Consider the following 72089-nt stretch of genomic DNA (forward strand, 5'->3'; position numbering starts at 1 on the left):
GTGGTTAGATATATGAATAAATAAATACATAAAATTTTCCTTTATGACATTTTGAAATTTTGAGTTTGGTTTGCATATTTATTTACATATCCTTCTGAAAATTTTCTTCTGAAACCTTTTAAGTAAATGGACATTTATTAAGTATACGTACATTTTTAAATTATTTTCCTTACTATCCAGAACCTCCTGAGAGACTACCCAAGACTAAAAGAGTTGTGATTCATGTCTCAGCAATATTGCAACTGAGCTTACCTCCTTTTGGAGAAGGGCAGAAATGCATACCTGTTCTAAATGCTTGGGTTGACAATGACTGACAGAAGTCTTGGCAGAGGAAGAAGATTTTCAGAAATAGAGTTCAGCTTTGACATCATTAATTATAAGAAGTAAGATTTCTGAGTCATCTCTCTTTGAGATCTTACTTGGTCATGGTTTTTTCACTTTTTACTTCAATCTACATAGGTGAAAAAAGGTATTAGAACAATTTTTAAGAAACTCTTTAAAATACTTGCTCAACTTTTAAGTATGGAAAATTTCAAACATATGCAAGAGTAAAGTAAGTAAAATAGTGATTTTTCATTGACAGATACCCAGTTTCCACTCTCACCAGCTCATGGTCAAAGCTGTTTCATCTATACCTTCACTTGCGTCTCCAATCTCTGCTGGCCATCTGGACTGTTTTGAAGCCAAGTTGATCTGTAAATATCTAAAACAGAAGAACTCTTCTTTAAAGATGTAATATATAATACCATATCACACCTAAATAAATTAACAATAATTCCCTTCTATCACTAAATAACCTGTTAGTGTTCAAATTTTTCTTTTATCCTCCAAATTTAAAATTGTACATTTGAATCAGCATTAAAGACCATGCACTGTCATTTGTTTATGTCACAATTTTTATTTAATTTAAAGATGCCTCTCTCCTTCCATTTTCCTTGCAATTTATTTTTTAAAAAGAGCTTTGGTTTATTTGTTTGTCCTGTAGAGTTCTGGATTTGCCAATCTCAACCCTGTGAGGTAGTTTGGCACATTGCTCTATTCTATGTATTACCTATAATTTGATAGCTATATGTGGATGGTGAATGGAGTCAGGTTTAATTCTTTTCCCCCTTATTTACCAGCTTTCAAAAATAATGAATTGATTCTTCTCCAAACTGACCAATGAAGTTTTTTTCCTAATGTCATTATGAACTTGAGATTTTAAATTTATTTGATATTCCAGTGATCCCATATTTGCCTGGGTGGGCAGAGGCTTCTTCGAGTTATCTCACCGGCTCGGCAGATATGACTCCAACAGACTTTAACAGCTTCCCAGCTTTCATATATGACATGCCAGACTCATCTTGCCCTGAACCTGAAGTCAGCCATTTCTCCATTAAGTCTTGGTTCGTTTTATTGGGAAATGGTTATTTCCCAGACCACAGTCTGGGTACTAGAGGTACACTGTTGGGTTTGTCACTGTTCTGGGGCCTTTTCAGTAGATAGAATTAGTGTACAAATATATTTATTTTAAGAATATAAACAAATATGTTAAATGCTTTTCATCATTTTACTCATGCTATCTGACTTTTGGAACAAACTATTTTAATGTATACTTTTGAAGTAAAATTATTAAAAACTTTCAAACTTCAGACTATGATAGTGGGAGATAATGTATGAGAGAAGTTTCCACTTGAAAAATTGTTCTTCTGGATATGAGGCCCCTCTTTCAAATAAACTGTTCAGTTGAAAGGAGTGTTCAAATTCTTACAAGTGAATTTATGAAGAGTAGAACTGATCATAATATAAAATTATTTTTAAATCATTTTAAAGGCAAAAAGAAATATATAGTTATATTTTGTAAAAATATAGAGAAAGAGGGTGCATATACAAAAAGTGATTTTGGAAAAGCATGATGCTACTGAAAATAAATACACTTAATTCAATATTCTTTGTAAAAAATATAAAATTCAGGAAGTATTTTAAATTTTTTTCTATAGATTCTTACCATGTCAAAGATATGTGTACATAAAATTCTTGTATCGATTTTCATCTTTAAAAGTTTGAAAACTTGTTTTGAATAACAGTATTTCCGGTGGAGGGGGGGGTCCTCTTTTCTACATTATCTACTGTATTCTTAACCTAATTAGTTTTGTTTCCAGTATAATAGGCTGATTAATTTCCAGCCCTATCAGATTTCCGGGTTATATCAGATTTGTATTAAAGAAAATATTTTTTAGACATCCCTGTTCATTTCTTTTATATTCTGTTACATCATAATACATTAGGATTTCTGGGTTCATATTTTTTCAGCGTTTTCATCTGTACAATACATTTTCATCCATTTTCAAATGGATGAGAGCAGAGAAGAGCAGAAATAGCTTTACCCCAGAGTCAATTTCCCATACATTCTAATTCAGGAGTGTGGAGGAGAGACAAATTATGAAGTCTCTATTTTTGTCACAGTCTTGCTCCCCACCATTACCTTCTCATCTCTGAAAGCTTTTCATCCTATCATTAAAAGGCCTGCCAGCAATGTGTGCCTATATTTTGGCATTTAACTCATAACTATTGAGAACACGTACACATTTCCCCTCCAGCTAGATGATGAATAAATCCTTAACTGATCTAAAAGACACCCAGTCACCAAGTTCAGGGCCCACCATTTCCATTTCTATGTGGGCTCTGATGCTACTTGCCTCCCGAGAAGGTGGTCTGGATTGATCCTTGCACAAAGAGCTGTTGTAGATGCCTGGAGTGCAGGTGCCTGGCACACCCAACATGACTTGGACAACAAATGACACAGTGAGGATGACATCTTGCCCATGTGTGGTACCCAGGTTTTGTCACTCTACATTAAACAGAACGTGGACAGAGGGAGAAGGGTCTGTATAATATGGAAAATGAATCTTACAAGCAAAGATGAAAGGAATGTGGGTAGTGCGCTTTGGTAGGCAAAACCTGGCTTCTGTTGGCACCACACCTGGGCCGCGGGGCTGGAGGTAGAAAGAAGAGGCAGAGGGTGTAGAATCGACTGGAAGCCTAATTTTGAAGCTATGGATTTCCGTTTCTTCTCAGAACACAGGCCTTCATTTCATCTTCTCCATTAGTTTAACACAGACTCATTTCAAATGCACAATTTCACTGCAGTGTGAAGGATTTAGGAATAAACAGCATAGTTTCAGGGGGAGGGGCAGATCACACATATAATCTTAGGTTAACTGAATCTCTTAGCATAAATCTAAAACAGGAAATGCTGTCAGATGGTCCCTGTTGCTATTTCACTTTCACATTGTAAGAACTCCCTACAGAAGTTTCATTGTTTCATTTCTAAGTCAGTGGCTTGTTGCTGTTGCTGTTTTGTTTGTTTTGAGGGAGAGGAAGGAGGGGGGTGGAGAGGAGTCCCTGCTCCCTTTGAGAATCTGACGCCTGCTAAGGAATGCCAAAACACGTATTTTTACACACAGTTTCAGAAGGGCATAGACCTCTACTCTGCTTCAGTTTTACTTCCCAGTCCAAGGACAACTTATTGCCTTTGTGCCCTTTTCTGCTTCTGGAAGAATCAAGTCCTTCTCAGAGTGAGCCTTGCCCCAGACTGGTCCAGTTTAGTTTCCCCCTGCCTCCACCCCTAATCATAGGCTTTTCATTCCCATCCTTACTTACCTGGCCCCTGGCCATGAGCCTCTCTACCCAGTCTTATCTGTCTCTCAGCCTGACCTTCTAGAATGCACTCCCTTGCTCTTCTTCCTACCCTGCTCTCTCCAGAATCCTCCAGTGGACAGACTCCTCCTGACCAGCTCAACTCTGCAGGAAGCCCCCCTGCCTCTTTGAGGTTCAGTTCACACCCCCATCCCCATCTTTACAGTCACTCCGGTGGGGAGTCACAATAATGACACCATAATGACAATTCCACAGTCCTTCCTCGCAAATTTTAAAGCACTCAAGCCTGCCCCATTTACATTTTAACGCAAGAATCATTAGTCCCTTGACAGAGAGAGCTCAGCTCGTCAATTCACAGCACTTCTTTCTCCTTTTTTACCAGTAGGGAACATTTTATCACAAGCCTAGATAAGTAAGATAAAATATGACTTAATGGCTCCCTTCATGCATATGTTTCATTAGAGATTACTCTATTAGAGCTACCAAAAAGGCACACTTTTTTCATAACTTAAAAAGGAGCCAAATCAGCATATTTCTTCTCTAACCAGTTTATGTTTTCCCACAAAAGTGACAGCATGTGAGAGCTAAGATTCTGTATATTAAACATGGAAACTTATTGTAGTTTTCTTACTTTTTTTGGACCAGTAATATAATAATTAAAATTACATTGTATGAATATGCCTTCATACATGACATGCACAGAGAATTAATTATAAATTTAATTATAAATCTAGTAAAAGTCTTGTTTTTCCATGGGTGAAATAACATTGAACAGTTCCAATTAGTTACCGGTCTGAATTTCAGGTTATATGGTTTATTACCAAGTACATTTCTGTGATTATTTGCTTTCTTTGTGCTTTTTTAATTTGTATGTCCCTTAAGGAATTACTAAGAATGTCTACAAAAATGTGTGCCAGTACATGATATATGATATGTAGAATTATTTGAAGAACTCTCAATGTTTTTTTTCATTCGAATAAATGGTTTAAAACAAAAGATCTTTTGATGAGACATTCTCTCGGTAACTTACTCAAATTTCTGGGAAGCTTACTGTTAGTTGCTATACTGCTCTTAAACTGGGATAAATCTCAGCTGGGAAAAGAGAAGAGAAAGTGGAGACAGTAGAGTTAGTATCGTCAGCTTGCTGACACACCTTCAGAAATATGATCCTGATTAGCAAGGATGATATTAAAATGAAATTTACCACTTTATTTAGAGTCCTTCTAAACATGACACCAAGTTTTGAGGGCAAGATGATTTGGGGGCCAAATGCAGCAAACCTAGAACAAACCTCTTGCCAGTCAGCAAATGAAAAGATGGGGCACCTCCCAGCACCTGCTTTCTCCCATGCTATCTTCAACATATAGACAGCTTTTACCTGAGAACTTCAGTGTTAGGCTTACCAGTTCCCTCTGGTATTGCTTGGTCAAAGGCGTGGGATTGAATGTATCTTACTCTTTTTTTGTGTCCCCAGTGCCGCTCTTTAATGGGTGATCAATAAATTCTTAAATATAGATATGACATCAGTGCCTGCTGCAGCCCGAATAATGGTTTCTCCCCCACAGGCATATGTTAATATCTAATACTCAGTGTGATGGTGTTAGGTATGTGTGTGTGGGGGGTGGGGGAGTGGTTTGGAGAGGATTAGGGCATGAGGGTGGAACCCTCCTGACTCATATCAGTGCCCTTAGAAGAGGTACCCCAGATACCTAGCTTACCCCTTCTGCCATGTGAGGTTATAGAGAAAAGATGGCCGTCTGGGGACTGTGTTCCAGCCAGCCATCCAACCCGCTGGTGCCATGACCTGGGAGTTCACGGCCTCCAGAACTCTGAGAAATAAATGTTTGTTGAATCACCCTGTCTCTGGTATCTTGTTCTAACAATCTGCACAAACTTAATAGTTATTTATGAAAATCTTCTTAGGACTTTTAATTTGACTATTTAAATTAACTCTTGTATCATGGTTGCTTAATACCTACTAAGGGCCAATTTGATGGTATTTTTTTCTGAGCTGCTTTGCTTCATTAACATTTACTCATCCTGCTGTCTCAACGAAGAACTGAAGTCTCAACTAAAGTCAGGAATCTCCCTGGTCATCCTAAAATAGGTTGCTCCCCTCCAAGGTGTTCCCATAGTATCCTGTGCTTCTACTTCCAGAGCCAAGTGGGAGACCAACCACCCACCAAACCACTACTGAGATTACTTCAAAGTGAATGCATCTGAGTTATAGAAGATACAGAGGGAATTCTTACCTGGACTTCCCTTATCTAACTGGAACAGAGCTTGATGAGAGTCAGTGGCCATAAATCTGCCCCCCACCTCAGGTCTCTACTCAGGGATGCACTGAACTTGGGCAAAAAAAAAAAAAACCAAACCAAAACAAAACAAAACAAAAAAAAACCCAAAAAACGTGTAAATAATTCTCATCAGAATCTTCTATCCTTTGAAACCCTTAAAAGTCACCCTCCCTTCCAGCCTTTATTAAGCTGGTATAAAAGCTTTTACCTCAGGTGCTACTATCTCTATAGGGTACTCCTGTGTGTATAGTATTTTTCCTCCTATTAATATTTCTATTTCAGTTAGTTTGCAGGCTCCTGACCAGTCTAACCTAAATCGGTAGAGAATTTTTCCTCCAAACACATTGTACTGTTCATTACAAACTGATTTTAACATAACTATAAACTCTCTGAGAGCAGAGACTGAGTCTGTCTTATACTCACTGACTCCCTAAGCAGATGCTTATCCTTGACCATTATTTCATTCCTTCTGCACCAGAACAACAAAGTTACTGGAATTGGAATTCATGTATAATAGTCTTTTTCCCCCAAAGCTAACTGGATATTTCTTAATTGAACTAGCTATTTGATCCTTGCTGAATATACCAATTCTTCTTCCTTTTTAAAAACATTTTATTTATTTGACAGACAGAGACCACAAGTAGGTAGAGAAAGAGGGGGAAGCAGGCTCCCTGCTGAATAGAGAAGCCCACTCCAAGCTCCATTCGAGGACCCTAAGATCATGACCTGAGCTGAAGACAGAGGCTTAACCCACTGAGCCACCCAGGCGCCCCCAATTATTCTTCTTATCCACATCCTTATCCTACTCTCCAGATCCATGCCATGTTTTCCTACCTTTCACTAACCGCTAGGAAACTGACAGCTCTTTTTTTTACCTAACTTGGTTCTCTGATTGGCTGACTCCTGGTTGTATTTGGCCAATGGGAAGTACCAGCAGGAGATCAGAGAGCAGGAGGAGGGACAGAGAGGTTAAATTTGCCTTTTCTGCATTCCCCCCTCTCAGGGCAGCATCTCTAGTAGTAGTGCAATTTTGCAATTTTGGAACCCACACAGGGCCCCTCCTTCCAGGTTCTAGCTTATTGGATTCTGCTAACTCCACTTTGTCTCCTCACTCCTTCAGCCCAACAGGTATCCACAATTTCCCATTGCTACTACTGTAGCAATTACTACTGTAGTTTCTGGGTACCTAACCTTCCTTTTTTGGACTTTGAACCCTCGCGATAATTGATGCCTTTATTAAAATCTCTTCACTGAATCATAGAAATGGTTCCTGTTTCCTGCAGGGATCATAACTGACACAGTAAATAACTTGATGTGTTGTTGGTTTTATTTTGTGGAGGAAAGTGGGAATGAGAGTGGGAGTGTTAAAAATGCTGGGGTTTTTACATATCCTTAATAACAAAAATGGCCAAATATTATTGAGTATTGATGTTTTGTTATGGCATGTGCCTAGGAATATTATTCATGCTTTGATGTTTAGAATTCTAGATTGAGTTTCTTTGGATTATCCAATTATTCTTCCATTAAATCTTTGGTCTTTGTTTCTGGTCCATCTATTCTATTTTTTCCTTTGGGGATTCTATATTCTTTCATTGGATCTCAGTGATCTTTTTCCCATTTTTAAATTGTCTCCCTCATCACTTTAATTTTTTATCCATTTCTTCTGTGTTCTGAGTGAGTTTTGCAAATTCTATTCACTAATTGATTTTCTACAATATTCTCCTTCTATTGGCTATTTCCATCTCTTTTAAACTTGGCAGTCGTGTTTTTCAAATTCAAGCAATCCTTCATTATTTCAGATTTTCATAATTGTTTATTCAAGTTATATAAATGCAGTTCTCTCTTGAATATTAATGAGAAAACAAATCAGATATTTTTCAAAGCAGTTTACTGAAAATCACAGTTCTCTGAGTTGGATTACTCCCCTATTTTTCTTTGGTTTAAAAATACATTTGTAGGCAATATGATATTTGTCTTTACCCATCATTCAGAGGGTGCTATATACTTCCCAGGTTTTGTTTACAATTCAGTAAAACTTGACTTAGTTTCTGTCAGAGATTGGTTATGAGTTTCTGTCCAAACCCTTAATTCAGAGGGGCATCTGAGTCAGGGTTAAAGAAGTAAGGGGAAAAGGCTTCAGAAGATATCAGCAGAAGCCTGTGGGGAGTGAGTCAGAAATGACCTGGAGCTTGAGTTGTTGCCAATAACCATGTTTTATTCTTTGTATTCCTAGCACAATATTTGGTATTACAAAAAAAAAAAAGTTTTGATGGATGGATGAATGAACGAATGAGTTCAAAGTTCAAGATTTTTTAAAGTAGTCACTGTAAGAAATTTCCATATTAAAAATAATCAAACTTTTAAATATTCATTATTTTAACACACTGTCAGCTCAAAAAATTGTGGGTTTAAAGAAGAAATTAATTTAATGTTTTTAAGTCCTGAAGTGTCATTTTTATTTAAATGCCATTGTTTTCTAAGTCCTGAATCAATAGTCTTTCTCTCTGTACTTGGAGAGAACAAATATGCAGATGAATCATCCGACTTACAAATAGGTCACGCAAGGCACGATGGTGTCAAGAAAAGAGCAAACCGATTTGTGAGAGTAGACCAAAGTCCCATTTTCACTATTCCAGCCATATGACTTGGGTGTGCCACTTAAACAAAGTCTTGGATTTCTTATCTGAAAAATCTGTTTTATTTATCTCAAAAGGGGACAAAAGTGTTTTTTAACTATGAAGTACTATGCAAATCTCAGTTGTACTTATTATAATTTCATGTACTATAATGATTGTAAACAAAACGTTGTCTGAGTTAGAAGGTAAAGAATACCCAAAACTTCAAGAATGGGAGAAAAAACCTAACTGATCTGTGGTTGCCAGGGAAGTAGAACCAAAGGAGATTTATTTCAGTTAAAAGCAGAATTGAGGGGCGCCTGGGTGGCTCAGTGGGTTAAGCCGCTGCCTTCGGCTCAGATCATGATCTCAGGGTCCTGGGATCGAGTCCCGCATCGGGCTCTCTGCTCAGCAGGGAGCCTGCTTCCTCCTCTCTCTCTCTCTCTCTCTGCCTGCCTCTCTGCCTACTTGTGATCATTCTCTGTCAAATAAATAAATAAAATCTTTAAAAAAAAAATAAAAGCAGAATTGAGAGAATCATAAAGCCCTTGCCTTTCAGAATGACTGAACACAGCCCAATCTACCAGAGAAGATCAAGGTAGCTCTCTCTTAAAAAAAAAAAAAAAAAAGAATAAATAGGTCATTCTATGTTGACCAAGGGGTGGCAAAGTGACCAAGGGCCAATTCTGTGCTATGGATGAGCTTGATTTGACCAATGGAGATGTTGTTGTTGTTGTTGTTACTTTTTACATTGAACTTGAATAGTCTTTCTGTCTTCACAATCTTCTATTGTCTCATACCCAACCCCTTACTCATTCAAACTACCTGCAGAGCTCTCAAGACTTTTGAGGTTTTCAATTCAACTGAAGGCCAAGGTCCAAGCTGAAGACTTTGCTATTGCTCCTTCTAAGCTTTCCCCAAAGCATTCTAACTGGTCTTCATGTCTTCAGCCTATCTCTCCTCCACTCTATTATCTTACATATGATGAATCTGATAAGTCCTTAAGTCCAAATTTCTTAAGATTGACATACAATAGCTTTTAAGAAATGTTCCCCAAATTCCCTTTTGAGATTTCCTTGCCTCCACACTCCTCTCTCTAGGTACTTTAAACCTTCCACTTGGGAGACATGTCATCCTTATTTATATTTTTGAGCCTTGTGTAAGCTGTTTTCTATGATTAGAATGTCTCTTGCACTGACTTTTATACTTCACAGCCACTCTATATCCAATTCTAGGACTTCTATTGCATACAAGTTTATGTATCCATGTCTGTTTTCCCTGCTACATTGTAAGATCTTCAAGGCCAGGGGCTCCATCTAATTAATTTTTGGATCTACCTCAGTTCTTAAAGTGATGATTATCTCAAGATTATGATTTAAGAAAAAGTTTGGAGAATACATAATTTCAATGGACATCCCCTTAAGGAGGTTAAATAAAGTAACACAGGAAGAGAGCCTTTTGCTTTCCATTTCTCCTTGAAACAATAAATACTGTTATGCGGACCTTTCTGATTGGGTAAGTTACCAATCATAGGGATGAGAACCAGTCTCTCAAACATGTATCTTTGACAAAGCAGAGTAGCCTGGAACACTGTCTAGCTATCGTTCTATTGCTACTTGCCATCTCCTTACATACATACAACTGTGAAAAGCACCGGTTATAACATAGGCTGATGAAGAATTGCCTGATGCACTCTAGGGTAGAGCAAATCTTGAACCCAAGTGACAAAATTGGTGGACCAAAACCCCAGGGCTGCGATATTATCCGTGTCAACAAACAGAAGGAACACTCCATTTTTCACATTGTTTTAGAGGAGACCTAAGAGCAACAGATTTGATAAATTTATGTATATATAATAAATACATGTGTAAATACATAGTATACATAAATATATGTAAATAAATAAATACATAAAATCAGTATCGAGAATGAAGTGCCATAAGAGGGATTTCATGATTTCTAGACTATACTCACTTAGAAAAACATGCATAACTCTGTGAGATATTCTTATGTAACAGTGATCCAGCAGAATACTAGTTCTTCATGATCATTAGATTAGTAGAGTAGGGTTAAATAAAAAGAGTTATACAAAAACATTTCTGACCTTTGAAACTTATGTGTAATTGCATGGTGAAATAAGAGTAACATCTGGCATATCTCTCTATAATCTCAAAATAAGGAATTCACTCTTCATAGAATGTATTAATTCATTAATTCAATATTAAGAATTATATTAATATATTAAGTGTTCTAGGTGCTGTATGAAAAAGATGAACATAGCATACAGAACCCTGCATTTATAGAACTTGAATTCTGGTGGATGGAGTTGACATGTTGGTGATGAATACAGATTTCTTAATTCTATTTTTTTTTTTAATTTCAAGGTCTTCTGGAAATACTAGAGATAGTCAACATTTTGAAGAAAGGATTTTGACATTATGCAGAATGAAAGTTGGAGAACAGTAATAAATCATCTTAAGAGAACAAGAGACTAAAAACTATTTAAAGCACAACTGAATAAAATTTTAATTGTGTCATTTAACACAAGAGTTAGATTCATTCTGAAATTATGAGAGCCTGAGCTATGGTTAGCACATTGTATAGTAAACTAATTACATCTTGCACTTGCACTCTCCTTCCATACCTAAAACTACAAAAATCATCAGTTACACAGCATAGGTTGAAGTAAAACATATGCATACATATATACATATATATGACATATACATTTATACATGAGGATATACATTTATATCTGGAGACTGAGACATTGACATCCTGTGAGGTGAGAAGGCAGCATCCAAGATTTCCACATGAAGCCAGGACCTTAGAAGAGGATTAAATAGATCTAAATCAGTAGCTTCCCCCAACCACACTGAGGAGGGCCATCTGCTTTACTTAGTTCATGAATTCAAATGGTAATTTCTTCAGGAAACATCCTCACAGATATACTCAGAAATAATGTTTTTACCAGTTATCTGGACATACTTTAACCTGCTAAGTTGACACATGAAATTAATCATTACAGTATGCTACACTTTCATGACAATGCCTCTAAGTATGGATTTATTTATTTATTTATGAATTATGCCTTCTCTTTTTGTGGAATTATGTCTTTCATCAAATCTGGAAGTTTCTCCAACATTATCGTTTCAAATATTGCCTGTTTTCTATGGCTTCTATTCTTGCTCTCTCTCTGTGAGATTCTTCAGATTAAGTTCTACCAAATATAAGCTCCCCATCAAAATTCCTCAAACCATAGGAAACAAAGTACAATGAGTAAACGTGAGCAAAAACAATGCATAAAAGATGATCAACCATTGAAAACTTCTGTATTATAATTATTAGATATCAGATATAAAATAATTATTCTTAATATGTTTAAGTAATAGAAGTGGAGTAAAAAAGGAGTAAAGAATAAGGGACCATCCCAAAATCCAGGTACACTTAAAGAACTAAATATAATGCATAGAAATGAAAATTATAATTAAAAACACAAATTTGAATGGGAAGAACAATCAATTAGACACAGCTAAAAACACAAGTGAACACAAATATAGATCCATGCCACTTACTCAGAATGGAGCTCAGAGAAACAAGGAGCTAGAAAATACAAAAGGGAAGTTAAGAGACTTGGAGGATAGAATAGAAAGTCTAAGTTGTATCCGATCAGAATCTCACAGATATAGAGAAAACAGAGGTCATAGAAAACAGGCAATATCCAAAGAGAGAATGTTGGAGAAACTTCCAGATTTGATGAAAGACATGAATCCACAAAAAGAGATGACGTAATCCATAAATAAATAAATAAATAAATAAATCCATACTTAGAGGCATTGTCATGAAGGTGTAGCATATTGTGATGATTAATTTTATGTGTCAACTTAACAGGCTAAAGTATGTCCAGATAACTGGTAAAAACATTATTTCTGAGTATATCTATGAGATGTTTCCTGAAGAAATTACCATTTGAATTCATGAACTAAGTAAAACAGATGGCCCTCCTCAAGGTGGTTGGACAGCATCCAATCCACTGAGGACCTGAACAGATCAAAAAGGTGGAGGTAGGGCTAATCACTTTCTCTGTTTGAACTGGGATATCTATTTTCTTCTGCCTTCAGACATTTGTGCTCCTGTTTGGTAAGCCTTCAAATTTGGACCAGGACTTACACCATCACCACCCTCCACCCCCTGGTTCTCAGGCTTTGGACTCAGACTGAATTACACCACTAGATTTCCTGGTTCTCCAGCTTGCAGATGGCAGATTGTGGGACTTCTCAGCCTCCATTATCAAGTGAGCCAATTCCTATTTTGTATATATATGGTTCTGCATTCTCTGGAGAACTCTGACTAACACAAATATCAAGGAAAAATAGACAATCTTAAAAGTAACCTGAGAGAAGAGATAAATCTGATAAGTCATTTAAAGAGAATGACAACTAGACAAAGCACCCTGTTTAACAGTAATAATGGTAGCCAGTGACAGTATAATTTACCTTTAAAGCAAATTGTGTACTCAACTAAATTATCTCTCAAAAAAACTGTCTTTCAAAAATGAAAGTAAAATAAATATATTTCCAGAAAAACAAAAACTGAGAAAGTTATCACTACAGACTTTCAGTAAAGGAAATTTTAAACTTCAAAAATCTATTTAACACTTAAATAGCACTCACTACGTGCCAGGTTCCTTGTATTTATTAGCTAATCATCCTCAAAATAATTCTATGTGGTAGGCACTATCATTATCCACATTTTACTGAGAGGTTAAGGTCCAAGGTCACACAGCTAGTAAATAGCAACTCCAGGGTTTGAACTCAGCCTAAGTAAAAGTATAAATGAACTAGCATTTCAGGACAGAAGAAAATATTACCAGAAAGGTCTGAGATTCAAGAACAAATAGTGGAAAAAGAAATCAGTAAATATATTGGTATATATAAACAAATGCTGTCGCTATAAAATGGTAATACTAATAATTATGCTAATCTGTGGAGTTAAAAACCATATAAAATGGATAAAAACTGCATATAAATTCAAAGGGAGTAGTGTTCTAAGTCTATGTTCTAAGTATAAATTGTTCTAACGTCTATGTATTTGTCAAGATGATAGTAAGAAATGAATTAACTTTAGACTTTGTTAATTTAAGAATAGATGTTAGAGTGGTGTGCGTGATTTCTGAAAAAGGCTGCTGCTTATGACTAAAGACGTAGAATGGCTGAGTGGATTTAAAAAAATAAGATCCAACTATATGCTATTTAAAAGAGACTCACTTTAGATTTAAGGACACAAATAGGCTGCAAGTGGAGAGATGGAAAAAATATTCTGTGTAATGGTAGCCAAAAGAGAGCCACAGTGGCTATACTTATATCAGACAAAATAGACTTTAAGTCAAAAATTGTCACAAGAGATAAAGAAGGATATAATATAATGATTAAAGGGTCAATTGACCAGAAAAATATAACAATTATAATTATAATTGTACCTAGCATCAAACACCTAACATATAAAGCAAACATTGGCAGATCTGAAGGGAGAAATAGAGAGCAATATAATAATGAAGTAGGAGACTTTAATACCCCTCTTTTGATAATGCAGAGAACAGCCAGACAGAAAATCAACAAATAAATAGTGAACTTGAACAACATTATATCCCAAATAGACCTAACAGACATAGACAGAACATTCCACCCAACAGTAGCAGAATATACATTCCACTCAGGTGCATAGGTCACAAAACAAGTGGTAACAAATTTAAGAAGACTTAAATCTTAACAAGTAACTTTTCTGACCATTATGAAACTAGAAAGCAATAGCATAAGGAACACTAGAAAGTTGAGAAATATGTGGAAATTAAACAATATGCTTTTGAGTAGCCAAAGGATCAAAGAAGAAATTGAAGGAGAAAATAGGAAATATCTTGAGACAAGTGAAAACAAAAGCATAACATTTCAAAACTTTTGGGATGTAGCATAAACAGTTGTAAAAGAAGTTTAGAGAAATAAATTCTTACATTAAAAAAAGAGGATCTCAAGTACACAACAAAACTATACACTCAATGAACTAGATAAAAAAGAACAAACTAAGCCTAAGTGAGCAGAAGGGAGGAAATAATAAAGATCAGAGCAGAAATAAATCAAATACAGAACAGATATATTTTTTAAATCAACAAAAGTAGGAGTTGGCATTTTAAAAATATAAATAAAATTGGTAAGTCTCTAACTAGACTAGAATAAAAAGGAATATTCAGATTAATAGTCAGAAATGAAAGAGGAGACATTATAACAGATGCCACAGGAAAAAAGAAAGACCATAAAAAACCACAATGAACAATTATATGCCAACTAACTGAATAACCTAGAGGAAATGGATAAATTCCTAGAAACATATGGCTTGCCAAGGCTGAATCAAGAAGAACTGGGGAGTCTAAACAGACCAATAACAAGGAGACTGAAGAAGTAATCCCAAGTCTCTCAACAAAGACAAGCCTCAAACTAGATGGCTTACTTTTGAATTCTGCCAAACATTTAAAAAGAATTAACACCTATCCTTTCAAACTCTTCCAAAAATTGAAGAGGAAGGAATACTCCCAAAATTACTTTATAAGGCCAGAACTACCCTGATACCAAAGCCAGATAAAAATACTACAGATACTAAAAATACTATAGAAAACTATAGGCCAATGCTCCCGATGAATAGAGATACAAAAATCCTCAACAGAATATTAGCAAACTGAATTCAACAACATAGTGAAAGGATCATAAACCATGACCAAACAGGATGTATCCCTGGAAAGCAAGCCTGGTTTATCACACAAAAAACAATTAATGTAATAAACCACATTAAGAGATGAAGGAAAAAAACCACATGATCATCTCAGAAAAAAATGTTTGATAAAATTCAACACCCTTTTGTGATACAAATTTTCATATAGGAATATAGGAAAATTAGCTCTACACAACAAAGTGCATACATGAAAAGCTCACAGCTAATCTCATACTAAATGGTGAAATACTGAAAGGTTTTCTTCCAATATCAGAAACAAGGCAAGGTTTCTGATCACTTCTATTCAACATAGTACAGGAGGTTTTACCCATGGCAATTAGGCAAGAAAAAGAAATAAAATGCATCCAAATTGGAAAGGAAGGAGTAAAATTGTCCTGTTTGCAGATGATAGGGTTTTATATATATCTTCCCTAAAGATCACACACATACACACACACACAAACTGTTAGAAGTAATAAACAATCTCAGTAAAATTGTAGGATTCAAAAATCACACAAAAATCAGGTGCATTTCTATATAGTAACAATGAATTATCTGAAAAGGAAAATAGTGAAATAATTCAATTTATAATAGCATCAAAAAGAATAAAATAGGAATAAACTTAACTAAGGAGGTGAAAGACATATATTGAAAACTACAAAACATGATGAAAGGAATAAAAGAAGATACAAATGGAAAGACATCTCATGTACTCTGATTGGAAGACAATATTATTAAAATGTCCACACTACCCAAAATGATCTACAGATTCAATATAATCCTATCAAAATTCCAATAGCATTTTTTACAGAAATAGAAAACCATTTCTCCAATTCACATGGAACCAAAAGGAACCCCAAATAGCCAAAACAATTATAAGAAAAAGAAAGCTGAAGTCAACACACCCCCTGATTACAAAGCTCCAGTAATTAAAACAGTATTTACTGGCACAGAGACAGACATAAAGACTGATGGCAACAGAATGGAGAGCCCAGAAATAAATTCACACATACACAGTCAACTAATTTCAATGAGACTGTGAAGAATACACAACGAGAAATGATAGTTTTTCAACAAATGGTGTTGGGAACTGGATATTGACATGCAAAAGAATAAAATTGGACCCTTATTTTACACCATATACAGAAATCAATTCAAAATGGAGTATAAGCTTAAATGTAAGATCTAAAACTATAATACTCCTATAAGAAAATGCAGTGAAAAGCTTCATGACATTGATCTTGGCAATGAATTCATGGATATGGCATCAAAAACACACACAACCAAAGCTAAACAAGTCACACAGACAAGTGTGACTACATCAAATAGAAAAGCTTCTTCACAGCAAAGGAAACAACTGACAGAGTGTAAAGACAACTTACAAAATTAAAAAAATATATATTTGCATGCCCTATATCTAATCAAGAGCTAATTTGCAAAATAGGTAAGTAACTCCTACAATTCAACAGCAACAAAAAAATGTATTAAAAAATGAGCTGAGGGGGCACCTGAGTGGCTCAATTGTTAAGCATCTGCCTTTGGTTTAGGTCATGATCCCTGGGGCCTGGGATCAAGCCCTGTGTTGGGCTCCTTGCTGGATGGGAAGCCTGCTTCTCCCTCTCCCACTCCCCCTGCTTGTGTTCCTTCTCTCCCTGTCTCTCTCTCTGTCAATGAAACAAATAAATAAAATGTTAAAAAAAAAAATGAGCTAAGACCTGAGAGAAGACATACAAATGGCCATCAGTTATATGCAAAGATGTTCCATATCACTAATCATTACAAAAATGCAAAGTGAAACCACAATGAGATATCACCTCATACCTGTTGGTAACTATTACTAAAAAAAAAAAAAAAAAAAGAAAAGAAAAGAAGAAGACAATAAGAGTTGGAAAGAATGTGAAAAATCAGAATCCTTATAAAAACTGGTGGTAGGAATGAAAAATGGAATAGCTACTACAGAAACCTGTAGGAGAGAGGTCCTCAAGAAATTAAAAATAGAACTATCACTTGATCCATCAATCCACTTCTGGGTATTTATCCAAAATAATTGAAATTAGGATCCCAAAGAGGTAACGGGACTCCTGTCTTCACTGTAGCATCATTGTCGCAAACTCAATGTCCAATGATAAATGACTAGACAAAGAAAATGTCATATTATTCAGCATTTAAAAAGAAGGAAATCCTGCCATATATGACAACATGAATAAACCTGGAAGATATTATGTGAGTGAAATAAACTAGTCACAGAAGGACAAATACTGAATGATTCCATTTATATAAAGTGTCTAAAATAGTGAAACTAATAGAAGCAGAGTGGAGAAAGGTAGTTGCCAGGAGCCCAGAAAGGAGGAGAAAAAGGAGTTGCTAACCAAGAGGTATAAAGTTTCAGTTATGTAAGATGAATAAGTACTAGAGATCTTATTATAAGTACTATAAGATCTTATCTGTTGTATAACATTGTGCCTATAGTTAGCAATAAATACTGTATTGTGTACTGAAAAAAATCTATTAGCAGGGTACATTTCATGTTACATTCTGGCTACAGTAAAACAATTTTTTTTTAAATTTAGAGAACTTTAAGGAAAAACTGATATATCTATCATTATAGTGGAAAATTCAACACATCCCTCTTGATATATTAATAAGGCAAGCTGACAAAAAATTAGTAAAGCTATGGAAAATTTGGACAACAAAATTAACAAGTGTGGTCTCTTGGACTTATACAATACAATGCACCCATCATTTTCTACATTAACTACATTTACAAATGACAAGTGTGTTCTCAGTCACAGGACAAGTTTTAGCAAGGATTTGCATCACGTAATCATATTCTCTGACCACAGTGCAATTAAGTTAGACATCCATAACAAACAGATCACTGTAAAAAGTCTTCACATAGGTATTTGGTTAGGAAACACTGTTCTAAAAGTTCATAGTACAAAAAAAGAAACAAAAATATAAATTTATTTTAAAACACACTGGAAAAAAATAAAAGGAAGATGTTGAAAAAAGAAAAAGAAAAAATAAATTAAAAAACACATGAAATAATAAAAAATGAAAATTTAATATAGCAATACCTATGGGATACACTGAACGTGTATTTCAAAAGACATGTACAACTTTAAAGGGCATGTATTAGAAATAAAAGACTGAAAATTAAGAAGTTAAGCATCTACTTTAAAGAAATTGGAAAACAAAGTCAAGTAGATAGGAACAGATAATACAGGTAAAAGCAGACGTTAATGAGATTATTTAAATAGACACAAAAATATAATTACAATTGCTGATAAGAAAAAATTTCTATTATATGTTATTAAGTAAAAAGCATGGTGAAGAATCACATTAATAATATGATCAAGATTACATAAAAACTAAGATGTATAATAAGTCTCTTAAGGGAAATGAAAGACAACAAATGATTGTTTCTAGAGATAGTGGGTCCAGGACAGGAGGAAGATTTTGATTTTTCATTTTATACACCAGAATATTTCTATTTTCTATATTTCTTGCACAATTAAAAAATCCAAAAGTGATTTTATCCAGTAGCAAAGATTTCTTTTCTATCAAAAGGAGAAGAAAAAGGAAGACAAAGAAGAAAGGGGGAAAAAAAAGAGGAAGATCAAACAAAAATATAACAGGTTTTCTGTTTGTAGCACAAGCATATTGTGTAATAATAATTTGGTTGACCAGTTGAAAATTCTTGGATAAAAATAACCCCACCAAAGCAAATGTCAATGATTCGGCACATTGATGCTCTTTGTGGAATATCTAAAAATTCCTGGCCTCTGAATAGCTCTCAAATGAACCTCTTGCAGGAATGATCAAGGAAAACAGAAATTAGGCATAAATAAATAATGATAGGAAATAACAGGCAGACTTTACGCAAATCTGCTAGAAATCTAAAGGATCAAGAGCGTGTAGAAAGTTTATGCCAATATATTTGGTAATTGTTTGATATTGACAAATTCTTGCAAGAATACAACTTAACCAACCCACAGGAAGAAGAAAGAGAAATCTAGGAATGTCTGTAACCATTAAAGAAACTGAAGCAGTAGTTTAAAATCTTCCTACATGGGAAACACCAAGCCCAGACAGTTTTGCCTCAAAATGAGATACAACTTTATACCTAGTAAATTGGAAAGAAAGTAGAAAGTCTGACAACATGAAATTTTGATGGTGATGTGAAGCAAGCGGAAGTATTCTTCACTGAAGACAGGAGAATAAAGTGTGCAGGCATTTTTGGAAATAATGGCTTTATAAACCTGAGTCACATACGCTCATACAGTGTAACCCAGCATTTCCATTCGTAGGCATGTTTATCCATTAGCAACACATGTCTCTGATCTAGAGACAGCCAAGAGAATGTGTATAGCAACAAGCATCCTGCATATATGCACACAAAGATAGACCATTTAGAAGTGAAAATAAAAATAGCTAATAAAAAAATCAAATGAATCTTCTCTATAAAAAGCTAAGTAAAATAAGCAATCTACAGTACAACATCATTTTTATAAATACTAAAAACAGTATTTGGGTGATCAATAGGTGATAAAATTTATTTGGAAAAAAAAAGCAAGGCAATGTCATACAAATTTCAGGAGGTCAGTTATTTTGATGGGGAGATAGTGTATAGGACAGATGAGTATAAATAGGCATTTTTTGAAGTATTAGAAATTTACTGACTCTTAGGTTGGGCAATTATGTTCATGAGCCTTCATTTTATTCATGTTTCATAATTTACTTTTATATATTCTTTTTCTGTTGCCAGCATGCGGGGTGAGTACAGGAGGGCTGATTCTGTCACAGTGGTTCAGGGGAGGGGTGCCCCGATCAGCTGTTAGGGCTTCTTTATTCCCTCAGTAGGTCCTTGTGATGGAGATGGCTTAGCTTCCTGACAGCTTCATGACAGCAGCTGGTAAGGTCATCAACCTTCCTTCTCATTCCCATGCCTACCAACTACCTTGTAGTAGTAATTTAACTTACTATGCACAGACAGATTGTGCTGATGAGAAGAATCACAAGTTCACAGCACTTACCCTTTAGCTTATGTACCTCAGTGTCTTGTGAGTTTGGTTACCATAAGACAGCATCTGTTAGAAGATCTAGATCAAAGGACGCAGTGACAAGGTGATGTGTCTTATCATTACAGCCATGCGATCCAAGGTGTTGCCACCTTGAATGTCCAGTCTGCTTTCCACATCATGCTTTTTATCCTCTCTGATGGAATCCTAACCAGTTCCATACAATATGAATTTGTTTAGGGCCCTCCAAAAGTTTTTTCTTATATGAAATAAAAGAAAAAACATTTCCTTATGTTTCTAAATAATACATGCAATGTCTTATATTTGGGGGTATAGATGGATACATGTATTAATCCGTTTACTTCTACTGAGCACCAGTCTAGCAAGTTCTAGTCTAGGCTTCAAGGTTACAAGATTCCTACCATCATATGAAAACTTCTATTCTAGTGGAGTATAACAAATCAAAAGAAATTTTCTCTGCAATAAAAATGTGCTATTAGAGAAATTAGTAGAAAATCATGGTTAAATAATGATTAAATGATGAATGTGAGATGGACTTGAAGCAATAATAAAAGAAAAAACTAACTCAGTAGCATTAGAATCATTGACAATTACAATTACATGAATATTCAGGATGTATTTTTCGGTGATATGTTCCCTTTAAAGTGAAATCAGATTGTATATTACCCACACTTGTAAAATACATATATATAGTTATGTAGAGAGGTAGAATAATCAGTTTGGATAAATATACACCAAATAATCATTTCTGGGTAATAAGATTTTAAATACATTTAGTTTTATTATCCATGCTTTCCAACACTCTAAATTTTTATAATAAGCATTTGCTGCCTTTTTTTAAAGTTTTATTTATTTCACAGAGAGAGAGAGATCACAAGTAGGCAGAGAGGCAGGCAGAGAGAGAGGAGGAAACAGGCTCCCCACTGAGCAGAGAGCCTGACATGGGGCTCGATCCCAGGACCCTGGGATCATGACCTGAGCCGAAGGCAGAGAGAGAAGAGGAAGCAGGCTCCCTACTGAGCAGGGAGCTGGATGTGGGGCTCGATCCCAGGGCCATGAGATCATGACCCGAGCTGAAGGCAGAGGCTTAACCCACTGAGCCACCCAGGTGTCCCACATTTTCTACTTTTATAATAAGAAGTCTATGGCAGTATTTCCAATAGAAAATAGTAATTGTAGCAACAACAATGTTCTCTGATTATATGTGAAGATCTTAACTACGGACCTACTTGCTGTAGTGGTGAGAATTGTTACCCATAATATAGCTTCTTGTCCCCTAGGTGACCAGTGATGCACACTCACTAGATACTTGGCAGGCCTCAGGAAGTGAGTATCTTCACCTTTTTATTTCTCATTAGTGTGCTCCACTGTCACCTGCTTTCTTCCAGGAATAGAGAGAAGAACTTTCATCCACAAATTGCCGGTCCCTTTGGTAAACACCAGACAAAATTGCCCTGACAGAGCTGGTTCTCTAGAACAGCTATGTAAGATTGGAATAACACTCTGCCTGTAGGTTCGGGGCCTGCCGGGTGAAGAAAGTCTCCCAGAGCCTGACAAGCCCAGAGTCATCCGAGAACTGGAAGTCAGGCAAGCCAGCACGACCCATCTTAATCAGGAAGCAGGAATGTTCCCTAGAATGGTGGGTTTAAGACACAAATACCATTTTTTTTTAAGATTTTAATTTATTTATTTGACAGACACATCACAAGTAGGCAGAGAGAGAGAGGAGGAAGCAGGCTCCCCACTGAGCAGAGAGCCCAATGTGGGGCTCGATCCCAGGACCCTGGGATCATGACCTGAGGCTTTAGCCCACTGAGCCACCCAGGTGCCCCACAAATACCTTTTTTTTGATAACAAATATTTTGTGCTATCACCTAAACTTAAGCAAAATAAAATTTATAAATAATATAATTTACTACACACCTGCTTTTTGAAGAAAACTTAATATCACACCCTAAAAATATAAGAACCCCAAAGAAACAATTTATTAATGTACATATATATCATTCTGTATAAGCTTAGGCATAGTTGTGGCATAGTCAGATAATACATAGAATTACCGTGAATGCACTAGTTATACAGAGAGACCAATAAAGATATGTTGATTTAGGGCATAAATGCCATAGTGATGTAATTTTTCAAAATGTTTCACTCTCAGTTTACATAGTGGTTGTATTCCTGGAAAGTTTAATGTGTATTAAAAACATGACAAAGGAAAAAACATCAAAGAACTTTGGATGGACTTATGCACAAAAATGGTAGGCTCTGGGCACAGAGTAATAAAGGCTCTTCACCAACATAAATGCCCACCAAAACATCTGTAAATTGTGTGAGACAAAGGACAGGTGTTTAATTGTGTGAGACTGCCCTGTAAATTGCAGCATGTCTAACATCCCAGCCTCTTAGTCCATCCTCCCAACCATGGTGACAGCAGAGTACCCCCTTCTCTAACAATTTCCAAAGTTCCTGGAGGGTAGTAATGATTTACTGTCTTTGAGCTCCCCCAGTGCTATCTTAGAGATAAGCTAGACTGGGTTTTTACTTCATTCCAGCCATGTGTATAAATGACTTGATCATGTCCATTTAAAGGGCTCAGTATGGGGTGCCTGGGTGGTGCAGTTGGCTGACCGTCCACCTCTTGGTTTTGGCTCAGGTTGTGATCTCAGGGTCACAATTTCAGGATCGAGAGACTATGCTCCATGTCAGGCTCCACACTCGATGTGGAGTCCGTTTGATATTCTCTCTCTCTCTACCCACTTCCCTACCTCTCCCTCTGTCCCTCCTTCTTGTGCTTTCTCTCTCTCTCTAAATCTTTAAATCTTTTAAAAAATTAAATAAAATAAAGGGTTGGGTATGCAATTGGCATTTTCTGTCAGTGTTTGAAATATACAAAACTTTCACTCCAAAATCCCATTTCTGGGAATTTGCCCTTTAATTCTCTTAACTGATTATACATACAAACAATGTATAATAGGATATACATCACTCTTCATAGCAAATATCTCTTGGTAGAGTTGAGAGATAGGGGTAGGAGGAGGAGATTTTGACTTTTTTTATCACAAAACTGTTCACTATGATGAGCATGTTTTAGTTTCATTAAGACAGTAGCTTTTAAGTGTTATTTATACTCAAAGATAATTAAGACTTAGAATGAAATGATCAACTTGATTTTTGAACCCATGGTTTGCTTCAGTGACTCAAACAGTTGAGCATATTAGCCCCAATGTTTTATTGTGAGGTCTCTTAAAAAACGTCATCCTGACATTGTATTATCTTTGAATCATTTTTTAATCAAACAAAATAAAGTATCCATACTTTGTCTCAATGTGCTCTTTCAGGGTAATTCCTAAACCAGTCCATTTCTCTGAGGTCTTTTAGAGCAGAATGAATTACTAGGGAGTTACCCTTACAGAATATGCCAGAAATTCTCCAAGTCAGACCCTGGAGGCTCTTTATGAAAGATGAGCTTCATAGTAGGCAAAGTTTCAGACCACATATTTCATATATTGTCTCAAGCTTCTCTTTTTTAGTATTTAAGGGACACTAGGAGTTATAGGTATTCTGGAGAAATCTTTTTTATTTTCTACTTTCCTTCTGTTTCTTTTTCTTTTTCCGTATTTCCCATCCACCCACCCAATTATTATTATTATTAAAGAACAAAACATCTATTAAAAGGAAAAAGAACTGGAGAAAGGGGAAAGAAAGGCTTTCTCCAGAAGGTGATGAAGGAGAGAATATTTCAGCCAGTTGCAGTTGTAGTCTTGGCGTTAGGATTCTCCTTATAATAGATCATGATAGAAAATTTCAGAACTGAAGATGTTTAAATTTTCTTAAAGATTTCATTTAATTATTTTAGAAAGAGAGAGAGAGAGAGCGTGCAGGGGAAGGGGCCGAGAAACAGGGAGAGGGAATCTCAAGAAGACTCCATGCTGAGCACAGAGCCCAATATGGGGCTCAATCTCATGACTCTGAGATCATGACCGGAGCTGAAACCAAGAGTTGGACGTCACCCAGGCACCCTGAGGAAAATGATATTTCTAAAGGAATAATAAATAGAATATTTTCCAGATTTTTATGTATAAGGAAACTGTGTCCCCTTGAATTGAAAAAGTAACCACCAGCGGGCAACAATTTGTAGCATGCGGTAGCAAAAATCACAGGTGGGTCAACCCTTTTACCATACCAGGCTAGAGAGACATCTCATCAGGCCACAAGCTGAAATTCCTTTCAATTTCTGTAATCATCTGTTACAAATGTCCAGTATTCTTGCTTAGGAGTCCAGTTTGGTTGTTAGCACCCTCATGTTGTTCCCTGGGCCTTGGATTCAAAGCTCTAAAATTCATTCTTTTTTTCTTTCTTTCTTTATTTCTCTTGAAATGAGCAGAATATTTAAAATATGCCACGTAATTTGATACAACTGAGAAATCAGTGGACCATTACACCAGATAAATTATTAATGGTAATAAAATCCTTCACCAAATTTTCTTGAAGCTTTCCAATGCATTTCTACCTTTGTTACATTTTTAGAAAGGCTCAAAGACTGTATAAAAAAAAAAAAAGATTAGTATTATTCCCATCTCACAGAATAGAAAAGTGAGGTCTCGAAATGATAAGTTACAGCCTGTGTCATCGGTTCCTTAGCTGGCGTTTTGCTCCCAAATCTCATGACCTGTCTAAACTGATAATTCTTTAAACAAAAATTCAAAAGCAATGTGATACTCTCAATCCTTCCATGCTGTTGAAACAATAAAGTCTGAGCTGTAGTTGTTTCTTTAACATGTTTTGGATACAACAGATAAGACAACAAACCCACAGACTAATCACGTACCCCATTGGCTTGTGCCAATTCTCATTTTTACTGGCAGCTGCATTTCAAGGAAAAGCTGGTGAACTGCAGGGAGTAGATAATGCGGACTTCTCAAGGTATCAGTACATCCAGACCCCTGTGTAAAGCAGATAATCGACGGCATCTGTTTAGAATGGGAGCCACAGCAAAGAAGTCACAGCTGAGCCCCCAAGAAACCAGCAAAACGTGCGCACTGGGTTTACAAATCAGCCACCCCTCTCCCCTTTAAGAATGAAAGATCCTCTTGCCATACTGCCATCCTCTCCAGATATTTTCTGCAGACACAGCTATAATGTAGCAGTCGTGGCGGGAGAAAGAAAAACAACTCTCAATTACAGAGGGTGGAAGTTCCAGGCACCAGGCTGGAAGTTTTACGTTTATGATGGCTTTGAATCCTTACAACCAGAGACGGGTAGATATTTTCCTTTTTAAGCTCCCACCTGAAGTTGAGAAAACCAGGAAAGATGCCAGGAAGAGAATTCACTCAGAAGGCAGGCCAAGTGACTATTTAAGAAGTACCTGTCTTTTCGTACTATTTTTTTTCATTATTTGCCATATTTTGACATTCTCATACTGCTGCTTGCCCGATTTTTCAAAGAAGTGAAATATTTAGACATGGAATGTTTGTAGCCTTTTTAATTATGAACTTTTGATAGTTATTTTGCAAGAGTTTAATCAGGGGAGGAACAAAAGCTTTATTAACCTGTTTCCTCACTCTCTTTATTTGTACTATGTGTTTGTTTATTATTGGTTAGCACATACTCCTCATATGGTTTGATGTGAAAGGATGATCTGTCTCCTCATTACGGATCCTCTGCTTGGTGATGAAAAACAAAACAAAACATATGAACAAAGGGAAAATGCCTTCCTGTCATTTCTCAGCCTTCTTTGCTGCTGCTCAGCTGGGCTGTTAAAGAGTGGGGTTTAATGAAAGAAGGTGAGAAGGTGAAAAAAACCGCCCTAATGAGCATGTGTTTAGTTATATGGGGAGAAGCAGCAGTGAGTTCTTTGTGCCTGATTTAACGCCCTGTCCCCCAAGGTCGAGGAAGCCCATCCTCCTTCCTCACCTATTCATTCCTTACCCGGGCAACCCCCTTCTCCACAGACCAGATTTCATCCTCTTTCTTTCTTTCTTTCTTTTTTTTTTTTTTTGATAGTGGAGTTACAAAAAATGTCATTTTCCATCTCCGGCTTGTAGCTCTTGCGAAACACGCAAAAGTGGTGCAGGACGTTCTTTGGGTTACCTGCATCACTGGCAGAGCATGTTGCGAGCAAACATTTCCCATCTCAAGCCTGGGATGACAGAGCCCCGGCCGCGTCTGTCTGAGGCTTGCTGACACTTACCCTTTAGACTGGGAGTGAGGAAGCAAATTCCCATCCAGCACAGAAAAACAAAACGCTTTAATGCTTCAGAGGAGAGCCAATAATAGCTGTCGAAACTCTACAGCAATGCTCCGAATTAGAATGAAATCGTGCAGTCATAATATCATTCCCCAAAATGTCTTTAATCAGCGAGCATTCCAGTCCTGCGGTGAGAGCGTCACACTGAAAATACCAAAGAGAACACGAGGGTCAAACTTGGATAGAGCTTTCAAAACTCTGAGAGGGAGTGATGTTTTTGCTCATCAGTTCTCAAACCAGGGAATCATTACGCATCAGTCCCAAAAGACCGCTCCTGTGGGGAGTGGGGGAGAGGGGCAAGGCCAACCATAGGTAAGAAAAGAAGAAACCTCGAAGCACAGCTCCCTGAGAATCCACAGCTATCTCAGGGAAGCAGGACATGCTTCTCTAATGTTCTGTGTCCAGTAAAATTATTAACATTTTGGCAGAAATAAATTGAGATCTTTCTTTGAAGTTGAAATACGCAGCCTTAACTGTGCTCTCACCCTCTACATTTCACTGAGTGAATAACCTAAATTACACAGAACGGCAGTAAATTGGCTCATCATAGCCCTGTTCTAATTTTAAAAGGATAAAGAACTAGAAAACGAGACAGCCTCCCATATAGCAGTGCAGGGACTAGCGAAGCCTGATAAAGGACTGCCATACTCGGTCCCCAGACAGTCATGGGTTCAAATTCAACCTAGGTGGAACCATCCAATGTCTTGTGTTGAATGTATGTGTGCCCTCCACATAACATTCCTAATAGGGATGCTGACAGCTTGCATTTGTCACTCTTGCTGACTTTCTCAGGACTATAGTGGCTGGCCAACCACGTAGGGAGACTGTCATTTCCACCCATCTAGAGGTGATCCTTGCACTGGGTGAACTCTGAGGCACTAAAAAGCATCTTGCTTTCACACCGTTTGCTGTCTGCTCTTCTTCCAGCTCGGAAGGAAAAGTGTATCAGCCTTTTGACTGGGGAGTGGGGTCGGTGGGGGCGGGAGGGGGGCATCTAACATCCTGATGGGTCCAGGACAGACTTTAAATTTTAAACATGTTCAAGCATGCCCACAAGAACTGCATTTTTCAAACAACAAAATAACTCTCTCAGTTTCAACAAAGCTTTCACATGTGGTGATAAAATGCCAGGTCACAAGTCAAATTTTGACTCCATTACTGAGCATTATCCTTGAGCTCTAAATGGAAAGTCAGTACAATTCACCAGCTGTCAGGCTCCAGCCTTCGCCCAGCCTGAACAACAACAGAATCACAGGCGAAATAGTTATAGCTGCTGGAGTCACTATTTGATTAGACTCTTAATGATTGACTCTGTCCACAGGTCACTTTAGCCCGTCACTCAACAAATAGACTTCAAGCTATTTGGATCCCAGGTTTTTGCTTGGAATTTTGTAGAATTCGGTGAAAAGAAATTTAAAAATCTACCATCAACCCAGATTCAGGATGACTCAGAGACCCTTAAGGTAATTAGATTGCTCCTCTTTGTGAAAAAGCAGAAGTTGGTGTGAATGGGTTGAGATATGGTGTTTCCATGGAGTACCTTTTGTAGGTTGCAAACGGTGTTCACCTTTAGATCTGATATTGAACACCAAGATGTAGGTTGATGAGTGGGGGAATGTCCTATCAGGGTTATCCGTGGGGTATGTCAGAATTGTGGACGTGAGGGACCCTAAACCCATGGGCCACCCCAAGAGAACAGATGACCAGCCCACGGTGAAGAATGGTTGTGCCCATGTGAAATCTTGTTGCTGGAAAGCCTTCCATGAGCTCTCCAGTTTTCCTGTCACCTGAAAGAGGTGCTCATCCCAGCAAGAAGACCTGCCTAAATCCTTTCTTTAGACGCAATCACTTGAATCTGGGCTACATGGGAAGTGGCAACACTTTGAAGTTGGTGTCAAGTCACCAACTTAGTTGGGAAATTAGAGTCTGGGGGGTCACAAGGAGGGCAAAACTGTGCCTATGTCCTCCTGCGAAGGGTGTAGGTGAAGGTAGAAATCTAGAATCCATGACCCTTAAAAGAAAACTGAAGCAACAGATGTTGAAGCCTCCCTACCAGCCTTTTACATCATTAGATGACACTGTCTCCCCCGTGGAAGTAGGCCTGAAGATGCCTTCCTCTGCTGTGGGTAGAGCGGGTACCAGGCACTGGGTACCCATCTGTCAGTTATTCCTTCATCTATTGATGGGTCAGTCAGATCTTCGTTTATACCCTATCCCATCTACCTACCGAGTAGAAAACGATCATTTCAGTTGTGGGTTCTTAAATGGCTATTTCTCTGATGGGGTAAATGGGAAACACTTCTTTTAACCTAAAGCAATCTGGGGAGATTTTCGAAGACTGAACTAGCACTCTGCAGGAAACCTGTCTAGGACTGGCCTGACGCCAAAAGGCACTCACTGCTTCCTGGGTTCTGGACTCGCCACCCTCCAGCTTCCTCCCCAACAGTTTCCCCTCTTCCTTCAGAGGCTGGCTTTTTCGGATTCTCTCCTGTAGGCCAAATATGGGTCCAGATGTTATAAATGCTGCTGGGCTCTGGCCTGGGGCGAGAGGAATGTGGAGGTCACTACCCGAGGGCGTCCGGAATGAGGACTGGGGCGGAATTTGCTAGATCACTGGAGACGTATCATAAAATGAACGCTGTGGCAACCGCGGAGAGGAGGACTGGGAAGCGAACCAAGTGCCTTCGGCGGGGTTCTTGGGGGGGGCAGAGTGACGTGGCTCCCTCCATCAGGTGGAAACCGTGCAGTTCTCCCTCGACCCAACTCACGAGAGATAAAGATGTCTAATCAACCACCAGCGCCGCCGCCACAACTCTGCCTGGGCCCCGGAGGGAGGGGGAGCGCCTTTTCTGCTGAACCAGCGACTCGGGCTTGTTTGTAGGTTCGCAATTCACCATGATAAATGTAAAGACCAATTAAGGTTTGATCCGTGCACACGGGAGGCAGACGGCGGCTGATAGTGGAACCAATTAACGAGCATGTACCCTAATTCCTGTCGCGGCCACCGGGCGCACCGCGGTTCCCCAGGCGCCAGCGGCGGCTGTCCCGGAGCCCCCGTGCGCCTCCGGCCCGGCCCTGCAGGGGGGCGTCCTCCTCGTGCGGGAGGGACGGGGAGCCGGGACCCCCAGCGGCTGGGGAGGGGGCGCGCCGGACAGGGAGGCGCAGAACCAGCCGCCTACGGAGCCCAACTGTTCGTAGCCCGGGCGTGCGGGTGGGGCGCGCCCCAGTGGTCCGCGCCGGGCGGGGGCGACGGGGGCGGCGGGGGCTGGAGAATGCTCCCAGCGCGAAGCCAGCCGGTGCCCCGAGGGCGGAGGACAGGTGGTCGCGTGGCCACCGCCAGGTAGCAAACTGCTCGGGGGCTGCGCAGCGCGGTCCCAATGCTTCGCCCGCCCCCGGGCCTGGCTCATTCTTGCCCACCGCGGGGGCGACTTGGGGCGAGCTGAACGGCCTGTGTCCGCACCCCTGGCCCGGGGCTCCGGCCTCTCGCCTCCTGCTCCCCTCGCCCTTCCGGCTGCCCCAGACATGACCCCCGCGCAAGGTGTTGGCGCTGCGCGCAGCCGGGGCGCGCGTGATTAATGGCCCCGAGGTCGGGGGCGGTGCAGGCACGAGCCCCTTCTTGGCTCGGCCGGGGTGTGAGGGTATCCGGGAGGAGAGCCAGGTCCTGGCAGTGGGAGCCCCCGGGACCGCGGCGGCGGCGGCGCAGAAGAAGGAGGAGGAGGAGGAAGAGAAGTAGGTGACGCGGGCCGGAGAGGCTTGTCCCCTCCGGCCCCAGGGCCGGCGCCACGGCAGGTGCCCCGCGCCGGCAAAGTTTGGAGCCACGGGTGCCGCGCTGCGCGGTGCGCGGGTCCCTCCCCGCGCAGTTCCCTCGGTGGGGTCTGTGCCGCCGCCGCTGCCAGGGCAGGACAAAGGCTCATTAACACGTGATGGGACCGCGCTTCATAAATGGGACTGGAGCGAGAGGGAGCCAGAGACAGAGCGCCAGCGGAGGAAGAGGCAGGGACCGCACGAGCGTGGCGAGGCGACGGGCGTCAGTGCTGGCGGAGACCTGCGGCCCCACGCCGAGCCAGGCTGGGCGAGCGGGAGGACCCACTGAAGAGCCCCGGGAAGGGGCGAGGCTCGCGGGCGGCGGGAGAGGAGGGGTCGCCAGTCGCTGTCGCTGTCGCGGGCGGGCGGGCGCTGGAGGCAGGGGACGCCGGCGCGCGGGCAGCGTGGACCGACTGACTTACTGACCGACCGACGGAGGCACACCCCGCTCCACCCCACCCCACCCCGCCTCGCCCGCATCCCCGCGCCGGCGCCGCCTCCCTCTGGCTACTCCCTCGGCCACCCCTTCCTTCTGCACTTCTTTTCCGCCTCCGCCTCTTCTTGGCTCCGGCGGCGCCAGTGCCTTCCCCTGGCCCGGGCGGGGCGCCTCGGCTCCCGCAGAGCTCCGTAGAGTCGGGAGGAACGTTTCGTTCTAGCAGAGCAGCAGCCCCTGCGCTGGGCGAGAGGTGCCGAGGGAGCTTCTCCCCGAGGACCGGGGGATGCGAAGGGTAAGACCTGGCAGGGTTGCGTTTGGAAATACTTTTTCCGCCTCCCGCCCCCTCGGGTACTGACCAGTGTAGTCCCCAAGTGTCCTTCGTGGAGTTCTTATTCCGTGTGAGCGAATCGTGCGTCGATGTTTACTTAGCTGTACAGCCCCGGCTTGTAAACTGTGGTCTGGGCTACTTCTGGAGCTTTCTACCATTTACTACTTATTGAATGTGTGTGCACCTCTGTGTACACTGATGTGTGTTTGTAGGAAACGTTTAATTGTGCATGTTTGAAAAAATAGGCGCTTGACTTGGTGCTGAATGTCTATAAACCGTATCAGCAACTAAGTGTTTCCAAATACATCGATCTCTGCACCAAACCTAGAAACTGCCTAAAATATTAAATGTCATATAAAGAAATGTATGTCAGGTAATAAACTTTTGGTGTAGAAAAATAGCTGCAGGAGCCACTCTTTTTAAGGAAAAGTAAACGTACCTTTAACATCTAAATTTAAATGTTGATGGAACCATTTAACCCCAAACAAGCCATTAGACGAAAAAAGTTGCTGTGTTTTTGAAAGACATTTCTCTGTAAGGCTCACCATCATAAATGGATCGCCTCTCCAGTGGAGATGTTGGCAGTGACAGACAGGAGAAACTGTCATTTGGTCCTTTGGAAGTTTGAAAGCAACATGCATGCTTCTAATTATAGTTTTAAATTGAACAAATGAGGGAAAAAAATGGTAATCTGTTCATCATTTTGCCTCCCATCTTCATTTCCCTTCAAATTAAGTGCCATTCTTGTCTTTGTTGTTGCTTCTTGATACATTAAGCATCCTTGGGCATTTAATAAGAGATTACAACAGATTTACTGGTTTTAAAGGTGTTGAAAGATATCTCTGTGGGTCCCATAACTTCTCCTCGTTTTTTATTACCAAGTTAATATCGTTTCAACCATGGGGGAAATGCAATTTCTTAGCGTAAACTCAGTAAACATTGAGTATCAGTGGGGTGACCATTGCCATCCATCTATTTTGCAGAATATTGAGAAGCTCAGAGCAACTAACCTTTAAGGTTCCCATAGGACTTTGTCTGATTTAAAGTGTTGCTTTTCTAATCCCACCCTACTGACAGTTTGCAAGGGAAGATATACTGATTGATTTTTCTCTGTCCCTTTTCTCCCCTGGTACTCATTCTCCCTCCCACCATCTCTAACTCAGTTAAAAGCAATTTTATCAAAATAAAAGGACACGCATAGTTTCTTAAGTGAGACAAATAATATTCTGATTATATCCATACATGAACAGAATCCATGAGCCTCCAGATTGTTAAATGTTGCATACTGCAAGCGGTTACTTGTAGGCACGATAGCAGTTGCTGTAGTTGGGCAAGAGGCAAGAGGATGGACGTGGTTTTTAAAAACTAATCCATTTTAGGTTACCAACAGAACTTACTGTGAACAGATTCTTTTTGTTCCAAAGATGTCTCCCACTCCAGGCAAGGAGCAATCCTGGCTGAGGTACGTATCAAGTGTCTGATGGGGAAAGGTCTCATTGTGTTCCTAAGTCTCTGTGGGGGTAACGTGAGGCCCCAGGGGGGAAATGCTCAGTTCTGACCTTTCAAAAATAAAATTACTATGCTTGCACACTCATTGTTAGGAAGGCAAATTAGATATTCACGCCCCCCAGTTTCAATAGATAGCTTCGATATAGATGCCTATGAAAAGAATGTTATTCCTGGTCCCTTAAAAAAACAGATGATGTTATTTAGTGTGGCATGTAAAGTTTTACATTTTGTTGCAAATCTGATTTCACGTTGGAGTAGTGCTTGGCTTTGTTTGTTATCCACTGTTTTCTGTCTTTTTCTGTTACCCTTTTCCCAGTGGACTCTGTGCCTCCCTGTCGCCTGTGAGATCGTGCCTCTCTAATAAGCCTAGCTGCAGGATCAGTGTGTTCTTTTTGGCATTTCAAAATGTTAAAATAGTGAAATTGTTAAATGTTAACAAGATGAAACTGCTGGGAATGAAATTCTCTGGAAGAACCACTCTATCTGTGGCATATTACAGTCTATTCCAAAAGAAAACTCTTTGATTCAGTCCTACCTCTTTTCTCAAGAAGGAAGCAGCCCCATTGATTGTGGTGATAAGTATTTAGTATGCAGTCTCAGCTTATTAATTACTAAGGCAAAGCCTGAAAAACTCTTTCAAAACAATCTTATGACATTCTTCTTTGCTTTGACTCAGGATGAACATGAACTACCAGGAAATTGAGACAGGCTCCTTGGTTGTCTCGCATGTTAGTGTTTGGAAGTAGAATTGAAATACTTGGCTGTTGAAGAATAAAGTATGATGAAACAGAACTTAGAATAGCTGTTGGTAGTTCACCACGCTTACCAAATGTTTCTTCCCAGAAAACAGTTGGCCTAATAAGAAAAGTGATTATTTCCCATAATTAGCTCTCCAGGAATGCTGCAAAAGAAAAAAAAAAAGTAATAAATTGAATCTGGAGATACCTAACAACACGTGATGAGTAAAACAAGATTTAGTGATAGCGTCTTGAATTTGGTTAGTCAGATGGAGCCTGTCCTTGAGGTTGCTGACTGTTTTTCTTGGGGGTAATTATGTTAGCTCAGTTGCTTGAAGAACACAGATGAGAGCTTTCATTCCTGCAAAAAAAAAAAATAAATAAAAGGATGCTGTGTCTTCAGTGTAATCTGTCTCTTCTGTTTTTGTATTCATCATTTTTTTTTTTTGTATTCATCATTTTCTAATTGAACTGACAAATGAGTTAGAGGGAAACCAGCCTTTGGGTTTAAATTATTTATAATTCTGCTTTTGCCTCTGAAAAGACCTGGACCTAACATTGTTTGAAAAACTGCTGGGGCCAAGTTTACATATTGCATATCTTTCTTTTGAGGGACTACAAGCTCTGCTGGTTTTTCTTTTCTTGATTGAAGATGTGGTAGAGAACCTAAAGAATAAGAGGAAATCAAAACCAATTGATACACTTTAACTTCATACACCCCATCTCTAGCGCTTTCTTAATTCTTTTCTGATAGCAATGTTCACTTTCTATTATAACTGCATGAATGCCGTTTCTGAGGTTTTGGGGGATAACTACACTTTGCCACTGAATTGTTACTTAATGTTTTTGATAATTATTTAATTCACTGATCTGTATCTTCTTAGATTAGATTGGGTTTAACAATTACATATTACAGGTCAACTCGGATTTCTCCCAGATATGTTTTAGACTAAAAGAAAGAATAAATGTTATCCAGAAAAATATATAACATCAAATTATATCCCGCATAATTTTAGATGATTGGGATGTATGAACACACTCATATATATATATGAACAAACTTTTTCATAGGTGTGTATCATGCCTGACATAAAAATTTAGACCCATTGTCTTTATATATCTGAATATATAATTCATATTTTAAATAAATACTACAAATTTGGGAAAATGTCCAAATTCAAGGCAGCTATACAGCTGGACATAGAAGACTCAAGGCAAAAGAAGTATCCACCTTGCATCAAAACAAGTCTGTTCTGATTCTCTAGGGTAGCAGAGATCTTTTCCCATCTCAGGTGTTCTAAGAATCTTACAAAGATGCCAGGATGGGCATAACTATCTTTGATTATACTTTTCTCATCAACACTGATTGATGTGTTTAATACAGTTCTCACCGGTCCTACTAGTTGTTTATTATTTTTGGAAAGGAAGTTGGGAGAAAAAAAATACAAGATTATTATTCTATCATAGAATGCATATTAATACCAGTGTATTTGTAATATACAGCACATTATAGTGTCATCACAAATAAGTTTAAACTACAGGAAATAGGTGAGGAGGGAGAGGAAAGGTTGTTTTTAGAGGTTTTCCAGTGCCTCTCTTGGTACTACTCGAATAGTTTGATGTTAGAGAAACTCCTATCTTAAACAGGCCTCAATGGATAATAGGTATGTTTATGACCTATCAGTGATAATGGGTCAAAGCCATTACATAAAGTAATCTGTGATTACCTCTACTTCTTAACAGAAAATGTTTACTAAAAGCTTTCCTGGGTCATATTTCTTCACTGCACGGGTGCCTCATGGAAAGTAAAGTACATTTCATTATAATAGTTTTTCTAGCACAGTTGCCATTACAAATACCTTCTTGAGCCAGTTTTTGTTGATATTTTCCATATATTTGAAGTATTTTCCATATGGATTGTTAACAAATAACGTCTGGATATCCTCTAATTTAAAGTTTATTCGGACAGGTTAATTTCATAATTTAGTGAGCACGAGGTTCATTGTTTTGTTTGTATGGGTTTTCGAAGGAAGAATTGTTTACTCACCAAACCTGAGCAAATGGGCCTGGCAGAGCCAGAGCAGTTGTTCTGAAATACTATAAATTCTGGTGCAGCCCCAGCTGGAGAAATTTTCACACCTGCACCTTAGGAAAGCTTTCAAAATTTTGCTTTGTTTGTTTTGTTTTGTTTTTGAATATGTGAGTTGAGACTGGTTAGATGGGAATCAATATTTCTTAGCTAAATCTTTTTTTTTTTTTAACTTATTGTGCTATTGCATTATATTCTGTAGTTCTGAATGAGTTTCCTAAGGTAGATTATGCATTTTTTTTAATCTAACAAGGGATTTAAGTTCCCTTTTCTCCTAACACAGACAGCAAATAATTTTTCCTAAGAGCACAATATTTTATTATCTAATTCTTATTTTTTCCCCTTGAGTTTGGATTCTTAATTGGGTAGAGTTTGGATTCATTGAGTAGAAATTTGATATCTTTGGCTTGATTCTTTACCATCATTATCTACTCCGAAAAGCATTTAAAATTTGTTTTTTACTTTAGAGATAAAGTGCAGTATAGTTTCCTAAATTTGACAATGTAATATCTATTTTTTTTTAATTCCTACTAGCAAATTCCATGCTATTGCTTTTTAAAGAAAAGCAGAGGCATTTTTCAAAGATGTGCCAGGCAATCTGTTGTGGTAGTTGAATATACTGGCAAATGCTTTCACAAACTGTGTATGTCAGTAGTATATTTAAATATAATTAAAATAAAATATAATTAGGAAATAATGTTTTTCAAAGTTTATGTTTAAATGGGAGGGTTCCCTTTTTTCCTCATTATTTCTTCATCTGTTCTTTTAGACCATCTATTTAGAGAAGAAAATTGGACTATGAGTTCTATAAATCGAATTAAGTTGCAAGGAGTTTTACATTTAAATTGGTGATAAATTCCAGCGTGCTTTTTAAAAAACAAATTTCTCCTGGATATTCGTCTAGGAAATTTTATAACATTGATTTCTGTTGGCCAAGAGGCTAATATAGCAAGCGAACCAATGCCATAAGCAGTATGCTTTTGTCCATCTTGTTTGCTTTTAACTCAGCTATATTTAAAAGTAATCAACCTGATTTATTCGTTAGAAAATAGACTTTATTTAATGCCACTATGGTCTGTGTATTTTGGTTTATTCCCGTGTGGCTTTTGAAATGGACCAGATTTCCAACTCATTTCAATGCACTGCTACCAGAATATGTAAATGTTTTCTCTAGCATTTGTACAATTGTGGTGAGCAAGCAGGATACATGTGGAGAAGAAGGAAAGCTAAACAATTTAATATATAACCAAAAAAGCAAAAGATCGTCCAGAGAGTTCGGTGTCTTTGCCCATGTGGTAATTTGACTCGAGAAGACAGACAACTAGTTTTGGGAGTTCCAGCAAAGTTCTTACAAACAACAACCAGAAAAGGGAAAAAAACCTTTGGATGATTGTAGTCCTCAGCGGAGGAAGTGAAGTATGAGTAATCTAAGATCCATTTTTATTGATGAAATAATTAGAAAGGAAACACTCTGTCCAAAGTCAGACATTTAAGTATTTGAAGATCCATTTCCATGTATTTATAACGCTTAGATATTTTTGCAAGCTATATGCCAACTATAAGCAGTAATAGGTTGCATAATTTAATTCTGTAAGTTAATTTGCTGCAGATCTGCATTTCTTGGGCCTACTGCAAAATTTCCATTTTAGTTTGTTGTTTTCTGGGTGCCTCTCCTGTGACACATTGTTTTACAGTTTGAGGAAGAGATGAACAGAAACAGAAACATATCTAGTTTAAAAAATAAGCTGAATGTTAACTACCATTCCTGGTTTCCCGTTCTTTTATTCTCAGTCATCATGGGTTCTTTCACAGTAGAACGGAAAGAAATGGCTAGCAGACCTAGAGAGCTTTGCATAGACCTTGTAAATAGAATTAGGAGAAAATGGTGTGTGGCGTTCTTAATTTATGTCTGCATGCTGGGTAAGTACATACTGTATCTTGAAGCCACTTTTCTCTGTTGGTCAAAAATATAACAGTAAGTTTCCTGAAAAAGTGCAGAGAAGCCCGGAATTGTAGACCGTTGAGAGGTTCCTTGAGAGGTTCCCACTCGTTAGGATATGTTTCTTTTCAGGCTAGACCACAGAATTCTATTTCAGTCCCATAGAAATGCCTTGGTTTTAAACATCTTCTCTGGGAAACTACTTTACCATCAGCGGGCTCCCTTAGCCATCCATTTCAACCTACACTCACAGAATATTCTTTCTTCTTATCCTCAGTTCCTAAAGGTTCATTTTTATCTGCCCCCTCAAGCATTTAGTCTTTCTCATAGGTCTCCATAAACTTCAGAGTGTGTTAGAATCTCCTGGAGGGACTTCTAACAACACACCTGTTCCCCAAATTCCACTGTTTCTGACTCCATAGGTCCAAGGCGAACCTGAGAATTTGCAGTTTTTTAAGTTCCCAGGTAATGCTGATACTACTGTTCGGGAACCACTGGCCTATAAAATCACTCTGCATGCGCTCACAGACCACTGTGGGATGTCTCAGACTGCTCTTTGAGGTGTGTGCACCCTGGATGTCCAGCCTGTTCTCACCCATCTTATTTCCTAATTCTTCATCTTCACATCACTGTTGCTGAATATTCGCAGTTCCTCAGCTCGGTTCATAAGCACGAAATTGCACCACACAAATCCTGGGGAGGGTTTGACCTTGAAAGAGTACAACAGAACTACCTCATGGTTTCAGAGACATCAAATCCTATCCTTGCATCCAATTGCACACTTCCGTCTTAATTGAAACTACATTTCCAAAGCACATGTTTCATCTCTAGTGAAACCTACTTCCTCCAGTTCTGTTTGTATATAATTATTTGCATCTTGAAAGCATATTTTTATGTTTGCATCTTGCATGTCAGTACACACTATTTTTTTTTTTAAATTTCAGCTAAAGTGGATGGCACATAAGTACCTAATTTATAAAATCATGTTTGAAGGGAATCTGGATTTAAACAATAAAAACTTTCTTAAAATTATTCCAGTGAGAAGATGATAGGAAGGAAAAGGAATTATTTAGAAAGCTACCATATCCTCGATTTGTATGAGTATCTGGACAAATATTCATTTGTGAAATATTCCATTGTAACCCCTGTAATGATAAATAATTTTCCATTCTTTTTCATCCCAGAACTATGGCCTGTGTTGGTGATTTCATATTTGAAAATCAAAAAGCCAAATGTTTCATAAAATAGAAATGAGTTGGGTTTGTTATTAGAATTGATTTTGGGCTCCTGAGATATTCTCATCTCACTTTTAGCATCTCTTGGCATAAACATACTATTTGTTTCCAGTAGAACTACTTTCCTTTACTCATCCTTAATTACTTTCTTGAGGCAGACTTCCAAATATTCACAATTAATTTTATCAATATATTAAATTTTCTCCATGCCCCTTTGCCCCAGAAAAGCAATTAAAAATGTAGTTTTTGTAGGCAGTAATAATAACCCAATTTTAACCCTCCATAACATATTTTCTTATTTATGTTTTAATTAATTTGGTTGTAAAATACATAAAATGCTGTAGCAGGAAAAGTTGCTCAACCAAAGCAAGAACTATGTCCACTGAATAGAATAACAAATTGATTCCTGAGGGCTTATAAAAGCCACTCCATCTAGTGGTTGAATTTTCACATAACTTCTCTTGACAAGTGGTTTTGAAAACACACTTGCACGTGGAGAAACCCCTTTGGGAAAGATTAATGCATAATAACAGGCATTCGAGGAAAGGAAAAACTTCATTATAATCACAACCTCATAGATCGTCTTTAAAGGTCTATCAACAGCCTGTAATCAGGATTCATTCAAGACTGTGCGTGTCACAAAAATCTCTTTGTTTACCATTGCTGTGTGCCAAAACAGTGAGGTTTATAACACACACCCAGGTTCCGCAACGATTGGAATAAAAAGTATATTTCTAATCTTTGCCTCAGGCTTCCACTTGCCATCGATATAACTACCGGTTAATGATGAGATAAAAGGTCCTGGGATGAAGAATTGTTGATGCCTTTTTATTGGGGCAGTTGTTTTTGTTTTTTTTCTTCAGGTGGATGTTTGTATGAGACCAAAACTCCATTTTAATTCCCTTATAACTGACGGACTTTATGCCAAGGAAAACAATCGACAGTTAGATGCCTTTTAGCTAAGATAGATCTGCCACGTCGCTGACGAACACCTACATCTGTTTAGTAACCAGATATTGAGTACCTACCCCAGACCAGACACTGTGCCTGGCAGAGGACACGCGAGGCTTATAAGACAGGTCTCTCCTCTCAAGGTGTTCACGATTTGAAGGGTTTCGACACAAGAAAGACTGACACAGGGTGACTCAGCAGTGCCCATTCTCTCTCCAGGGAGAAAAACTCAAAGCATCTGTAGGAAGGGGGTTACACAACCCAATTACTGGGCTATGCACCCCATACCATTGGGTGAAACAATATGGTAGGCCTATGACATGTTTTCATATCCGATTCTATTCTGTCATCTGTGGGAGGAGAAGGACAGATGGGTGGCCTTTATTGGACAAAGTCGGGGGAGAGGGAAAATCATTTCTCTTGCTTCCCTGTCTCCCCCCTTACACAGGGGTAATAGGTGGATGTGTATTTCATGTCTACAGTGCTAGGCACAGAGTATGTGCTCAATGAAAATGTGATACATGAAGCCGCTGAGGGCATATAACTTTGTATCCATCAGCTACATGGCTGTTAGGGACACAGCTTTGTGCTGTTTGGGGACCAGGAATCTGTCACGAGCACTCCCTTGTTGGAGCCTTACAAAGGTTTACAGAATTTCTTAGCCTTGATTCCAGCGAGCATCTTAGGAGCGGGCCTCAAAGAGTCATCTTCTGACTGGGCCCAGCAAAACCCCACACTGCTCATGGTGGGAAACTGAGTGATTTCAAGTTGAGTTTGAATTTCTCCATATGGGAATGAAAGCTTCGAGCTTTTGTTTACTAACAACCATCATGCCCCATTCAGCCCTAAACAAGGTGTCCTCGCCTTTCCCTGCCGGTATTGTGGAAACTGTCATTACTGTCCACAGTCCTTACAATTGACTAAATGAAGGGGGAAAATCTAATTTTAAAAAATGGTGACAAAGACAAGTTAGATTTTTTTTTATTATTTGCCAGCAGTTGCTGAAAATAAAGTGCTAATCCAGGGTTAGGAAATATAGTTTATAGTTAATTATCATACTTTGTCCCTGAAGACCACAAGGCAAGGATGTTTTGCAAGCACTATGGGCAGTCTTTTTGCTGTCAACAGATCTTTCCTTCAGATTTTAGTCATTTGCTATGTAAAATGATCAGCTACTGTTTATTACATCCTTTCCCCCAAATCAATTCTTCCCCCTTAGAAACCAAGAAAAGGGTCTTATGTAGTTTCTGGACCTCAAAGCTAAGAGCAGTTAACTTCGAATTACTCAGCCCTGGGTTGAGTTCTAGTTCTGCTCCTCTAGTTAGAGAGAGACCTAGAATTATTTTACTACTCCAAGCCTCAGTTTGCTCCTATGTAGAAGGGGGATCATGATAGCACCTAATGCATGTAAATATTTAAAAAATAATTTATATTCTTATCACATAAACAATCTAATGTTTCTTATTACATTATTGGGGAATTGGAATCTTCTCTATTGTGCAGTTATTTAATCACCCAAAACATTCAATCACTCTAAGATTTGAACCTAGAGAAACAAGACTTAATTTTTCACTGAGCTTAATTTGTATGTTTGTTGATTCAAAGAGAATGTACTCCCTCATTGAAAGATTAAGGAAGAAATGGAAAGGGATGCTGCACCACTGGACAACATGTAGCATACTTTAAACTGTTGCTTCCTCGGCAATGAACTGTCAGATAACCTATCTCCTGGGTTCAAGGTGTTTTTTTTTGGGCTGGCTTTTAATGAACAAACTTCACATACATGATAAAGACGAGCTTATGGAGTATTTTGTATATGGACTGTGGCTTCTATTGAGTTGAAAATTTTGCAGTTTTTAAGGGAAAGCTGCATCTATTATGCCTGGTTACTTTCTTTACAGATATGTAGAAAAGGTAGCCCTCTTTAAAAAAAGAGAGACAAAGGCACTTAGTAAGAGGAAGCATCAGAACAGTAGAACAAAATTAAATGGTAAATGGAGAAATGGAACTGGTTATGAAAGTCAACAAATCATTCCACTTGTATCATTGCCTTTGTGATAGACTTTTCTTACAGCATCATCACCTAATAGTGAATGTTTAATCTGATGTAGTTTTAAAACCATCATTTTTTTAAGCCCTAAAATTCTTTTAAATTTTAACAAGCTTTTAAATGTTAAATAATTAGGCATACTTCAAGTTAAATTTGAACAGAAATATAGCCTTATAAGTGCCTTAATGTCTATTTAGATCATATTAATTGATATATTTTCATGAAATATATTTTCTTACTAACAAAGACCAGAGAAAATGGTGCATTTAATAACTTCTATTCCACAGTGCAAAATATATGGAAAGCTAAGGCCATTACCTACATAATGGAATTTTCTTTTATATATGGGAAAAGGAACTGACATTAATACAAGGAAGAAGGATTATGTATTTTTGCCTGAATTATCAGGATAATTAAGTCAATCCTTTACTTCTCTTTGCTATAGAAGATAATGCAAAAAGGCAACCAAACTATAATAATTCCAAAACTCTGATGGTTATATAAGACTTAGAAAAGACTCAGTTGCTCATTCAGCCATAACAGAAGCATCATTTATCCAGCTATGGTGTTGGCCCATGAGATCTGCCGTGTATACTGAGGACATGTCTTAGACATAATGCAATTATAAGGGTCAACTAAAATTTTCCTACTAACTTTAGAAAAATACATTATCAAGTTACTTTTTCTTGATCAAATTAGTAGAAACCAGACTCGTTCCCAGAAATGAATGGAAAATAACAAATACATCCACTGGCACCTTCATTCTCTTGAACCCTTCACAAGACTCTTTTATGAAGCTAGCTAAGCAGAACAACACAAAGCGAACAAAGAGATAAGGGAGAATAACAGGGCTCGTTTAAGCAGGGGCCTGGAACCCCAGCTTAAATGGGGTCTTGGACTCCTATTAACTTAGAAACCATGAGCTTGGGCATTGTGTCCTTAAAGCATTTGTACACTTAAGATATTACAGAAGGAGCCGGGGGTGGGGAGCGTGCTGAGACAGTCTATAAGTATATCAGGAGCACTGATCCTTCTGATGCTTCTAGAGGGTTTTCGGCCCAACTAGTCTTGACATCCTGCAGGGATACCCAGAGAGGCTTGCACAGTCCAGAACTGCAAGGATTTTTATTCCAGTACAACAGTGATAAATATCTCACTTACTGAAATGTCTCTCTGAAACAAAGAATATCTTCAGTAGGGCAGTGAAAACTAAAATAACCTGCTGTTGATCCTATTGATAAAGAAAAGACTTTATTTGAATTCTTGTTTTGTCACTCTATGTTCACCCTAATCAGGACGTGGATATTTTATACCCTCAATGGTCACAGAAACAAAGCTGTCAACTCTAGGTAGACTTTAGAATGCTTCATACTGCTGCTCATGTACCCAGAGTGTTTCTTTGATGTGTTACCATAGTTGCGACTTATATAAGTTTAGGGGTAGTAGATGGAGAAACAATTGTGCACTTAGTGAGATGGACAAACAGGTAATATCATTCCAAAAATCTGAAGTTTCTTTTTTTTTAAATAATAGATTCAACACATTAAAATATTTTTATTTTTCTAAAGATATGATTTATAGCTTAAATTAATAGAATAAGTTGTTTATATTTTTAGAAACAGAATTCTGGGAAAATCCCCTTAAATGTCATTCAGTCATTGTTTTACTCTAACAGTAATAAAAACCAACTGCTTCTTTAATAGGTGCATCTACGCATCTTGCTAGAAATTTCCAATTATGATTTTCCCAGTAGCAAACAAAAACAAAATTAATGGCAGCTGCATCCCCCAAAGCCTAAACCATATTACTAATGAACTCTCAAAGAAAACTCTCAGTGCAAAAAATAATCAGGTGAAAATTACTGTAATAATCCAAAGGTAGAAATAAAGGGGAAAATTACTGAAATGCAGAGGACCGCTTTCCTGCCATGATCCTGTTAACTGGTAAAATTGCCTACGCACCGTGGTACTTTGACATTACTAAAGTCCTTGAACTGCACAAAATCCATGTATACTTTAAAACTGTATTCCTTAATTAAAGTTGGCTGATACTGAACAGAAATTAGTCTATATTTCATAACCACACCATGCTCCAGCTCAGAGTTAACAGGTGACTTTGTTTTAATGAAAGTGCTTGGTTGCATTTAAGTGGGAAATTGTGATCACATAGGTGGTAACCTTAATGTAGAATAAATCTCAGGTACACATAGGTTTGCGTTGCTGAAAAAAGATGTGTGATCCTTTGTCTTCACTGAAGAAGCTTTGTAGCTCTTCCAGATACTAAAATTTTAATCTTTGAGGCCATGCCAATAGGCAGATTTACCTAGATGGGCTGGGATAGGAAATAGTGATTTAGTAGAAGCGAGTCTTAATTACTATTGACAAAATGCCTTAATTTGGGTTTGTAAGAAGCTAGAAGGCTTGAATATAATACAGAATGCGAAATGGCTTTATCCTAGTTACTGTTAATTCCTAAAACCGTGCATAAAGTCCAAGAGCAAAAATTCTGGAGTCTGAAAGTCTGGAGTCTGTCAGCTACAAACTCTTCATCTTCTGGACAATTTACATTAACATCTAATGACCTCCATTTCCTTATCTGTGAAATAGGGATTAATAAATAAGCACCTAATAAAGTTGTCATGACAATTTGATGATAGAATATGTGTGAGGTCTCTGGTCTCCTGAAGTTATATAATTCTATATAGACCACCCATAACATTTCCTCCTCCACACATGCACCCATGGGTGCATCTTCTATTTCCTTCCTGCTTTAAGTGCGGAGACAAAAATAAAATTTGAAGAAGCAGCCTATGATCTAATAAGGCACTGTGCTATCTCAAAACAATATATGGCAAGGGTCATAGTACTAGGTAATGAAGAACAACTCATATTTACTGAAGACTTAAATTTTGTGCCAGACACTATGTTAAGTACATGATCTGCTTTTTTTCTTTTTCATTTAATTTTTAGAGCAATGGTATAACTTAGGCAATATCATCCTCCTCCTCATCCCCATTTTGCAGATAAAATACTGAGGCTTATCGACATTAACTCCTTGCCCAAGTACAAGTTGCATAGTAATCTTGGTCTGCTAACTCCTAATTCGGTGTTTTCCCCATTACTAGTGTTTAGACTGGTTGGAATCAGCAGGGAAAGGAAGGGAGATAGTAGCATACTTGGCTCAGGTTACAGGGATGATGGCTCAGTAACATTAAAAGCAGCTTTGAACCCCAGCAAGTAGCTGTTAAAAACTTCAAATGTGGCTAGTACCAGGTGTCGAAGTAATAATATTTTGGATACACTGAGTTAAATAAAATATATCATTAAAATTAATTTCACCTTTTACCTTTTCCTTTTTACCTAGGTAGCAGAAACTTTAAAATTGCATATGTGGCTTTATATTTTTATTAGACAGCACTGCTCTAGAACCAGAACATCTGGGTTTGTTCTGGCTTGGCCACCTACTAGCTGTGTGAACGGTGAATTCCTTACCCTCTCTGTGCCTTTCATCTGTGAAATGGGGATCATAGCGGCACCCACCTCATAGGGCCATTGTGAAAAATAAATAGTTCCATAGACATGAGAGGCTCAGGAGGCCGCCTGCACATAATAAGCTCTCCCTTCGTGCATAAAAAGGGAAAGTCAGCAAGACTTTGGGGTCTGCTTGATTATAGAGGCCAAGAAAGAAGAGGCGTTCAGGGCATTCAAAGTATGAGATTGGACAGCTAATATGATTAGTCATAATTCCATAAGAAATGTGCAAAAAGACAGGACTGAAGGTAATTTGCTGCAGGACTATTTGTAACAGCAAGAGATGATGAACAATGTAAACCTACATCAGAAGGAGGCTGGTCACACTCATCGAAGGGATACTTAAGGCACCTGCTAAATGAGGAGAGGTTTTGTGGACCAATGGGGAACGGTCTTCATGCATACTTTTAAATGGAAAAGCAAGGTGCAGAACAGTATGTGTGGTATATTAGTATTTGTTAAAAAGAAAATAAAGAAAGAATTCATGTATTTGTTTGAGTATGCATGGAATAACTCTAGAAAGAGTAACAAGGATCTTCTTGCCACCGGAGAGGAAAACTGGATGGTTGAGACATGGGGATGGAGGAGACAGACTTTGCTGTATGTCCTTCTGTTCCTTTTGAATTTGGAATCATTTGGATGTAATATATGCATATAAGTGATCAAAATTTCAAATAAGTTTGTTTTTAATTGGGAAATGTGAAGGACAAGTTAGTTACTTGAAATAAGCGGACTTGGGAGGGAGGTCCTGGATTGGCTCCCAGTTTTGGTTTTTGGGCCAAATACCCATTGAATTAATTACATTTCTTTCCTCTGATTTTTAGAAAAGGCAAATAAGTATTATTAAATCACTGCTTTTATGCACCAGTTAATAACATTCAGCTGCCACCTCTTAGGTTCATGTGAACATTTCTAAGGGAGACTAGCCCTCAATTCTTCTCTGCTATCATGTTATCAGGCTGGTGAAACACGGAAGAAAAAAAGATACCATTCCTGTGCTTGGAAACCACTTTTTAGTTATTGAAGTAGATATGTAAGCTCATGAATAAATGATACAGTGAGCCCTGTAATAGAGGGGAAAGCTGGGGGAATTAGTTCTGCCTCATGGGAAGGGCTGGCCAAGGGGATATCAGAAATGGAGGTAAGTTTAGCACCAGGCCTTGAAAGATCAGTGGAGCAGAGATCTTGGAAATGTGTATTTCAGACAGGGGGAGGCTTAGAGGGAAGGAGGAAGGTGTGCAGGTGTGACTCAAAGAACAGCAGGGCCAGTGAGCTCTATGTTGGAGTATAGGTGGGTATGGGTATGGGTGGAGTATGGGTGGGCGCTGAGAGGCCAAAGTTGGATATGAGGATGTGCCAGGACCATGAACAGCTCTCTCACAAATTGTGGCTATTTTCTGTGTCCTTCAGATGGTGGATGTAAACTTTCAAATGTAAACGGAGTTGTTTAGCAAATGTAAGTTTGCAGAGAGTGGAGTTGACTCAGAAGAGAGCCTGGACCCAGGGATAGTAGAATCTAGAAAGGTGTACCACATTCAGCACCTTGTCCCTATTCCAAGTTACTAAATAAAGCAGAAGGAAAAAAAAAAAAAACCCACATTGTGATACTTAAGGTATTCATTTAAATTTTTCACCTTTGCTTCCATGTTCTGTCTCCACTCACTAATCCTACATACTCTTGGCATAGACATCCTGACCTTGGGGAAGCCTCCTTCTGCCCCCCGAGACTAACCGCCCCCAACAGTGTCTGGTGTATCTCCAGTCATAGTTGTCACCACACTTCATCATAATTACCGGGGTCAGCTGTCTGTCTTCTGCCACACTGTGTACTCCATGTGATAGGGACTCTTGCTTGGTACTGTACATGCCCAGCCCTTAGTGCTTACCTACCACAGAGCCTGGCACATACTGGGTCCTCCATAATTTTGTCGAATGAATGAATGAGTGACTCATGACTTCAGATAGGTAGGATTTCTGTATTTTAGCAGGAGAACTCAGAACATTTTCATTTGTTCCAAGATAATTACTATCCCACAGCACCCCCGCTATACAGTGTGCTATATTAAAAAAAATATATATAACTAGGAAATAAAATGTTAGTTTTTATGGTTATTTTAAAATTATTATAGATACCACTTAGTAATTCTAATGTCATTATAAGCGAAAGAGCCTAATAGCTGCATTTTAAGGAGAATTTATAAATAGTAAAATCAATTCCCTGGCTGTTTATTTTGAAACAAACACCAAATTGTTTATCTTAGAATTGAAGAGCTCTTAAAATTTGGCTCCCTTTTCTCAGTTATCCTTATTTCCGGGGCCATCTACACGGAAGCCTAGATGATACAGCATTGAGGCCTGCTTCCTGTCTCCCAGCATGCTTGTGTCACCGCACCACTCATGAGGGACACTGTCAGGAAACGCTCTCCTTCATCACTGCTTCCCAGTGTTCAGGATCTTGGTCTGCCCAGGAGCCTCAGTGCAAGTTTGCCGTTCGTGACATTTTTCTTGGTTGGTGTACACATGTTCAACGTTCACCTCAACCATGAGTTGGTCCAAATGTCTCCTCTGGGGGAGGAGACTTGCCTGACAGAGACAGGCCAGCATCCAGATCTTCCCCTATGGTCATCTGTTCCTCTGGTTCTCAGAAGTCTCTTCCTCCCCCTTCACATTCAGCACACAGGCTGCACACAGTCCCTGATTCCATACAGCCTCATTCTTTGGTTGTGCTGTACATTCAGTCTTACCTGTGTGACAAGGTGATAAAGTCTTTAAGAGCAGTAGTTGTGTGACATGTTGCTCTACCCTGTCCCCACCAGCATTAGGATGCTGTGTGTCTGTGGTGGTAGAAGCCAGTGGTAGACATTTCCTAATGCAACTATGAGGTGTGTGCCACGCCCAAGACACACTTCCTTCTGCTTGACTGTCAGACCCTGGAGGTCTGTGCAGGATCACACAGTGACTTAAATCCAGACAGCTTCAGTAATGAAAGAAATGTGTTTCTAGTGGGCGCCTCCACATCGCCAACTCTGGGTGGCTTTTCTGTGACTGACTGACTCATTTTGTTGACTGAAGGTGACAAGGATTTTATCTAGGCTCAGAGACAGGAATAAAATACCATGATGGTACATGTTTGGGATGTTTACAGTCAGTTTTTAAAACATTATTATGATTTTCCCAAGCTTTTCACCATTGAGCTTTTTTGTTTTCCCTCCTGTTAGGACTCCCTGCTGTGGGTCTCTTTCTCAGTCCTTTTGAGTTTGGCCTGATCCAAGACGGAGGTTATGAAGTCTATCCTAGATGGCCTTGCCGATACCACCTTCCGCACCATCACAACAGACCTCCTCTACGTGGGCTCCAATGACATTCAGTACGAAGATATCAAAGGTGACATGGCATCCAAATTAGGGTACTTTCCACAGAAATTTCCTTTAACTTCCTTTCGGGGAAGTCCCTTCCAAGAAAAGATGACTGCCGGAGACAATGCCCAGTTGGTCCCGGCAGACCAGGTGAACATTACTGAATTTTACAACAAGTCCCTTTCATCCTACAAGGAGAATGAGGAGAATATCCAGTGTGGGGAGAACTTCATGGACATGGAGTGCTTCATGATTCTGAACCCCAGCCAGCAACTGGCCATCGCCGTCTTGTCCCTCACGCTGGGCACCTTCACGGTTCTGGAGAACCTGCTGGTGCTGTGTGTCATCCTCCATTCTCGCAGCCTCCGCTGCCGGCCCTCTTACCACTTCATCGGCAGCCTGGCCGTGGCCGACCTCCTGGGGAGCGTCATTTTCGTCTACAGCTTTGTTGACTTCCACGTGTTCCACCGCAAAGACAGCCCCAACGTGTTTCTCTTCAAACTGGGTGGGGTCACTGCCTCTTTCACGGCCTCGGTAGGCAGCCTGTTCCTCACGGCCATTGACAGGTACATATCTATTCACAGGCCCCTGGCCTATAAGAGGATCGTCACCAGGCCCAAGGCCGTGGTGGCGTTCTGCCTGATGTGGACCATCGCGATTGTGATCGCCGTGCTGCCTCTCCTGGGGTGGAACTGCAAGAAGCTGCAGTCCGTTTGCTCAGACATTTTCCCACTCATCGACGAAACCTACCTGATGTTCTGGATTGGGGTCACCAGCGTGCTGCTGCTGTTCATCGTGTATGCGTACATGTATATTCTCTGGAAGGCTCATAGCCATGCAGTCCGCATGATTCAGCGCGGGACCCAGAAGAGCATTATCATCCACACATCCGAGGATGGCAAAGTGCAGGTGACACGGCCCGACCAAGCCCGCATGGACATTCGGCTGGCCAAGACCCTGGTCCTGATCCTTGTGGTCTTGATCATCTGCTGGGGCCCTCTGCTTGCGATTATGGTGTATGACGTCTTTGGGAAGATGAACAAGCTCATTAAGACAGTATTTGCGTTCTGCAGTATGCTCTGCCTGCTGAATTCCACCGTGAACCCCATCATCTACGCTCTGAGGAGCAAGGACCTGAGACATGCTTTCCGGAGTATGTTCCCCTCGTGTGAAGGCACTGCGCAGCCTCTTGACAACAGCATGGGGGACTCAGACTGCCTGCACAAGCATGCCAACAACGCGGCCAGTGTTCACAGGGCTGCAGAGAGCTGCATCAAGAGCACGGTCAAGATTGCCAAGGTGACCATGTCTGTGTCCACAGACACGTCTGCCGAGGCTCTGTGAGCCTGATGCCTTCCTGGCAGCACAGGAAAAGAAATTCAATTTTTTTTTTTAAAGCTTAAAATCTAGAAGAGTCTGTCGTCTCATCGGTTATATTTTTTTAAGTTGACCATGCTCAGTGAAAGGGGACTGTCACCAGGATCGGTTCTCAGCTCTGTAGCATTTCGACAGTGTAGGTACCGAAACTCAGTTCTTCAGGGGTTTATAGTGAAGAAAGCCAGCTGCTGATGTGACCGAAGCTTCTTCAGGGTCTCAGTGAAATGGGAGAGACACGTGCAGCTACATGGTCTGAAGTCTAAGGACCCATAGGAAAACACCATCAAATGAGTAATGCCTTTGTAACCACAACTCTCATTATAATGTGAAATGTATTTGTCCATAAGTATCAGAGATGTCCATTTTTACAAGTTATAGTACTAAAGTAGAGCTCTTTTGTAAAATGTGTCGTGTCATGTGAGATGTGGATCCGTGTTTACTGTGTGTTATTTATATTCGTCTAGTTCAGCAAAACCGGAAGGTAGATTTTCATGAGAACAATGGGACACAAGCGGCGGATATACACCAGTGAGACCACTTTTTTAAAAAAGTATTGCCCGTGACTTGAGAAACCTTAATATTTTTTCCAATCTATTTAAATTTGACACTGAGATACTCATAAAGGTTTATTTTTCTGTTAACAAAAGAAGAATCTGAAGACTATCCAGAGCATTGAGCAGAATTCACTGATACTTAAACATTTGTTAGCCCTACATTTTCATACATGGACATTTATTATCTTCTGGACTATGGCTGTTCTGTTGGGTGATGGATTACAAGCAGAATGGAAAAGAGAAGGCATATTGACTTTTCTGGCTGACATCTCTGACTTTCTTTAGTCTTTAGCTATTACTAGACCTCTTAAGACAGCATGTGTCAACCTTAATGTATATTGTTATCACTGTGCAATTGCTGTTTACTTGAAGAGTACTGCATTCTTATATTCCAGGTTTCAGTAGATTTCATGCCTGGGTGGCCAAATGAGTCTTCATTTTTTCTTAATTGAAAATAAGTATTGTCTGGATCAGTAAAATTATACCGTGCGTGAGTGTGAATATAAATGTGTGTGTGTTTCTATCCTGTAACCGTTACAGTCGTGTCCTAAAGTGAGAAAACTGTGACCAAGTGTAAATCGTACCACTTGCTGCATACTTGCACATGAATTCAGTTTCTAAAATTGAGTTCTTTATGAAAGCTGGTTGGTAAAAATACCATAAACATTCATAAAACTCCCCCCTCCCCACCAAGGGATTGGGTCAAGTACTACTACTAAACTGACCTTTAGATATTTCTTAAGACTCGTGTCTACCAAGGAATGATCAATGACAAACATGCAAGTGAAGGTCTATATTTGCCATGTCAGTGTTGGGAAAATGAGTGTCTTGGTTTCTGAGCACCTAAGGTCTACCAGGTCTATAGGGAGGTAAATCATCAAAAAGGAAGCGGTTCTAAAGAAATCCATGATGACATTTGTTGTTGGAACGTGCAGCAGTGTGATCCCGTCTAAGCAACACTGGACCCCGCCTGCTGAAGGAGGAGTACGCAGTCTGGTCCTCGTGGCTAAGGAGGCTGGGCAGACAGTGGTGATACAGAAAAAGGCAGTGAGGAGCAGACACCCTTGAGACTGAGGCTTGGATGACATACAGCTCTTCTATGCTTTACCCAGATGCCCGTGGTGACAGCCCAGGACCTGGCTTTGACTAGATAGGTTTGGGCTAAGAAGTAGGCCTCTCCTCTTTTCCTGGTAAGCAGGGTCTGCTAAAATATAAGCTGAGCATGGCTTGCTTTCTTCTTGTGCCCAGCCTGATACTCCTTAGTGGTGCCATGGATGCTCAGAATAAGGCCCTTTTCCCAGTGAGCATTAATATTGCTTCAGAAGTCACTTGACCCTGACCAATTTTACTTACAAATAGTCTTCTTATACAGATAAAGCATGGCTCCTACAGGACCCAGAGACCTGCCTAGCATGAATTAAAGTGGAGAGCTAGCATTTATCTGGTGATTTCTAGCTCTCTAGATAGATGAGCAGTCTACTGGGGCATTGTCCTTTTGTGGCAGTATATGGTCTGCAGCTGAATGTGGCCTGTGGGCCAAGCTGGGATGGATTTAACTGTCTGTATGTACAGCTCAAATCTGCCTGCTGGTTGCCTCACTTTATCTCTCTGGGATATGCAGGGGAGGGCTCAGCATGCTGGAGGATGAATAAGCTCTCTTTAGGAGAAAGAAAAAAGATCGTTTCCAAAAACTCACCAAGGTCTGGTTCCACTGAAGAACTGCCATTTTTTTGTCCTGCAGTATCCCGAATTTTAATCCACACATCTCAGAGCTCACCAGGCAGCACCAACTCTCTGCTCGCAGCTATGAAGACCTGGTGAAGACGAAATTCTCATTATTTGTAGAAAAATTCCAGGATTCATTTTTGAAACTGTATCTGTGTGTATGCAATGTAGATTTTATAGTGTGTTGTGCTTTCAAAGATCTGAATCATATATAACAAATTAAGGGACAATGGGGCTGATGGCACTAAACTTGGTGCTTATTGATATTCCAAGAAATATCTATGAAATACCATCACATTTGTGTTACACTACCTTCATTTTAAAACTCTTCAATTAGTTTGATTCACTTTGATGCTTTTAATATCATTTCCCAACCCAAGAGACTCAAATGTTCTCCCTAATGAGTATACTTATTAGAATTACCATTCATCAGTATCATTCATTACCGAGTCCCTTAATTAGGCCCATTAACTTAAATATAATTTAAATTTCAAATAAGTCTTGTAAGGTCTGACTTCAGACTTACCTATGTTCCTCTGAGGGTAACATATTTGTCCTGACCATGCATTTCACTATCACATACGTCTTCAGAAAGGGCCAAATTCCTAACCTATTCAACTCCCTCAGAGTAATGATGAATCTTTCAGTCCTACACCAATAGTTTCATTTAGACAAAGAGGGCTGTTTATAAGAAACTCTGATTTTCCATTATGTAGGAGATTTATGGAAAAGAAACATGGATCTGGGAGAAGCTGCAGACATATGCCTACACTTGAGATGATACCCAAGCCTCCCCACTACACCGAGTCAGGTCTTATCTGGCATTAAGTGTCAAGGGATTTTGGCTGCCTAAACCCACGTTGCAGGAACCAGGCCCAACCACCAGATGAGAATTAGGCCCTGGATGAGTAGCACTCTAGTTACTGTCCTGTTGATTCATTTCTGCCATCCCACATATGTAAAAGAGGCCACCGATACCATGCGCAAAATTAGATTTCTCACAATCTAACTGTATATTTGTATGATATTTTAAAATCTCCTAAATGCTGGGCAATGGCTATTAAGAATTGTCTTGCATTGGCCTTCTGATGAAATGTTAACAATGCCTATTGTAATATAGACAAAACATTTTATCTACTGATTGGGGCTGAATGTATGTAAATAGGTTTAAAAAAAAAGTCAGACATTTAAGAAGTGGCCTACAAATCAGTACTTTTCAGATAGAAGGGTTTCTTTACATTGCTGTGGCATCCTACAACCTATCTTCACGTAAACTTAGTGTACTAGACTTGCTGGGGATCCGAGTCCCCAAGAGAGGAAATCTTTTCTTGTGACAATATGAATCAAGATGCCAGATTATCTGGATTCTTATTTCCGATGTTTCAACTGGGAAACAGAACTCTTTACTGTCTGTAAATCTAACATTATTCCTTTTCCTCTTAGAAGAATATGGTATCGTTAGATGTCCATTGAGCTGGTAACATCCTTGCAACCGCCGTAATATCTTCGTTAATAATATGTATAATACTTTGTACACAGGTACTAGTAAGATTGTTATTCAATGTAGCTTCAGTCATTAAATTACTAGAGCAAAGTAGTACTTTCGTAATATTTACAATGTATTAAGCCCACACTATATTTTATTTCGATGATATAATTAAATTGTTACTTATTCCAAGAGACAACATCCCATCATGTCTATTGTCCAAAGTTACCTGGAATCCAATAAAAATTCTAGATTCTCATGAAGAACATAAAATGCCTTTGAATTCTGCCTTATTTCACAGTCTAACATTAAGACACTCAGGATTTAAGTTCTGAAAGATTGTTGAACAACTGATTTGTTCCCAAAAAGCACTTAGGACTTTGATAAATGAGGACAGGTTGGGTTAATGTTATTTTTAACATAGGAAAAACATGCATAAAGTAATCATTTATATAATAACGAACAAAAGCCTGCCATGCTTTTTTTAAAACATTATTTCATTAAGGGGTTTAGTGATTTTTCAGTAAATTAAAACAAATGTACTGTTCACAATATGAAATGAAATCACAACTTAGCAGATTTAGCAAAACATATGAATCTGAGAAATTTGTAAACATTCTGATCTATGTGAGAGAGATAATTACTTTTCAATATAACTTAGAAAAACAATTTTTACTTGAACAAGAAGAAAAAGTAGTTTGGAAATTTTATGATGAAGTAAAAAAATATTATAATGAAGTTTACACATTATTATTCTGAAAGTACATTTGCAGTTAATTTTGAATGAACATTTTAAATTTTTCAAATGATAAATTGACAACTATTTGAAAATAGATTATCTTTATTATTTTAATGACAAAATAAAAATTTATCATTCTGTCTGTTTTAGTAAACACTGTGGTTAACTGCATAAGCTGAATGCTTCTACCAAAAAAAGCAAATGCTGTGTGTTCTTAAGTTTTACATTGGGACTTAATGGGCATAAGGTACTTATTTCAGTATCTTCATGTAGCAAAACTCAAAACTGATCCCCCATCAATAATATGTGTTGCCATCGATAGTGAAATATTCATTTAGAATGATACAGGAACAAAAAAGTAAGCGAGGTATGCAAGAGGCTCCACAGTGCCCCCTTGGATGGTTCCAGCTGGAAAAATTCCAGCCTTACCTCTAGAATGTTCTGTAAGAGTTTCTCCTGGATTGAAGGTGATGCATGGGAAGTTTTTGGCCCCATACTGGAACATAGAAAGTGGACAATACATATTATCATTGTTCTTCAATTCCCTGTTCCTGAATGCTAGTGAGGGAAATTTGGAGTGTACATATCTGATTAGTTTAGGAGGTGATGAAATGTGTAGAAGGATAAGTCTCTGAACATCTAGAAGTACAGGTCATTGAGCTACTGTTTTTCAGAAGTTTCTGATAATATTAAGGAATGGATATATAGGATTATAGGAGACATGGTTCCCTGTGACATATTCAAAAGAAAAGAGAATGACAGAAAGGAATGAAATGGGGTGAGGAATTAATTAAAATAATACAGCTGTAGACTTGGATTAACAGAAAAAATGAGATTCTGAGACTCCCCAGTGTTGACCGCAGCAGCTTATTCATTGCCTTGAACATGGGTGTTCCAATATTTGTAGAGCAAATAAATAACTTTTCTCTTACTGCTAAGAAACAGATGACTTATGTAGCACTTCAGTTGTTTAAGAATAATAATATTAGTGTGGTGTCTGGGTGGCAGACACCACTCTTGGTTTCTGCTCAGGTCATGATCTCAGGGTTGTGGAATGAAGGCCCATGATGGGCTCTGCACTGGGCATAGAGTCTGCTTGGGGTTCTCTCTCTCTCTCTCTCTCCCCCACTGCCCCTCTCCCCCTCTCTGTGTCTCTCTCAAAAACAAACAAACAAAAAACCCCACTCCATAATAACAATATTAGAATTCTTGACATCCTTAAGTAAACCTGATCCATTTGGATATGTTCAAATATTCCTTATGCAACATTTTGACTGATATGAGAACCTGGCAAATCTCAAAGATACCCGGTTTTGACTGACAAGGCAGCTCTTACGCTACAAAGAACACTGGGGAAGAAATTATGAGACCCAGCATGTACTTCTGGATCAGTCACTATCTAGTTGTTTAGCCTTGGACAAGCTACCATTTCTGATCTGCTTTTCTCAGCAGTAAAAGTGCCAGCTCTGAAAATATCAGTAGCATCCGATGATATCAGATGTCTTGAAGAGCTTTGAAAACTGTGAAGGGCTATACATGTATATATATAGTATATAGTATAACGTAAAGTATTAGCAATAGTCCATGTTCAGAGCATTCATTTTATCTTAATGACTCAGTTAATGTCTACACTAGTCCTTGAGCTAAAAATCAGGAATAAAAGAGCGCCATTGTGTTAGCACTTTACATTGGCACTACATATATGTGTGCACATATATAATACATACACATATATTATTTATATATATATATACATATATTATATATACAATATACATATTATTTAATCCTCAAGAAACTTTATGATGTATATATTATTAGCCTTATAATATAGGCGAGATAAAAACTGAGTGAGGGAAATACCACATTGCCAAGGTTAGAACTCAGGTGTTCTTGATTCCAAAGCCCATAGTGTCTTTATCAAACCCCAGTGACTCCAGTCATTTATTATTCATTTAAAGCCATACAGTCCACAAGTATTTATTGCAGACTTCCTATGTTCTAGAAAATGCAGAGTTGAGGAGAATCACCATTACTTACCAGAATGCTTAGTAAAAATAATACCCAAAGTTCTATCCTTTTGCAGGGCATTTTCACACACATAGGACCCAGAAGTCAAGTATCTTGCTCAAACTCACATCAGTAGTTAGTAGTATGTTGACTCTCTGGAGCTCAAACCCAGGTCCTTTGGTTCTAAATTCTGGATCTTTCCATCTCACCACATTGCAAAGGAGCATGGGATAAAATGAAGTGTGTGGCTCTTGCCTTGTCCTTCTTTCATTCTCCAGATGGCAGCAATTCGAGAACTTTTTCAATTAGCAATAATCGCGCCTCGGATAAACCTCATTGGCTACGATACTGCCACTGCGCAAAGCTCGAGAATTTTTTCAAATTGGGATGGCAAAATAAATTAAATTTGTGTTTCTTTATTACTTGCCTAGTAAGATTCATCACTCACTTTGGGAACCTGAAACAGTGGCTAAGGAGAAGTTTGATTTACTTTATCCCCAGATATGAATGCTACGAATATATTCCTTATCCCACTGACAATAGTGATTTTCCCAGCTCTTTGGTCACTTCCTTGAGCAAAGTTTTCATTTTAATTCTTTCAATTAAAAAAAAACACCCTTGTTTTATTTTTAACTTGTATATAGAACAAGGAATCTCGGAAATAATGCTCTATCAGTCAATGAAATGTGACTTGTTAAAATTGTAAAATATAAGTTAGCAAGTGTTTACTGAGAATCTACCTTGTACTTGGCACAGATAATAACAGGTAGCATGTACCCCACTTATTATGAGGTGCATCATCTCATTTAAACCTCTTAACCATAATACTGTGAAGTATTATGATTCCCATTTGATAGACAGCAATCTGCACAAGGTCATCCAACTATTAAGTGGTAGAGTTCAGATTTGCTTAGTTACTACATTACTGAATTGATAGCTCCAGGGCAATTTCCATCTAGCAAACTGTACTGTAAATGTATTCTGTTCACTTCAAGCAACAATGCTATGGTTAAAATGCTATGCCTTCATGATAAGTCATCAAATTACTTAACATCTAATGAAAGAAGATGAACACTTAAAACGGGTAATCTCAATGCACTGCAGTCAGTGCTAAAATAGAGGAGGTTATGGGAAACCAGAAAGGGCACAAGTAACTTAGGAATACTGAATACTGAAACCGAATATTGAAGACCATGTGGGAGCTATCCAGGGAAAGAGGAAAGGCAAGATAAAGAATGTGATAGAGAAGATGGAGATAAGGAATATTATATGGAGAGAAATAGTGGTGGGGAGTGGGGGAGGCAGGTGAGAGATTTCAGAGAGCATGATATGTCCAGAGAATGACACGCAGTCTCATGTGGTCAGTTCATTACACCCATAGGAGAATAATAAGAATGAGGGCCAGGGGCCAGATCACCAAGGGCCATAAATATTTAAGAGATTTATTTCTCTTGATGCACTTCACTGTGACTTTCAGGGGCCTGAACAGATTTATAATATTAGGCAAAAAAGGTCAATGTTTAGGAAACCTCCTCCCTAATTCTGCATATTCAAAGAGATTTTTACAAAGCACTGTATATGTATGTAGGAGTATCACTTCATGCTTGGCCCAGTAGAGCACCCAGTGGTGGGGGTGGTGGGGGTCAATATCCTGTTTCCCCATTAGCTGGCTGCATATTTTCCTTCCTGATGGCATTACTGTCACTGCTCAAAAGAGCATTATTCACTAGGAACTGAGGGACATCAATTAGCTGGTGAAACAGAGCAGTCATCAGTCACAATGTGTTGCTGGTCATTATTCACCTGGGCTGGGGCAAACCCTCTGATCTCAGGATGACAGAGATGGTATTGAACACTAGCCCTTGAGGCCTCCAATCTTCTGCCCTCCTGCCCCCTTTGTAAATAAGATTATTGCTGCTGCTTCTGCCTGGTTTGCCCAAAGAGATACAGAAATCCTTCGGGGAACAAATAGATAAGAACTAAGACGGAGAATCTTTTCAACCATTCAAAGCAACCCAACCCTACACCTGACCCAAGTGTAATTATCTCATTCATACTGAATAACACTGATGGCTTTTCAATTAAGAATTTGAGTTTATAAAGGGAAGGAAAAGAACTAAAACAGTTTTTGAATTATGCTGCGGGAAGGGGATAAAGCTAAAATATTCTGGCATTAACCCTTTCCCAAATTAATTGCTTATTTCATAGTTTTTATAAAGATTTTACCATACATATATTAACAAAATCCATACAAAGAAATTTTGTGTCTTTTAAAGGGGCACGTGGCTTGCCATACCTTTTTCTTTTCTTTCTTTCTTTTTTTTTTTTTTACAATAATTTTTCTGTTTGTGCCTCATTCAAATCTCTGATTATTCTAGAAAGGAATGGAGACCCTTTAGCCATCCAATTCAGCCTCTGATTGCTTGTCTTATTAAATTCCAATCTTTCTAACCTGGGTGCTATAAGCAATTTGTCTTACTTGGTCATCTGATACAAATATTTTCAAGTATTAATCTCTTCCTACTGATTGAGGAATCAGAGAAAAGCCTTACAGAATGTCCTTTGTTTCCTAACAGAAGGAAAACCTTGATGAATTTTAGCACTCTTCACTGAAATTAGATAAATACAAATATTTCTTTGAATGACCCAGAATATGTCACACCTACTGCATAAGGCAACCATCTCCCAAAGAATGTCTCCAGGCAGAGATGAGAAAGATGGGACATGTGCCTGTTACGGAAGATATGGAGCAACATAGATCCTGGTACAAGTTGCCCCTTCTAGTGGCCCCTCAAGAACATGTATGGTTTCCAAGAGCCCCAATTCCAAGATGGCTTGGCTGAGGTCCCTAGCCCTCACAGCCATTGTGATGCCCACGTGGAAAGGGGAATAGCAGAATTCACATGTGGGAGGAGGACTGCTGGACAGTGTTTTCTTTAGCAACAATTCTGCTAAGTCCTAAAGCATGAGAGCTCTTTGTTCTAATCACATTATGTCCAAGCAAAGGGAAATAGGAAAAGAAATATTGATTCTGGGAAACTGATTATGAAATTAAATTCTTTAACAAGGTGGCCTCAGGAGATGCTTGCAGTAGAACAGAAAATTCTTGAGGCTTGGTGAGCATGCTAACAGACTGCCCTTGGTAGTCTGAAGCTAGAAACAGACGGTGCTGTAGTTAAAAGGCAGTGCTTACCAATGGCATCAGCTTCTACAGGTCTCCTCTTCTAAAAGGCACACAGCTAGCATTCTTAAGGGTGGAGAAGCACCAGGCCTGCTCTGGGATTAGGCAGGTAGCCAAGATATGATTTCTCATCTTAGGTAGAGGGGTGAGAATGAATACCAAAGCCAGGGAACAGTCATGAGCCAAGAGCCTCGGCCAGGCGTGATGCCCTTCTTCTTGTTGCTATCATCTCTGACAGTAAATACTACAACCAGTCTAAAAAGGAAATCCCTGCCTTTGTGTCCAGGGTCAGAATATTCCGAGTATACCTAATGGATGTCAGGCAGTGGGCCAAGAGAAACTAAAACTGTAGGCAAAATCAGCTTTATGATACTTCAACACTTGCAATTATTTATTTGGCTTATTTTTTTTTAAAGATTTTATTTATTTATCGGGGGGGGGGTGGAGAGCGAGCACAGGCAGACAGAATGGCAGGCAGAGGCAGAGGGAGAAGCAGGCTCCCCGCCGAGCAAGGAGCCTGATGTGGGACTTGATCCCAGGACGCTGGGATCATGACCTGAGCCGAAGGCAGCTGCTTAACCAACTGAGCCACCCAGGCATCCCTTGGCTTATTTTTCATGGTACTGTACGTTGGTGCTGGAAATCTGAAGCCATCTGCACAAATGATAGCAAAGACAGAGACAGAGCAATCATCTGGAAAATGGGAACTAAAATCACTGCTTCTGTCTAGGGACAGAAGAGCAAAGAGGAGGTATAAACCGCAGAAAAGAGAAGGAAATTTATAAATGAGAATGAGCTTACTCCAACTTGTTGGGTCTAAATGAAAACTCGGTAGGCAACTGATTAAAGTGTTTGCAAAGATATTAGATTTAGAGACTTAAAAACAAATACAACCCAAGTATACAGAAACACAATAACCAATAGATTAAACATTACATAAAGCAGAAGCTTCTAAACCTGGCTGTACGAACAGGCCCATTTGCTTTTCTCCTATATACAGAGAATGAGTGTACAAGAAGTGTAGGAACCTAATCAGGTGTGGCCAATTAAAAACCCATGTCCAATTTACAATAAGCCCTCCTCTGCTTAAGAATGAGTCTGTTCATCTACCAGGTAGTCAATGAAAAGCGTCTTGGCAGACTGAGCTACACAGCTGTTTGAAGACAACTCTCAATATATTCAAATTCATATTCATAAAAACGATGAATGGGGAGGGAATTATTTCCTTCCAAAAATACTTTGCACCTGGGAAAGAGCCCATAACAGGGTGTACCTTGAGTTGTCAACTCCTCTGATGGGTTTAGAACATAACTTCATGTTTAGAAATGTATCTGAAAGAACTTTTCAGATAGAACTCTATTGTTCAGAGGGAGATGTTCCTACAGTTTAACACTTTTCCACCCATCCTACCTTCTAATTCTACACAAGCACTTCTTGGCTTCCTTCTGTACTTGGTCACCCGCCATTGTTTGCCACGGACAAATTGATGAGCTGAACGTGTGCAGTTCTTCAGGGCAGAAGACCCCTCCACAAATTTGAAGTTGTGTTCAGGATATAGGCAAGCCCCGGCTCTGTTTATAAAAAATTAAAAATTAAAAAAAAAAGTGAATGGAATAAAGTGACTAATGAAATCCGTAAATAATCCCCAAATGCCCAAATCCTCGATAGCGAAATATGAAACATTCTGAAAAGATGTTTTCACTGATGCTAACAAGTGGGAGAGGAGGCCTATTAAAGTCTGATGCCTTCTTTCGCTGACCTCTGTGTGCTGACAGAAATAGCAGGCAGGCAAATGGTCAGAGAGCAGGCAGAACCCGGCTTGGGAGCAGAGACACTGGGCAGACTGCCTAATTAGCTCCTAAATAACAAGGGAAAGACCATAAACAAGCCAAAAGCAAGCCAGAGGGGATTTTGCTTCCATTTAGCAACGAATTCGTCCATGTCCACTGGATGCCAAGAAGACTAAGCACCTCAGCCTAGGGTGTTACCCCAGACTCTCTCCCGCAGCTCTCCAGAATGGCCACAGGCATCGCGCTGCCTCCTCCCACAGAGGCCCCCTAAAGCTGCAGAGACACAAGAGGGGCTCCTTTCTGCAGTGGAAGGGATGCGAGGCCGGTTGCAAGGCCTGACGTAACAGCTGAGTTTTCCCTTGGCTGTACTTCTTCCCTGCCCCATGTATGAGGCCATAGCAGTCCTCTCACAGCTCCTTGTAGGGCCGATGCTTTAGAATTCTGATTAAATGGCATCACCGCTGTAGCTACACCTTGAGTCTGTGACGTGGTATACTCACAGAAGGTTTTGTCTGGGGAAGGGTTTAAGAAATGAGCTAGCAGTGCAAGTAATGTCAGATGGGCCTGTGTCTTACACGAGCATCTGGTAGGGTCCAATCCCTTTATTCTGTTTCACCTTCCTTACCTTGCTCCAAGAGCGCTGACAGCCTGAAGGGGAGTGTGCTGTTTGCAGCCAACACTGAAAAGAAAAGTGGCAAACCTCTGCTACGTGGCTGCATTGCTGGGAGAATTCTTTTTAAAATATGATTCTGTCGTCTATGATCAAATTCAGTGCCACCTAGCTCTCCCCAGAGCCTCCTGGGTGACTCAGGAGCAGCTAATCTGTGCACAGAATTCATATATAAAGTCAAACTCTTTGCAACAGATATTTTTTCCCAGAGATGATATATATGCAAAAAACTGTAGGCACTGAAAATTAAAAAAAAATATAGATGATTCTCTGTAGATTTACAGGCACACTTGAAACTTCTCTATGTAACTGATACTAGTATTTATTTCGGTACCAATTTTAGATCTAATTTTGGGAATTCATTTTGGGACCATAAACTGAAAAACTTGTACATTTGACTTTCCAAAACAGGACTGTACCATGATTCCCAGCTCTCAAATATCACATTATGATGTTTTGGTATAATTGCTGATTGCTACATTGTTTTTAACTTTTTAGTTAGACTAAAGCACTATGCAAAGACCAAATTGTTTTACTCTGTTCCTTAACGATAGTTGTGAACCAACCAGAATTTGATTATTTGTTGATTTATATGTTATCCATTCAACAAACACTTGTGCAAATCTGTTGCCTATGGCGGGAAAATAACTTGAAGTCCTTAAGAGGTTATGTGCTTCTGTGATAATTGATGGTACGTAAGCAATCCCCTGCAGTCAAGGATCTATGATTCCTTGATTTAGAATATCTGTTAAGTTTTTGTCAACATTCACTTCTCCCTCCAAAAATGCTATTTTTACCAAGCCCCATGAGATATGAAGTCACTTGGAAAGGTGTTAGGATAGAGAGGTATAAGTGACACAAGACTTCCTGCTAAGAAACAATATTGATTCTGTGCATTTCACATTGTATGAGACTAGTTTGCAAGGCAGGGAATGGTGGAGAATGCTGACCCCATGGCTGGGGACAATGAGCGGTTGCTAGGGGAGGAGAAGCTGTGGTTTCTCAATTAGAAATGAGTTCAGATAGGGTGCCTGGGTGGCTCAGTGAGTTAAGCCACTGCCTTTGGCTCAGGTCATGATCTCAGGGTCCTAGGATCGAGTCCCGCATTGGGCTCTCTGCTCAGCAGGGAGCCTGCTTCCTCCTCTCTCTCTCTGCCTGCCTCTCTGCCTACTTGTGATCTCTCTCTGTCAAATAAATAAATAAAATCTTTAAAAAAAAAGAAATGAGTTAAGATTACTAAGAACCTTTATTAGATTGCAAATGTCTTCATGTTGTATTGAACTTATCAGTCATTCATACCTTAGTGTAAATGTTTTTAAATAATAGCTTCAATTGTATGTATTTTTTAAAAATAAGCATTTTTACTTCACTTACTAGGTACATGGCACTATTCCAGAAGGTTCCGAAATCAGTTTTAGATAATCTCATAATAAGAGCTTCTTTCTGCAATACTCAGGACAGTTTTTCAACAACTTAAAGAAAATGTCACCTCATGCATAGAAAATATTTGTATATTAATTATGCTAGAGTTGATTGCTAAAGCAACTCATGGCTGGAAACTACTGCCCTGAGACCCTCCCTAGCCACCCTAAGGACTGAAGAAGGCAACAATCATTTAACATACTTGTAATCTATTTCTGGCACATTGGCTGGAAATGTCTGACTTCAGGAAGCTAAGATTTAACTTGGTAATTATATAGGATCGGGACTTTTGGAGCATGAAGTATTTGGAGAAAGGTGAAAAGCTTTGAACAACCAAAGGGTAGCAAGAAGTCTTCGATTCTTTTAATCTGTCTGAATATGAAATGAGAGGGCCTTTCTTTATCAATTGTTAGGATGTCGCTAGTCAGATTTAAAAGCCATATGGTTCTGGTTCTTAGGGAGGAGAGCTTAAAATCTATGATACTAAATAAAGCCCAAGCTTTAAATAATATATGTCTACTATGTAGATTCTGATCTATTGTCAACTTCCCCTTCAGATCAGACATCTGTTCTTCTTGTAATTCTCTTGGGAACGTCTTGATCTCATTTGTGAGAAGGCCAAGAGCTGCTTGCACCATCTCAATCTAATGCCTTTAAGGCTTCCAGAGTTCCATCAATGAAATAAATGCTTATTCTGCCCTGGGAATTTCAGTTTCTATATAAACATTGTAGTAAGTCATTGTTTCTGAATGGTTGAAAGATGATTTTGATAGGCTACAATGTGAGAAGTTCTGTATTCTTTTAAAGTTAGTAATAAAGCTGTTGTTTATGTATATGACATTTTCTTCTACTTGGAAAGTGTTTTCCAATAATTTATTAGTTTCACTCAATTGAATGCATTTGCCCTTTGATTTCCCTGGTTCTTACTGAATGCGCGTTCTTTTTTTCCCCAGTAATAACTGGTGTTATGGAAGAATCTTTTGCTTCTGTTTTAATTTATATAATTCTTTGACCTAAGGAGTCAGAAGTCACTTACAAACAAATTGCTTTTTAAAAACCCATCAGGCAATAGTCATTACCTATCATTCGCAGATGTAGATACTGCCATTTACAAACATAGATACTAGAATCACCTGAGAATTCTTTCATTTTAAAGACATGTACAAATACACAGTAGGTTTGGGAATTAATATTCTCTTTAAAAGATGCAGTGATGGTAAGGTAGAAAAAATAAGCAGAGAGCAGTGAGGAGAAATAGAGTCCAACGGAATTATTCCAAATTAAACCAAAGCATCGAAAATTCCCTCTAACTCACTGCAAGCATATCTGACTTTGCCAGATAACCAAGGTTAAGTGTAACGTTTAGAAAACAGAGGATCTGTGGGAGGTTTGACTGCACAAAGCTGCTATGTACTCTTGTCCATCAATCCAGAGACTCAGAGACAGTTAAGTTTATGGAAGTTTAGCTGATTAAGGGTGGAGATTCTGGAATCAGAATGCATGGGTTCAAAACCCAGCTCTGCCACTTTGTGGTCCGTTGGCCAAGTCATTTAACCTCTCTCTACTTCCAGTTTTCTCCATTTACCCCATTTTGAGAGCTCATAAGAAGCATACATAAAGGGCAATTAGTCAACCATTTGAAGCTTGAAAATTAATCATTCTCATCTTTCCTTATTATCTTCAACATCTGTTCCCCCAAATAATGGGTTTCCCATACTGAAAAATCTGTTGAGATAGATGCCTTCTACCTCAATGAGTGCCACTGTGTCACGAGGTATTTCTTGGCTCTGCAGCAAACAACCCTTACCTTTGTTTCCCCTACATGATCTAACGTTGGTCAGATACCAAGGGGGACCTTGGACCTGTGAAATCCTCCATTCCTCATGGCAAAGTGTCATCGGGAGCATTTTTATCATGGATTGGTTCTAAAACAAACTCCAGGCATGCTACTGAATTTACATTAGAATATTAGGGATCCCATATTGATTTCCAACATTCCAGCTATACGTATAAAAGATTTTCCAGCTGTCAATCACTTTCTTGTCCTTCATCTAAAGAAAAGGTCAATGTCTCCACTTGGGAATTTACTTTAGGACCACTTTCAAATGCTGCCAAACAAGCAGCACCCCCCCCCTTGATTTTAAAGTGACCTGGAGCTTGATCTACTCCTCCATCTCTGCTCACCCATCAAAATGCCTGCAGTTCCCAGTGTAGAACACTCAGACAGACTTCTTATGTTTGGTATCAAGCATTTTCATCCACTATAGAGAGGTAGAAGTGTAAAAAATACCACACCCTTACTGAAGGAATACATCTTCCTTTCTCCTCTACCCTTCCCCTGGTCCAATGCTAAGTAGCCAAACGCTGCTTTCAGTGACCCTATTATTAGGAAGAGAGATGTATTCTTGGCATCCAAATGCATTCTTCTTTGTCCTATACAGATAGTGACTGTTAAAAGCAGCACTATTAATGCTCTTCTGCAGGCACAGCATGGTTTGATCTGGTTACCTAATGACTATAGATAACAAGGTGTTTATAGGAAAACATCCTCCAAGTGCCAAAAAAAACCCCTTATGAACAAACTATAGGGATGAAGGTTACCTCTAGATTAGATTTAGCCTCAAAGATGCTGTGTTCATGGGAAACTCTTGCTTAAACTTTCAGTGAGGTCAGCAGCTTAACTTTCCTTCGAGGTGGGCAGTCCCAGAGATGGACCAAGAACACATCACCAGTCTGTCTGTCAGCAAGTTGTGACCTAGAATTGTCCATTTAATCTGGCCTGAGTTGTACTTGTGGTAGCTCTGGGCAAGTTAACCATTTGGTATCCCTTAAATTTTTTTTTTAAAGATTGACTGATTGATATATTGATTTAGAGAGTGGGGGAGGGGCAGAGGGAGAGCAAGACAATCTTCAAGCAGATGCAGGGCTTGATCCCAGGATCCTGAGTTGAAACCAAGAGTCAGATGCCTAACAGACTGAGCCACCCAGTTGCCCCTTGACATTCCTTCTAATGAATCTTCATTAAATAGTTCTTCAACATATATTCGAGATAAGAGTTAAGTATTATTCAGAAGGGACGGAAAAAAGACTACAGGTAGTATTGTATCAATTTGTATGCCCACCTAATCACAAAATTAAAGGCTCTGCAATTAACCGAATCTACTTTCCTTAGTAGGTATAGGTACTTTAAGTCCAGGTAAGTAGATGGATGGTAGGCATGATCCTCAGAATGTATTCTTGGCAGAGTCAGCCTGTGTGTACTGCTGGCGCTCACTCCGGGTCTTTGGGTAGGGACCTCTCTTTGCCCCTTTGGATGAACATGGAACCCCCTGCTGGAGGCAAAAGGCCCATAGTCTATCCCCCTGAGGGTAGTGAAGAGGAGAAATCAAACAGACTGTAATTAGCTATTGATTTCTTCCTTAAGATTTTACCAAGATTCAATTTAAAAAACAAGGTCTTTTAACCTAAATTAGTCAGCAGAAAAAAACATGAAAAGCTGAAGGCACCGTAAGAGTACGTGGAGTAATGTTCAAGTATTGCTCAAGGGCTTCATTCCAGGTGGTGTTGGGTGTTTTAAACTGTATTAAAGAACTCCCTCCATTAAACTTGTAATGAAAGCCTTGTGCAATGATTCTCAAACTTTAGCTTGCATCAGAGTCAGCTGGAGTATTTGTTCAAATGCAGATTGCTGGGATTTACTCATAGAGTTTTCAATTCAGTAGGTCTGTAATAGATTCTGAAAAATGGTATTTATAACAAGTTCCCAGGTGATGCCAGTTTTTTTCTGCCTCCTTTTAATATTTTAATATCTCTCTTCATCTTTATAATATTTGTACTCCCATCTAGAATGTAATTATCTTGAGGGAAGGAGCAGTTTGTCTTGTTCATTACAGTAATTCTAGTTTCTTCCACAGTGTCTCAAATATTTGTAGACTGAATAAATGACATGATATTTATTACTTTAATTTTTGCTGCCATCTATCTTTCAAAACTCTATCTTAATAAGAATGGAAGTTATAATAACTAAGACTAATATCCATTATAACAGCCTACAAACTATGCCAGGTATTGACATACATAATCTCATTTAATTATGACAATGATTATTTAAAGATTTTACATTATTCTCCCTATTTTACAATTGAAGAAACTGAAATATAGAGATAGTAAGTAATTTGAGACAGGTTACATTACGAGTAAATTCTATGCCCAAGATTTAAATCAGGAAGTCTGACTCCAGGTTCCTAACTACTTAGTATTGTGCTGTCCCCATAACTTTCTGTAAAAATCACCATATGCTATTAATGCTCTTCCCCTGTTTACCTGTCTACCCTTTCCTTTATCTTTACACCCAGTAACCCAGACATGCCACGTTGTTTTAGCATGCACCTTTTACTTTTAGTGGTTTTCCCTCTTTATGGGTCTGGGAAACATCCACCTGTCTTTTGCTACTCAACTCAGGTATCTCCAATGCTACAAAACTTTCCTGACTGCCCAAACCTAACAGATAGATTTGAGCACTGCCTCCTTTATACCCTCTTTGTAACTTATTCATCTCTAACATTTTATTGCTTTTTCTGCCCTGCTGTGCTCTTCCCTAGAATAGGACCTCTGCAAGGTCAAAGACTGAATCTTAACTGTTTTTGGTATCTTCAGAACTTAATATAGGTCTTCATAGTGGATATTAATAAATATTACATAAAGTTCCCTTATTCTCATAAAATTTATCATTACAGTATAAAATAAAAACATCTATTTTTGATATCAAACCTCTCATCATATTAGTACTTATTCTTTTTTAGCATTAAAAATTTTTAATCTCCCATTGAGGATGATATTTGCTGTGGGTTTTTCATAGATAGATTTTATGAAGTTCAGGAATGTTCCCTCTATCCCTATACTTTGAAGTGTTTTAATCAGGAACGGATGCTGGACTTTGTCAAATGCTTTTTCTGCATCAATTGAGAGGACCATGTGATTCTTCTCTCTTCTCTTGTTGATTTGTTCTATCACATTGATTGATATGAGAATGTTGAACCATCTTTGTAACCCAGGGATGAATCCCACCTGGTCATGGTGGATAATCTTTTTAATGTGCTGTTGGATCCTGTTTGCTAGGATCTTGCTGAGAATCTTAGCATCCATATTCATCAGTGATATTGGTCTGAAATTCTCCTTTTTGGTGGGGTCTTTGCCTGGTTTGGGGATCAGGGTAATGCTTGCTTCATAAAAAGAGTCTGGAAGTTTTCCTTCTGCTTCAATTTTTTGAAACAGCTTCAGGAGAATAGGTATTATTTCTTCTTTGAAAGTTTGGTAGAATTCCCCAGGGAATCTGTCCGGTCCTGGGCTCTTGTTTTTTGGGAGGTTTTTGATCACTGCTTCAATCTCGTTACTAGATATCGGTCTATTCAGGTTGTCAATTTCTTCCTGGTTCAATTTTGGGAGTTAATAGTTTCCCAGGAATGCATCCATTTCATCTAGGTTGCTTAGCTTATTGGCATATAACGGTTGATAATAACTTCTGATGGTTGTTTCTATTTCCTTGGTGTTAGTTGTGATCTCTCCCTTTTCATTTATAATTTTATTAATTTGAGATTTCTCTCTTTTCTTTTGGATTAGTGTGGCCAATGGTTTATTGATCTTATTGAGTCTTTCAAAAAACCAGCTTCTAGTTTCATTTATACATTCTACTGTATCTCTAGTTTCTATCTCATTGATCTCTGCTCTAATCTTGATTATTTCCCTTCTTGTGTGTGGAGTTGGCTTAATTTGTTGTTGATTCTCCAGTTCTTTAAGGTGTAGAGACAGCTGGTATATTCTGGATTTTTCAATTTTTTTTTTGAGGTAGGTTTGGATGGCTATGTATTTCCCCCTTAGGACCACCTTTGCAGTATCCCATAGGTTTTGGACCAAAGTGTCTTCATTCTCATTGGTTTCCATGAATTGTTTAAGTTCTTTTTTGATCTCCTGCTTGATCCAAACATTCTTAAGCAAGGTGGTCTTTAGCTTCCAGGTGTTTGAGTTCCTTCTGAACTTTTCCTTGTGATTGAGCTCCAGTTTCAAAGCATTGTGATCTGAGAATATGCAGGGAATAATCTCTGAATTATTTGAGCCCTGATTTGTGACCCAGTATGTGGTCTATTCTGGAGAAAGTTCCATGTGCACTTGAGAAGAATGAGTATTCTGTTGTTTTAGGGTGTAAAGTTTTGTATATATCTATGAGGTCCATCTGGTCCAATGTGTCATTCAATGCTCTTGTTTCTTTATTGATTTTCTGCTTTGATGACCTGTCTATTACTGAGAGAAGCATATTAAGATCTCCTACTATTAATGTATTCATATCAATATGACTCTTTATCTTGATTAATAGTTTTCTTATGTAATTGGCTGCTCCCATATAGGGGGCATAAATATTTACAATTGTTAGGTCTTCTTGGTGTATAGTCCTTGTAAGAACTATGTAGTGTCCTTCTATATCTCTGACTACAGTCTTTAGTTTAAAATCTAATTTATCTGATATGAGAATCGCTACCCCCGCCTTCTTTTGAGGCCCATTGATATAAAGATGCTTCTCCATCCCTTCACTTTCAGTCTGGGTGTATCCTTAGGTTCAAAATGGGTCTCTTGTAGACAATATATGGATGGGTCCTATCGTTTTATCCAATCTGCAACCCTGTGTCATTTTATGGGCACATTTAAGCCATTCACATTGAGAGTGATTATTGATAGATATGTTTTTATTGACATTGTGTTACCTTTGAAGTCTTTCTTTCTGTAGATTGTCTCCATATATTTCTGTTCAATGATATTCTTAGGATTTTTCCTCTTTTATATAACCCCGCTTAATATTTCCTGCAGTGTCGGCTTGGTGGTCGCATACTCTTTTAAGCCTTGCCAGTCTTGGAAACATCTCCACCTCCATCTCTCCATCCATTTTAAATGTCAGTCTTGCTGGATAAAGTATTCTTGCCTGCATGTTCTTCTCATTTAGTGCACTGAATACATCTTGCCAGCCACTTCTGGCTTGTCAGGTTTCTGTGAACAAGTCTGACATTATTCTGATGGGCTTTCCTCTGTATGTAAGGAGCTTCTTTGTCCTAGCTGCTTTCAAGAGATCCTATCTATAATTATGATTCCTCATTCTTACTATCAGGTGTTTTGAGGTCTTTCTAGATTCTGTAATCTTGGGGGAGACCCTTCTGCCTCTAGTACATGAACGCTGGTTCCATTCACGAGATTGGGAAAATTTTCATGGAGAATTTGTTTCACTATATCTTCTAGTCTTCTTTCTTTCTCCTCCCACTCAGGGATTCCAATAATTCTGACGTTGGAACATTTCATGGCATCATTTATTTTCCTAATTCTGTTTTCGTGGCTTCTAAGCTGTTTGTTCCAGGCTTCCTCCTGATCTTTTCTCTCTATCTTTTTGTCCTCCAGATCACTAATTCTATCTTCTGTCTCAGCTCACAGCTTTCCTGTTGAGATCAGGAACATGACAAGGATACCCACTCTCACCACTCTTGTTCGACATAGTATTAGAAGTCCTAGCAACATCAATCAGACAACAAAGAGAAATAAAAGGTATCCAAATGGACAATGAAGAAGTCAAACTCTCTCTCTTTGCAGATAACATGATACTTTATATGGAAACCCCAAAAGACTCCACCCCCAAAATACTAGAACTCATACAGCAATTCAGTAATGTGGCAGGATACAAAATCAATGTACAGAAATCAGTTTCTTTCTTATTCACTAACAGTGAAAATACAGAAAGGGAAATTAGAGAATCGATCCCATTTACTATAGTACAAAGAACCATAAGATACCTGGGAATAAACCTAACCAAAGAGGTAAAGGGTCTGTACTCAAGGAACTACAGAACACTCATGAAAGAAATTGAAGAAGACACAAAAAGATGGAAGACCATTCCATGCTCTTGGATCAGAAGAATAAACATTGTTAAAATGTCTATACTGCCTAGAGCAATCTATACTTTTAATATCATTCCGATCAAAATTCTACTGGTATTTTTCAAAGAGCTGGAGCAAATAACCCTGAAATTTGTATGGAATCAGAAGAGACCCTGAATTGCTAAGGAAATGTTGAAAAAGAAAAACAAAACAGGGGGCATCACGCTACCTGATTTCAAGCTTTACTACAAAGCTGTGATTGCCAAGACAGCGTGGTACTGGCATAAAAACAGACACATAGACCAGTGGAACAGAGTAGAGAGCCCAGATATGGACCCTCAACTCTATGGTCAAATAATCTTCAACAAAGCAGGAAAAAATATACAGTGGAAAAAAGACAGTCTCTTCAATAAATGGTGCTGGGAAAATTGGACAGCTATATTTAGAAGAATGAAACTCGACCATTCTCTTATACCATACACAAAGATAAACTCGAAATGGATAAAAGACCTCAATGTGAGACAGGAATCCATCAGAATCCTAGAGGAGAACATGGGCAGTAATCTCTTCAATATCAGCCACAGCAACTTCTTTCAAGATATGTCTCCAAAGGCAAAGGAAACAAAAGCAAAAATGAATTTTTGGGACTTCATCAAGATCAA

General features: G+C 38.9%; 1 protein-coding gene and 1 long non-coding RNA gene across 4 annotated transcripts; one reads left to right on the forward strand and one right to left on the reverse strand.

Moving 5' to 3' along the window:
* Positions 1 to 25172: 25172 nt before the first annotated feature.
* On the reverse strand, positions 25173 to 31391 carry LOC309864291. Its single transcript, XR_014311437.1, has 3 exons — positions 31196 to 31391; positions 26543 to 26743; positions 25173 to 25295 (listed from the first exon to the last, which is right to left on the reverse strand). It is a non-coding gene; the product is annotated as an uncharacterized lncRNA (long non-coding RNA).
* On the forward strand, positions 29854 to 53978 carry CNR1 (cannabinoid receptor 1). Of its 3 annotated transcripts, XM_082729624.1 has the most exons (3): positions 30479 to 31131; positions 32547 to 32629; positions 48426 to 53978. In XM_082729624.1, the coding sequence occupies exon 3, from the start codon at positions 48489 to 48491 to the stop codon at positions 49905 to 49907; it is 1419 nt and encodes a 472-aa protein (XP_082585750.1). In that variant the 5' UTR covers positions 30479 to 31131; positions 32547 to 32629; positions 48426 to 48488; the 3' UTR covers positions 49908 to 53978. The 3 variants fall into 3 exon arrangements, with proteins under 3 accessions (XP_082585751.1, XP_082585750.1, XP_082585749.1); XM_082729625.1 differs by lacking the exons at positions 30479 to 31131; positions 32547 to 32629 and adding an exon at positions 29854 to 29939; XM_082729623.1 differs by lacking the exon at positions 32547 to 32629 and having other exon boundaries at positions 30482 to 31131.
* Positions 53979 to 72089: the final 18111 nt, after the last annotated feature.

The sequence above is a fragment of the Mustela nivalis genome (genome assembly GCF_964662115.1).
Source record: "Mustela nivalis genome assembly, chromosome: 5".
Lineage (NCBI taxonomy): Eukaryota > Metazoa > Chordata > Mammalia > Carnivora > Mustelidae > Mustela > Mustela nivalis.

Bases quoted from the DNA above. Each gene is read 5' to 3' on its own strand.
- CNR1 (XM_082729625.1), top strand. From the start codon at position 48,489: ATGAAGTCTATCCTAGATGGCCTTGCCGATACCACCTTCCGCACCATC.